The sequence below is a fragment of the Barbus barbus genome (assembly GCF_936440315.1).
Source record: "Barbus barbus genome assembly, chromosome: 2".
Classification (NCBI taxonomy): domain Eukaryota; kingdom Metazoa; phylum Chordata; class Actinopteri; order Cypriniformes; family Cyprinidae; genus Barbus; species Barbus barbus.
This window is the reverse complement of record NC_136730.1, coordinates 24,739,813-24,811,901: the sequence shown is the minus strand read 5'-3', so window position 1 is coordinate 24,811,901 and position 72,089 is coordinate 24,739,813. Positions and strand designations below refer to the sequence as shown.

The 72,089-nt window shown below is 37.5% G+C and overlaps 2 protein-coding genes across 8 annotated transcripts in view; one reads left to right on the top strand and one right to left on the bottom strand.

The window, feature by feature from the left end:
- The first annotated feature begins 14,103 nt into the window (after nt 1-14,103).
- LOC306884720 (RNA-binding protein 33-like) lies at nt 14,104-56,426 on the top strand. Of its 7 annotated transcripts, none has more exons than XM_079440858.1 (19): nt 14,104-14,270; nt 16,231-16,309; nt 16,628-16,679; nt 16,936-17,009; nt 18,073-18,349; nt 24,796-24,906; nt 25,010-25,196; nt 25,898-26,184; nt 29,478-29,784; nt 32,114-32,175; nt 35,335-35,461; nt 35,630-35,979; nt 36,856-37,137; nt 37,286-37,576; nt 39,239-39,829; nt 46,263-46,433; nt 50,181-50,345; nt 51,791-51,879; nt 54,920-56,426. In XM_079440858.1, exons 1-19 carry the CDS (start codon nt 14,252-14,254, stop codon nt 54,966-54,968), a joined length of 3,570 nt encoding a protein of 1,189 aa, XP_079296984.1. In that variant the 5' UTR covers nt 14,104-14,251; the 3' UTR covers nt 54,969-56,426. The 7 variants fall into 7 exon arrangements, with proteins under 7 accessions (XP_079296984.1, XP_079296982.1, XP_079296985.1 ...); XM_079440856.1 differs by having other exon boundaries at nt 46,260-46,433; XM_079440859.1 differs by having other exon boundaries at nt 29,475-29,784; nt 35,630-35,967; nt 46,260-46,433.
- An 8,989-nt stretch (nt 56,427-65,415) lies between these two features.
- Nucleotides 65,416-72,089, bottom strand: part of LOC306880050 (sonic hedgehog protein-like) — a gene marked incomplete at its 3' end in the record, with an annotated part of 6,684 nt that continues 10 nt past the window's right edge. Inside the window, exons 1-3 of the mRNA XM_079433326.1 lie at nt 71,545-72,089; nt 67,811-68,072; nt 65,416-66,098 (exon numbers count right to left, since the gene is read on the bottom strand). The exon at nt 71,545-72,089 is cut by the window's right edge and continues 10 nt beyond it. Coding sequence (XP_079289452.1) covers nt 65,416-66,098; nt 67,811-68,072; nt 71,545-71,844 — 1,245 coding nt within the window. The 5' untranslated portion in view covers nt 71,845-72,089. The remainder of the gene's footprint in view (nt 66,099-67,810; nt 68,073-71,544) is intronic.

Below are 72,089 nucleotides of genomic sequence, written 5' to 3'. Positions count from 1 at the left end.
TCTTTTCTATGCTATTTCCACCAGACACAGATGAGTCTGCGAGGCCTGTGCTGCGGAGGGTACTGTCCAAGTCTTCTATGCTAAAATTAGTTTTATTAACTTACCATATTGCACAGAAGAAGATTATCATTATTTTTTTCCTTGCGGAACAGCACAGCCGAAACAAAATCAAAATCTATTGCGGTGTAAAACAGTTGGTAGAATTTATCATTTCTTTCACTTCAATACTTATGTTTCTTTTTAAATTTCACTTTTCTGCTATGATGCATTCAAAGAAAACAAAAGCAAAGATGGTCTACTAAAATATTTTTTAATAACAAATTTTTATAAACATGCTTAATTGAGTTAAATATAAATAATGTAAATATAGTGAAAAAATATTGTTGATGCTTTAAAGCAAATATTTTGTTTAATCAAGCGTCTTCAAACTTGCATTAAATGTGAAAGGCATTAATAATGCAGCGTTTATTCTATTGAATAGTGTCCAGTTATCATAATATAATACAATGTAATATAATATTATGTGTATAAAATAAAACACGCAAAAACACAATAAATTGATGCAGAGATAATTTTAGCTCAAATATTTGGTTTTTGTTTGCACAACCAAACCATCACATATATAAAAAAGAAAATCACAACGCACAATAAGACCATTTGCATGACTTGCATTGACTGTGAAGTACAGCTAATTGAATGTTGCTGCCATTTTTTACCAACATGTCAGAAGTCTGTCAAGTCAATTACATTACCTCTTTTGAAGTGTAAAAAAAAAATCATTTCAGAGTTTGATGGACATCCACACAGCTGGAAGGCCAAAGACAGCATGTGTTTTCTTACTGCATATTTGCCTGAAGCACCCAGTTAATGAAAGTCTGCGGCAGCATCTTTATTAAAGCGGCATAAGCGGAGGGGGAAAACGACTAGAGAACATGAAGAGACAAATGCACAAAAAATTGCTACGTAATCTTTTTTGTGTGTTAAATAACATAAGATTTCTTTTTTTAAATCTCAGGTTGAAGCATGTAATGTGTATGTAATATTTAGTTATACATTTCTATAAGCACATACTGTGATAAATGAAACAGCCTTTCATTCATGTTTTCTAATATGCTCCCATTAAAAAGAAGGATTCTGATTGGCTAGAGAGGACTGCATCACTTCAAGGGTGGTGTCAAACCGTCCTCTCTGCAGAAGTTCTAGAAACTTACATCATAACATTACACTATCACTGACATTACAGAAAGCACAAAAGCCAAAATATAAAGGAGCACATAAGAGATTGTGGCATTTCATAATGTGTAACTTACTGGTAACATAAGTAAACAAAACATTGTCATATTCTGGACATTCATTAGTATGTTTCATTCATCATGAAAAATAAATGAATCAAACCTTTATTTACTGTAATGTTTCCAGGTTGGACAATGTAGATAAACTATACTGATAACTGTGATAAGTTCCAGTTTTAAATATTGGTAGTAAAACTAGATACTAGACTCTAAAGCTGGTGGTTTTGTTCATATAATAGTAAGTCTTTTTTTTTTTTTTCGCCTTACATGACACTTTTGAATTTTGCCATGGATATTTTTCCCTGTGGCTCATAAAGTTACCCAAGGATTGAAAAAGGGTCTTATTTTATGCATATTTATTCACTCATTAAGCACTTTTGACAATTTCTGTACATAATTAAAACAAATACACACATTCCAAAGCCATTAGAATCACCAAAAAAAGTATGTCAGAAATAACGCTAAAGTTGAAGGTAGATTTCCTGACTATAGGACATTGATGCATGCTTATATAAGACTGCTTGTTATGGAGGACTGCTTGTTAAAGATTTATCAGCAAATAAGTGGCTAAATTTCGATGGCATTTTGGGGGAAAAAATTGAGGTGTTGTGGACATTTGGTCTAAATTAATATTTTTGTGAGACATGCACTGCTCATAGCACAAATCACACACCAATGAAACATTATGTTCTGGTTTGTAAAAACTCATTAAAAGATGTGTACTCTGGAATGGATTCTCGAATGTGCGGTCTTGTTTTTTTGTGGTAATTTCAGTTACAAACTGGGACGGAGATCTTTCTAACCTTATAGGGTCATTTACTACTATATTATTTCGACAATCAATCAAAAGAAAAAAAAAGAAAACTCACACTTTATCATTAGCGGTAAACATTTAAATGAAGCTCGATTTCAACCCGCACTTCCCGTTACAAAATTCAGAGCTATAAAAAGACTTGCATCTTGCTGCACAGAACATCTAAGAGTGTTACATTCTGTTTTCAAACATACTGGCAGCTAAGATAAATTACAAGTGTTCTTTTCCTGGTGTCCACAGACACTCCACAACTTCATGGATTCTTCATGAACTTTCTGCCACAACTAGAGGCCAATTATGAGCACACAAATGCACTGATATATATAAGTGTTAATGTTAATTACAGTTAAACTATTTGTATTAAAGTTGACACCTCTTTTGAAATCCACCTTTTGAATATGTAACTATTACAGTAATGAGAATTTAGGGGCAAATGTGCTTAATTGTTGTGAAAATAATGTCACAATGCAATGCAAACCTTTCTTTAGTGTAATGCAAAATTACATTTCTTGTTTTCTTTAGAATTTTGGGTGAAATGTGACAAACTTTCTTTTTTTGTGAGATATTCGAGTAGTTGATGTCTAAGCACTTATCATTAACATCAAGATTTTAGGTTAAAATATATATTTTATGAACAAGGCCAAATAGTAACTTAAGCACCTGTTCACCTTTTCATTTCACAAGTTCATTTAAAATGGTCCTACAGTCTGAAAAAAAAACAATTAAAAGTATAAATATTTAATTGTAGTGTCTCTATTATTACAAGGTCAACAAGCAGCAAGTAATAACAGAATTAGCAAAATGGTTTAGTAGGAAATAATCGGAAATTTATGTCACCTTAATTCACTGTATACCAGCAAAAGAAAGCATCTTTAGATGGAATATTTCACACAAAAAAATGTATTCATCATCTATTCACAGGAGACATAAATTTGATTGGCCACCCCAGGTGCCACCCTAACATTCTAAACTGTCATTGGCTATCCTCAAAGTCAGAGATGAAACGGTTAATAAAAGCAGATATATCGATTTAAATCACATCGGTTATACTATGTTGGAAGCATTGAATATTTAATGTTTCACAATGTTTTAGTTTAATTTGTCTTCATTTTTCTCTGATCGGTGTATCGTGGTTTAAAAAAAACACACAAAAAGATACAAACTGGGAAATGGTAACTACCACGCAGTATATAAAACATAGAAAACCCATTTTGATGATTGTTTCATTGAAACTGATGTGGCAAAGAAAGTTTTCAAAAAACATTATCGGGCTTAAGCCTACTTGAAGTTATTGTTATAAAATGTTACTTTCCTGAGGAGACTCGAACACCAGCACAGGTCCATGAATATAGAGTAAGGTCAGCAGCAGTTTATTCCCTGTGTGCCACGATACACCAACATTAGCCAGACTCAAACTGTGAGTTTCATTCTGCTAGCCTTGTTATAAGAGAAATGCTGTCAACTCTGAATACATTGCTGATTCACTCTCACCTGAACAACAGCAGCATAACACAACACAGCATGACTAATCACCGAATATCTAACCCTCCTTCCAAAAGACATTCATGATAACATGTCCACAAAAACATATCAGTCTACTTCCCCTATTAAAATAGTAGTGAATACATAAAAATGACAGACAGAGAGAGGGAGAGAGACAGATAGAGCGAGAGGTCATCACTAATGAGGGAAGCAGGTGACCCCTGCAATTCAACAGTGATCCTATCAGCTTCCTCTGTGTTGCAGGGGTTAATCCCCTTTAGGCACTAATTGATAGGAGATAACATGATACTATTGCCAAGGCCCTGTTTGGTGCAACCCCTGCACTCTCACACGTTGAGTGTCAGTGGGAGATCAGACGTGAAATTGATATTTGGGATGTTTGCGTGCTTAAGCACGGCTCTTTTCTTATCGAAGAGTTGCAGTGTTCATTTGGTGTTTGTGTCACAGACTCTTTGCTGGGATTAACCACTTGGCCTTTAATCACTGTGACCAGTTCATTTGGTTTTCAACCCATCAACACATGCTTTAGCAGAACAACATCAAAACGAAAGAACTGTTAATGAGTCAGAACGCTTTGACTGGTTGGTGAGCCTTAGCACCTGACAGAATAAAAATAGGGGTCAAGGTTAAATCTGAGCATTACCTCTTAAGATCAATCAAAACAGCACTTATAGGCAAAAATATACACAGCTAAAGACAGGGAAAGTCAAACAGAATGGCGGTATCAAAAGAACAAATGAAGATGACCCTTTAACGACATACTGCTCATATATGAAGTGATATTTGACGTATCCGCAGTCATAGAGGTGTGCGTTTCTCAGTGATTTTATGTCAAATAGTGGCATACAGGAACTCGTCGGCATCAGTCAGACTAATTAAAAGGCCATTAAGTGATCAGCAGCTGTGAAAAAGGAAAAGTGTGTGTGTGTGTGAGTGAGAGAGAGAGAGAGAGAGATGAGATTTCATTAAAATACTATGCCTTTAGGGTGAAATGGAATAAACAAACCTTCTTTCTACTTCTCCTTCAAAACTTAAATCATTCAGACAGCTTAGGAAACATGCATATAACAATAATAATAAAAAAAGTGAACGAATAACATCATGAATTTAACGGTTTGCAATGAGAAAAGGAAGCAGAATTCATCTGAAAAGGATTGTTTTTGAGTTCCACTAAAGCCTGAACAATGTTATTCAATTTTCAGCTTTTGAATTAAAGGCTGGTCGAAACATCCAAATGAAATAGCCAGTTTAAAATTCACCCAGGGTGAACAATGCGTAATATAATGCGCTCGCAAATAGCATCAGTAACTTTGAAAAGCCATTAAAGAGAAATAAAATGCACAAGGACACAGCACTTTAAAAAGTCTTTCAATGTTCACACCTAACAAAGCCAAGCTGTGTGTTTTAGCCTTACATTCTGTAAACAGAAAGGGAATTGAATCCGTAAAATACAAGGACTTACCAATCATATGTGCAGGAGTTCATAAATTAAACCAAATGAACTACCCTCAGCGATGACTGGCATTTCATCTGGCATAGCCTTGAATCAGCTAATCTCTGGCCAATGCCAGCGTATCGAATCTTAAATTTACTATCCGGTTCAAATTATTATGAATGCTATGAAAGGACTGACACGACGGCATGTTCTTGTGCCAATTCTCAAGACGAATGTTATAACTTTTACAAAGTATCAGCGACAGTTAGACAATAAACGTGTTTTGTTTTAGCATTCTTAAAGTCATTTAATAGATTGCATGCATAAAAGAATTCATGCTAAATTCTAAAAATGATATAAAACCTTCAGTACTCTTGAATATTTCTGTGAAAAAGTATTAGAAAAACATTATATCGTGCTAATATTTTCAGAGTACACAATTATGCAGATATAAAAGCAAAACATTATATAAAATGTAGAACAAATATGAAAATCGCAAACATATTCCTGAGCAAAAAGATGTGACTCATTGCAGCAGTACATAACATGAGCATTTTCACTGATATTTGAAAAAAAAAAAACCTGCACAACAAACCGTCTTCAAAACTGTAGCAAACAACATTTTAGAACCTCTACAGCACTTATTATAATTATTAATTAATAATATATAATTATTTTCCCCCACTGTTTTATTTTGTCCTCACACAGTATATCCAAAATGACTATACAGTATTACATAACATTTCAATTACAACTGTTAACACTTTTCAAAGATTTATACGTTAAACGTTTAATATATATTATCAGCGCTCAAGTGTTATACAAACACACAGGGCACATTTGAACGTAAATCATTCCTATAAACAATTTGTTATACATACGTTATGGTCGAAATTAAAATGCGTTTCATACTGTTGCTCCTAAACGTAGCTATACCAATAATCACGAAAACACCCCTCATAAGCTTTTCCAGTTACGAGCAAGATTTCAGGGCCATTGGGTCACTCAAGGGGCCGAATCTTCCAGAACATTGTGTACCTCAGATACTGAAGCACAAGGCCCCAGACACTAAGCCACAAATCCACCCTGCAACACGCGGACACACACAGACACACTGTCAATGCCATCTTTGTGGCTTTATACACTCTCTACACTCCAAACCAGTCTCGTTCATATCATCTTTGTATCACATGAATCCATCAAATGTTTTTTCATCATTTAAAAATAGACTGTTATTTCAAAGCAATTAAAAGAATGTTTTTTTATTCCAATATAAACAATAAAAAACACTTACAAAAATAATTCAGTCTACACGATAAAACAGTCTAACTTAAATTTACTTCATGAATAGAAGACAGCACTGATTTATAAAAGCAATTTAAAAATATATTATTACATTTATTTAACATTAATAATAAAAATGTATGCATTTACACAAACTGACAAAACAACCAGTCACTGGAATGCTTCAAAAATAACGCAAAAACACTTTTCAAAATATATTGTTTTTTGCTCAATTTATTTGCTTCAATGAACATCTACAAAAAGTGCACATATTTTCATTTGTCCTGTTCACAACCCAAATACTGAAACAATCATATATAGAGATAAATAATGATAGGGATAAGAATCATTTAACAGAATATTCTAATGCACGAGAACGAATAAAGAATTTGAAATATTAAAATAATAAATACATAAAGTTAAGGACACACAAAAAATGGTTGAATCCTGCTAAAGCAATCTGTAATTTAATATATTTTACGGTCAAAGGTATCTGGCATTTTAGGTATCTGTCTAATTCGCAACCTGGGGATTTAAAAAAGAAAAAAGAAAAAACTAAACACAGCATAATTATATGCCTGAGTAATATACAATAAAATAAACAAATAACATTTCACAGCGGATTAGAGCCCATCGTTATTTACCAGTAAAATCCTGAGGGCCTGAAGGCACCATTTTATTTGGATAACTAACTAACAAACATGTTACTTATATCAAATCTAGAAATGCGTTTAAAAAGCAGATTAAAATCTTTCTCTGCGTGGCACAGAAAACTCTAGAAATGTCACAATAACATCTATGCAGAAAATCTAAAGTAGAACTATAAAAAAGTGCATTTGCTTCAATTTGAGACAGGTAAACTAGGCACCCAAAGCACGATTTATATCATTGCATATAATCTCCTATAAACACAACAAATGCAATCGAAGCAAATTTCGGGAAAACGTATCACATTCGGGTAACAAATGAATATCAAATGAGAAAACATAGCTAAATATTGCAGGCGATGCCTCAAGTCAGAACTGATTCACGCTGCAAATTCTGGTACTGTGGAAAGGGTATCCATCTTCCTCTGCAAAACTCCTCCCTAAAATGGAGGCAGCTGTCCTAATATATCCAATGTCTCGCTCAACACTTGGGTAAAGCTTTGAGAAGAGTCAGACGTTACGCTGCCATCAGCACGAGGACATGAGTAAAAGGAAGAAAGCAAGTAAGCCAGGACAGCCACCAAAAAGAGAGAGGCTCTGTGTTTTGGCTGCCTGCCAGTGATCCCTTTAAAATGCCATTGTGGCTTTGATATTGAATATATGCAAGCAATGCAGGAGAGTGAGAGCCTTGTTCTTTCACACACAAAATCCATAAGCTTGCTCCACAAGAGCAACAGAGAGACCTGGGGGGCGCTGTTGGACATTACAACAAAAATGGCTACCATCTTCATTTCGAGAGATATCATTTCTCGTTTCTACAGCTTTTTAACCATCCATATGAAGTCACAAAAATAACTTTTAGAGTCTCTCTCTCTCAAGAGTCTCGCTGTAACCTTCACATTCAAACATTAGGCTTTTTCCTTGCCAGACTGTCTCTGCAGTTTTTTTTTTTTACCTGTCCATTAATCAACCTGTCTAATCATTGCGTTCAATGAAGAAATCAGTTAGAAATTCATATAAGAAGCGAGTGCTGGAAATGATTGGTGTGCCAAGCTGAAAGTGCGATTACTCAGCAACATTTCAAACGTCACATCTGACAAAGAAAAACAGAGGTTTGTTTCGGTTAGCATTAGCTTCTCTGATGCACACTCATCAGCCTGCAGGCTTTCATAATCGCACATTTGCACACCTTTCTGCATTCCTGCCGTTCCACCTCTCTCTCCATGACATGCCCAAATGTGCTTCACAGAGTACTGGGTGGGAAATGCCCTTTTAAACCTACCGTTAGCACGGCAGCACAACCGCAGAACACAGGTATCACCTTTAAGTGTAGCTGCATCTGTGACAGCTCCAAGAGGTCATCAGAAGACTTCAGAAATGTACTCCTCCTGCCTAGAACGAAAGCCCAAATACAACTAATTAAAATCAGTAAAAGTAAAAATATATATTTACTGCAAAATGACAGCCAAATACACTTCAGTCGACAGACCTGACGTTATGCTGGGAAATTGTAACAATGATTTTTACATTTCTTTACAGAACTATGACTTTTTATTCCATAATTCTTCATTTTAAATAAATGTAGCAATGAATTTAAAATTTATCAGACGACTGTAACACATTTTTTTAGCACTTTGAAAGCAGAAAATGCCTGGTAATACTTCACCTTCAAATAGAAATACTAGAACAGGAACATAATTTCACCAACAGTTTGTGGAAGTGCACGGCACATTTTTCATTTTCAAATACCAATCATCATTACAAACAAATGTTTTACGGGCCTGTGAGCTAAAGCAACATGCACACATACACACACACACACACCTGACCAGTTGAAACATGGAGTACTGAGGTTGGACACTGACAGGCCTGTTAAGGTGAACTGATATACAGAAGTGTGCAGCGAAGCATATATAATACCATCAAACATTACAGTAATGAAAACCCTGAGTCAAGTACAAGGCAAAACGAACACCTTCTACATGCACCGAGCTGCTCAAATTCGAAAATATCGGCCCTTCAGTTTGTGCTGTAGGCAACAAAAATACTCAACTAAAAAAAGACAAATTTCTAGGCGTGAGCCACACCTATTCTAAACTGACCATGTGCGCCAAAAATTAATACTCTGTTTACAAAATATTTAGCAAATACCATTAATGAAAAAAAATGAAATGCTCACATCAATGTACAGTTACAACAACTACTATTAAAATAGGAATCATTCAGTGCCCAATTTCAATAGTCTTCAGCCTAAATATTGCAAAATGCAAAAATGAAAAGAAACTTGTGTAAAATATAAATATATAAAATAAAATATTTCACAAATATCTTAAGTTCAAAGCACTTGATCTCTGTTAATCATAACACATTATACGCTGTATTTTAAACGTCATAGTTTTACTTTAATCAAGTTATACATAAATAGAACTTATCAAACCAGAGGATATCTATATGCTACAAAATAAATTACAAAATAATTTCACACCATAACCTTGTGACCTTCAAAGATTATACTTTTTTAAATTTGTTACATCCTTGTGTTTAGATAATGTACTTAGTTATAATTACATACCTGGACCTAGAAGAATGAGACAAGGATTTTTTAAAAGTCTATGTTTAAGTCTATTCCATTATTGTAACTTGTAACATATATTTACTTCGATTTTTTTTTTAAATTGCACAACTCCTCTGGGTCAGGGCATCATAGTGTTCTGTGCATGCTGTGTCCCAATTTCTTTCACTAAGACACTTTACATTGACTCAAAACATACTATAAAGGGACCACTATAGCTACCAACATATAGCCTTGTGCCTCCCGTGAAGCAGCCATCTTGTTTTGCATATGACTGAAAAGTCCTACAACTGCTTATTAGATATCAATATCAAAGAGAGATGTCTCTGTCTGCTTTAAAACTATGAATGCATGAGCATGCAAAGCCAAGCCACATGGGCAACATATTCATGGTGCCTTTTCAAATCTGAACCAATACGAACATACAACAGGTCAAAAAAGGGACTTATTTTAGAACAATTTAAGAGGAAGAAAGTAGACCTAATACTCTAAAAAAGACCTAAAAAAACTTAAGACCAAAAGATACACCTAAAGGTAAAGTTAAGAAACAATAAATCCTGGGATCCTGTACTAAATCTGAAACGCTTTAATCTACACACCACAGATTCATCTTCACAGAGTGCACTGCATTTTGATTAACATTAAGGATTATAATATAAAGAGAATAATGTAATAATCAACTGGTAGTTTTAAATACAGTAAGGGAAAACATTCATAATGAAAATATGATAAAAATAGCCTACTTAAGTAAATGCCTCATAATGAATGTTTTATTAAATAAAGTAGCCTATATATAAAGGAGAACTAGTACTAGTTTTCCTAACTTTTACTTCAGTGAATAGTTCTCAGTATTTTCTGCAGTCAACTGCTGTTTCAGCACATACAATATAGTTTTGGCAATACAAAAAAGCTACTGAATATTTTTACCATTTTTTGTTGATGAAAAGTGTATTGAACACACATTGACCTTTCGAGGTAGGGCATGTTGTCACATTACAGTGGACCCAAACAGCCTCTTATTGACTGTTCTGCTAAATTAAAACAATTACGAAACACATAAGAATTAAACAACACACATGTGAAAATTATTGTACAATAACCTCAAACCATTGTTTTGAGCGTCAATATTGCTATTTATAAATTTGTAATATTTTCACAATGTAACAACACACCCCAATATAAACCTCATGCCCCAACCTGACATTTATGAAACATGTTTAAAATAAATAAATAACTTTTAGCTGAATAATCATTTTCAGTTAAAAAATTAAATCAGTTAATAATTAATTTGTCCGATATAGTTCATTTTGTCTGTACACTTTACAAAACGGCTAAAAAATATGACGAGAACGGTATTTTAAAATGCACTAAAATTATAATACAAGTTTTGAACTATGAACAGAACTCTTAGTAAAAGAACTCTCGTCTTTGCTCCAACAAGCCACCGTCTTCCATATATTTTTTTAGGATGAAAAAAAAACTAGTTGCATTTGGCAAATTATTTGGGGACTTGTGATACATTTTAATAGCCTAATCAATTTCATTTAATGCTTTACCACACTAGCTATTGGGGAACGAACCACTTATGGACGATACCATCCAAGCGCGCAACAGAGCTGCACTGACACCAGTTGCGAGCTGTGAGCAGAGAACAAGTTAGCGCCACCGGATGATTACAGACACCGAAACGCGTAAGGAGCCTTTGGCGGTTTGTTTTTTGTCAGTAGTCTTGCCAAATGCCTTTCAAGTCTAATTATTGTCCTTAGACTAACCATTCCTTAGGCTACCTAAAATCCAACATTTTTTTTTTACAGTCTAAACGCCAAACCACGGGGAATTAAAACGCAGTCATCCACCGCAAGCAAAAAATCTCACGCGCAAAGACGGGCCTTAAATTGCGGATAAACAGCAGCCGACTTGGCGCATGGCTGCATGCTTTTTACCGCGCTGTATACCGTCCAGACACGCTGGTACACTGCAGCACAGAGTTTTTGGCATCACGAGTTCATGGGGTTAATGAGAAACCGTGCTCACGTGAGCACAGGTGCGTCATCTGTCTGAAGAGATGATCGCGATAAACTCTTTCTTCATCCCGCCGAACGACATGCGCTAACATGTAATCACATTAAAATGACCACCCTGCAGCCGACCAGCGGTTTACATGCGCCGTCCTGTTTGCCGTGATTAAGCATCATCGCACAGTTAAGTATATTCATCAACAACAATCACCATAACAACTGCAGACTGCATCAGACAAAAAGATTTGCGCCCCGCCACGATCATCTTACCTGTGAATTAATGAACTGTCTGTCTGGAATAAAACTTTGAAATGCGCTACAATAGAATCTAGTTTTCAAGCTACGCTCAGACTACAGTGTTGGATGATTGTATAATTCCGCTCTGTCTCTAATGAGTATGAGCGAGACTCTGGGTAAACTCCATCACCATTTTTATCAGTTTCAGACAGACTCCAGACACTCTCTGGCCACTCGCGTGTCGTGCACTGTCTGCGCAGCGGCTTCTCGAGCGCCGGCGCGCCACAGACTGACAAGCTCCAGACCAATGGCGTCCCGAACTGGAGCATGATATCCAATAACAGCAGCCCAAAAATCATAACCTCTGAATGACTCCCCGGATGCATGCAGAGAGAAAATAATCTTTAGGAAACGCAGTCAAAGAAATATGATTGGAGGTGGGGATGAATCAGGTCTATCATGCAGGCATTACGCTTGCAGATATGGATATAAACTCTTGAGTCGCATGAGAGAAGGAAACGGCCTAATAATAGACTACTCTGCGCGCGCGACCGTAGCTTTAGTTGTCTGCTTTGCATCACCAAAAAATAGTGTACTTGCTGATGCATCCAGTTGTTTATATTAATTATATATTTTTAAGAGAAATAGTTTATAAAGAATAGTAGGTTGTTAGCATTTCATAATAATATATGATTAAATTATTACAAATATTAAAGGTTTTTAAAGATAGAAATGCTTTCTTTTTGGCCAATTCACACCATTTTGATGGCTGACTTGAACTTGTAGCTACAATACACAAACAAATATCTGTTAAAATGATTTGTATTTATTAAACACTTTATTATTTGTTCTTAATATAAAATACACAGTTTTTACAGTTTTTACCGTTTTACACAGTTGAAACTAAAGCCAAAACCGACTCTTTGCTAGTGTAACTAATTGTTCCACTAAGTGCTAATGATCAATAATAATAATAATAATAACATAAAGTTGGTGTAAAGATCAAACGTGACATTTTTCTTTGTCTTTTAAAAAAAAAAATTAATTAGGCTGCGATGGAGTAACTTCAGCTTTTGGTGAGATTCATCACTTACAAATTTGACACTTTTTTTTGTTAGTTAATTCTTCCCAAACTCTAAATAGTGAAATTAATTTGACATACTTAAAAATCACATGCAGTGCTAACATCAGTCAAAAATGTAGCATGCTAGTCAGGGTGATATAGACTATTGAGAACAAACATATTCTGCCACTGCTAAGGTTATTTATAGAAAATAATACAACACTGAAATCAGTGAAAAATGAATCCCCACTTTATTGAAAAAGTAATGCAGGTGCTATCAGCTTGCACAAAATACAATTAGCCTTAATGCAGTTACCTCAAAGAGTCTGTTTAACTTAGAAAGCTTGAAATAATGTTATGAAAATGTATATTGCAACTTCCATAATCCACTATCCAGTAAGAAAAATATCTGAAACTTTTACTAACAGCTGCTACTTGATCTTATTTGACACACAATCATCACCTCAGTCTGCTTTGTCTACTTCACTTCTTGTGAATAGTCAAGTCAAGTTAAGTCAGCTTTATTGTCAATTCTTCCACATGTACAGTACATACATACAGAGAATTGAAATTGCATTACTCTCAGACCCTTGGTGCATACAGTTAACATTAAACACGTTCAGATACAGATAATACAGTTTAAACATATGTACATACAACTATACAAATATACAAATGAGGATATTGTAGAAAAAAATAAGAATTAGATCGATAAGTGGCATAAGGCGCATGGCAGATAGAGTGCAAAACCAGTTAAATAGAAACAACACTGTGTAGATATATTTGTAGTGCAAAAGAGCTTATCAGTCTGAGGACATTGTAGAAAAAAAAAAAAGAGAGATAGATAAAGTGCATAAGGCACATGGCAGAATAGATGGAGTGCAAACCAGTTGAATGTACAAAAACAAAACTGTGCAGATTTGTTTTGTTTTGTTATGAGTGTAGTGCAAGAAGAGCTTATCAGTCTGTTAAAGTGACAAGTTCGGATAGCTTTTTGTCAGACTATCCGAATAATAGTGCTATACAAATGCAATTAATTGGGCTTATCGGCTTTAAGTTGGAAAAAGAAACGCATATTAAAATTTAAAGCAAATTTCTGTCACGCCAAACTGAAGTCTGTCTGCCCTTCACCTTTATTGGAGAGTACGGTCAAGCTAAATAAGTCAGGCAGGTCTGTAGAGTTACGCACACCCCTGACATCATACCCATGATGCAGCGCGGCTCAGTCCGGTCGCCATGATGCTTGTGCAGATGTTTTCAGAGATCAGACTGAGGATATTTGACGCTAAGCTAACGGCCTGAAGCTCTGCACTTAAACCAGTTTCAATGCACTCATCGACGTTATAGAGATACCAGAGTCTCCAAGATAACGTACAGTCTTGGGTTATGGCGACCAATGTCGGGGGTATGATTTATATGTAATATTAATTTACACTTAGTTTAGCTCCCAGCTAGTGCTAACGAGGTTAGCTGCTTTTGTTTCATAATTTGCTGAGCTTCTGAGATCTGCTGTTGGTTTACAGATTACCTTGATGTCACGACTATCTGTTAGGATGTTTTTTGTTTTTATGGTGTGTCACATTGATGATCGCGAGTCATGAGCAGACGTGCATTTACATATTTCTTCTCATTTGCGGATGCTAACTCGCTAGCTGAAGGGTTGCAATGAATGCGCAGCCCGTGTGTTTACATGCAAAAATGCAAAGAATGATATATAAGTTACTTGGATAGTGACTTTGACATTTAAATTGTGGATGAAGAATTGTTGTGTGTAGCGCCATGAGGTTGTATGGTTATATAAGCATCTGTAGCGCTGCCTCTACAGACAGCTTGACTGTTGTTTGATCCAGACCAGAGATGCAAATGGTGTGCTTTGAGAAGATCTCTATTTCAATAAAAACTGGATAGATTTGTCACTCTGCAATAACACGTACGAGTTTGTGTGTTAAATGTAGGCGTGATAGTATATCAAGTGTGTGTTGTAGTGGTTTATTACAGAAACCAGGGCCAGTTCCTGCAAATGCCTTCAACCTGTCAATCCTACAGTACATTACTGTCAGCTGCAAGGGTGCAGATCTGATTTGAGATATCTGTATTTGATTTGGATTTATATGCTTACCAATGAACATAATCATGTTGTATGTTGGTATTTGAGTGGCCAAGAAAGTAAATATCACAAGAACTGCGCTTGATACAATCTTCCAGTGGCTTCTTTCAAATAACATTAGGAATTGAGTAATACTGAGCTTATTATATGAAAAACAGTTGTTTGTAAAGGCATAGTTCTCCCTAAAATTAAAATTAGCATCATTTACTCACCCTCATGCCATTCCAAATCTATGACTGACTTCTGTGAAGTGACATACGGCCAAGTATGGTGACCCATACTCGGAATTCGTGCTCTGCATTTAACCCATCCAACGTGCACACACACAGCAGTGAACACACACACACCGTGAACACACACCCGGAGCAGCCATTTATGCTGCAGCGCCCGGGGAGCAGTTGGGGGTTCGGTGCCTTGCTCAAGGGCACCTCAGTCGTGGTATTGAGGGTGGAGAGAGTGCTGGACATTCACTCCCCCCACCTACAATCCCTGCCGGCCGGAGACTCGAACCCGCAACCTTTGGATTACGAGTCCGACTCTCTAACCATTAGGCCACAACTTCCCACTTCTGTTGAACATAAAAAAAAAAGATCTTTTAAGAAATGTGTTTTTGTTTGTGTTATGGAGGTCAGTGGTCACTGGCCTGTTTGGTTCCCAATATACTTCAAAATATCTTCTTTTGTGTGCTGCAGAAGAAAGGCATACAGGTTTGGAATGACACGAGGGCAAGTCAGTCATCACAGAAGTTTTGATTCTGGATGTAATGTCACTTTAAGATTAGACATATTCTTCAAATGCTAATATATTTGCTTTGAAGAGAAATTGTGCTGCTTCAGTATCTTGAACCCTAACATCTCAACCACAGAATCTTAAGGTGTTACATGCTAGGGCTGAGCATATAATATTTTTTAAACTAGTGCTTTCAAATGATTAATCGCATCCAAAATAAAAGTATTTGTTTACATAATGTGTGTGTATACGGTGTATATTTATTATGTATATATAAATATAAACACATGCATGTATATATTTAAGATAAATGTTATGTTTATATATTAAACATATTTATATGTAATATAAAATATAAGAATATAACCATTATGTATACATAATGAATATACACAGTACACATGCATATTATGTAAACAAAAACTTATTTTGGATGCAATTAATCGTTTGACAGCACTAGTTTAAACATTACACAGTCTAATTTTATATATGAAAGCTCAATGTGTTTCATTCTCTTGTCTGCATGTAGATGATGAGTTTGATGAATATGATAAGCCTGGGGCTGAAAGGTCAAGAAGACGGAGAGGAGAAGACGACGACTTGGAAAGGTAAGTCTTCACTGTCTCATTGCTGGCTTAGTTTTCATGTCTCTATTAGGCAGAATGAAAAAGACGAATAAAGAGAGCATCAGTTTCCCAGAAGCACAATAGCATTCCAGCAAGAGTCTTTCATAGCATTCAAAATGCATCTCACCAGCATAGATACAGACTTTTTTGGTTGCCATGGGGTGTGGTGTTTGCAAAGCAAATAAAGTTGTTGCTTTAATATCTTGCTTTGCTTTGCTGAAATGGTATTAGGCATTCAGGCATTTCAGAGATTTATTGTGAAAGAACCATATTTTTAACCATATATTTATCAATTCACAGTGATTTGGAGGAGGGAGACTTACTTGAAGAAGATTGGCTGTCGTCAAAAAAGGTCAAGTGATTTCCATCATTGCCAGTTGCTTTCAGCTCTGCTTAAACTTATTTTTATAGCTGTTGTTCTTTCAGTTGCTGCCTTTTTCTGTGTTTTTAAGCAATCTTAACTGATAGGAATACATAAATTGTTTCCAGCAGGTGTACTTAATATTCAAGACTTATAAGGCCAACAACATATGTAACAATCTCACCAAAATATCAAGCATATTAAGCAGGAGATTTTTAATTTATTCTTTTTTTTATGTCCACCACAGAATCCCTCAGAGATGTCAGATGAGGAGCTAAACGATGATCTCTTGCAAAGTGATGAAGAGGACCAAAACGCAAGGTACTCTAGCTAAAACCTACAAATAAAATCCTAGGCATTTCAAAACAACATAAGCTGTTGAATCATTTAGACAAGAGATATGAGTGAAAATTCATTAATAAGATGTGTTTCCAATTGTTGTGTACAGAATTGGGTTTCCAGATAGACCTTTGTTGTCGTTTTTATTGTTTTTTGTCTTTAAGTACAAGGCAGTAAGTAATGTTGTGTGTTTTTATGTGACCTATTTTGTGCTTGTGGTTATATTGCTTGGTTTGCTTGTTTTGTATACAAATACTTTTGTTACTGTTTTATGAGCACTGACTGAAAGTGCAATATGAAGAATTTAATTGTTATTAGTACCTGCCAAATTGCAAGACATGTCTGGTCATATGATCACATTATGGTGACACCTTTGATTTGCCAAGGCTATATGTAGATTAAAAATATTTGTTTTAGAAGACCGATATGGCACTCATATCAGTGTAAAAGTTCAATGTTTTCTTTTGGGTTAATTGTCAAATTACTAATTGCAGACGTTCTAAAATGACAAAATTAGAATTGGTTTAAGTTATGACAGTTGATGATACTGCTTGCTAAATCTAAAGATGAGATGCTTTTTATGTTTATGAGTGTAAAAATAGTCTGAAGTATCCCAAAATAGCCTATATTAAAAGTATTTCCCCCTTTTTGCTTTTTATTATTGTTGCGTAGAAGAATGTATGCTTAAAATTAATATAAAATACAGCATTACCTAAACTGTTCACTTTTCAATTTGTGGGGTCAAAATTGCCTTCTCCCCATAATTTATGCAAAGCTTCAGTGCTCTAAAATCAATAGAGCAGTTCATCCATAACATAATTAGAGATGACATTGAACTAACTTTGAAACCTTCTGCCCTAATCAAACAGCTTTCTTTTTTGCAATATAAAAAAAGTTTAAAATAGCAATTTTAGATGACACGCTTCACTTCAGTCTCTAATATAGTTATTGTGGTAACCCAAGGGCAAGCCCAACAAAAATCAACAAATTCATCACTTTATTGTCCAGAGTTTAACACATGTTTGTCTTTGTGTCTGTGATCCAGTGGTCAGGGTGAGGTTGTGAGTTTAAATGCCACACTGGGTCTGGGCACGTCTGGTCACCTTCAAGATGAAGACCTTCATGGAGGTGGATATACCGAATACACCTATGACGAGACAGAGGGCGGCCAACCGGGTTTCTCTCAGGGTGGGGAGTATGAGAGAGATGAGTACCAAGGAAAAGATGAAGGGGTGGAATACACAGGAGACCAGAACTGTGAAGAATATCAAGATGAAGTGCTGGAGCTACAGATCGACGAGCCGCTGGATGACGATTTTCAAGTAAGTAACGCTTTCTCTTGCTATCCCTGTTGCTTACACCCACTCTCTGTAATCCCCCACCACATTTCCTTCACGTCTGCAGCCTGACACATCATGCTTTGTGACCCCCAGGCCTCAAGGTTTTGTTCAGGGTGAGACTCTTTTCACAGTCTTTGTTCAGCAGCTGTCCTGCCAATCCATGTTGGCTAAAGGGAAGAGCTCTCAGACAGGATCTGATAAAGTTGGCTGTAGGTGAAAAGATTATTGACCTTCTTTAAAGTAGTCTTTAGCAAGCATGACACGGGCTCATGATTGATGAGTTATGTGCTTCCTGTACATGTTTATTTATTTATTTGCTTGGATCTTAAAGCCACAGTTCACCCAAAAATGAGAACAGCATGCGATATGAGAATTTGAGACCCAAATCATTCAGATCAGTTTTGTGAACTAATTCATTGAAAAGATCCTACTAAAAATCACTATTCATTTATAAATCGGACATCAGACAAAGATGAAAAGAGAAAAAGCAAGGAACTGGAGCTTCTTCTTCATTCAATCCAAAGTGATAGAGCCTTGAGTAGACTGGATGCTGTCTGACCAGATTGAGTAGAGGCCAATCTGAGGAGTAATAGATTGGCCCTTTCCCAATCTATAAACAGCTGTTTTAGGTCAGACGCTGTTTTTTGTTTTGTTTTTTATTTTAAAGGGGTTTTCTACGATGACTACTTCTATTCCCAGGTCTATGCTAATAAGAGGCATATTCAAAAGTCCTTAAAGTGTGATTGGGTCAACAGTCATGGGAAGGTATTTTGTTGTACATATAAAGGTGATAAACTTCCTTTGCCAGCTCTTTGTAGCACTCTTGGAAGAATATTTTCATTGCTTAAACTCTGCTTGAAATTCTCTGCTGAAGTTCTGTTGTTTGAGCATATGATGTCTCTGTTTACAAGGTCGCTTACCTGCTGTGAGGCTTAGCATCTTTGTGTTTACTGTTATCCAGAGTTAATGTGTGGAACGGTTTAGGATGAACTATTTGCCCTGTAGGTGGTCAGTTCATGTGCTGTGTAGGAAACATGTCATAGTCATTTGGGTCTGTCCGCCTTTGTGTTATGCTTGGTATACGGCTCTTCACATTTGGCTTCTGTCACCCAGCAATTCTTCAATTTTTTTTTTTAACTACATGACCATCTTAGGCAGAATGTAGTTGTTTACAAGCAGGTCAGGCAGGGTTTTTTTTCTTGTATTTTTTTTGTATTGCATAGAGTTTTTTTAGAAATTGAGATTTGTAGTAGAAATTGAGACTATGGAGCCAAAACTGGCATTTTGATTACATTTCTATCAGTGGCAGCTCGTTGGCAAAATTTGAGGTGAAAATGGGAGGAGGACAATTTAATGTTAATAAAATTCACAATTAATTTCAGTTCATGTCTCAAAATGTGTTTTTTTTTGTTTGTAATTTCACAGCTGTAATATCATAACTTAAGTTGGAAAGCGCTGCTTTTCTATCGCGAAACGTGAATGTACCGAATCTGCTGATTTAATTACAACTGCTAAGTGATAGAGAAGGGGAGGGGGAGGCTGGGGGAAAGCTGAGCTCTCATGCCTCCGTTGGTAAAAAAAAAAAATATATATATATCCAATCAGCATCAAGCGTTCACATTCAGCGCTGAGGAGTGTTGAGAAATGAAACCTCGCAAGGGAGGCTAGCCTCCCTTCTGGTATGTCAACCAATCGTTATAGAGACACAAATTACGTGATATTAGTTTGAACGTCTCCCGCTGCGCTGATAATGTACGAAGTAAGTTACTTATGAGTAGCAATATTGAATGTTTGCTCGCCAACAGGTTTATCAAGCTGTCATTCAGACAGTGTACAGTGGGGATCGAAAGTTTGTGCACCCCAGGTAAAAATTTGTATTAATATGCATAAAGAAGCCAAGGAAAGATGGAAAAATCTCCAAAAGGCATCAAATTACAGATTAGACATTCTTATAATGTCAAAAAAGTTATATTTTATTTCCATCATTTACACTTTCAAAATAACAGAAAACAAAAAAATGACATCTGCAAATGTTTGGGCACCCTGCAGAGTTAATATCTTGTACTGCCCCCTTTGGCAAGTATCACAGCTTGTAAACGCTTTTTGTTGCCAGCCAAGAGTCTTTCAATTCTTGTTTGAGGTATCTTTGCCCATTCTTCCTTACAAAAGTCTTCCAGTTCTTTGAGATTTCTGGGCTGTCTGTCATGCACTGCTCTTTTAAGGTCTATCCATAGATTTTCAATTATGTTGAGGTCAGGAGATTGTGAAGGCCATGGCAAAACCTTCAGTTTATGCCTCTTGATGTAATCCACCGTGGTTTGAGGTGTGTTTAGGATCATTATCCATTTGTAGAAGCCATCCTCTCTTTAACTTCAGCTTTTTCACAGATGGCATCAAGTTACCATCCAAAATTTGCTGAAATTTTATTGAATCCATTTTTCCTTCTACTCGTGAAATGTTCCCTGTGCCACTGGCTGCAATACAACCCCAAAGCATGATTGATCCACCCCCATGCTTAACAGTTGGACAGAGGTTCTTTTCATTAAATTCTGTGCCCTTTCTTCTCCAAACGTACCTTTGCTCATTCCGGCCAAAAAGTTCTATTTTAACCTCATCGGTCCACAGAACTTGTTTCCAAAATGCATCAGGCTTGTCTATATGTTCATTTGCAGAGTTCAAACGCTGATTTTTGTGGTGAGGACGTAGAAGAGGTTTTCTTCTGATGACTCTTCCATGAAGACCATATTTGTACAAGTATCTCTTTATAGTGGAATAGTGTACCACAACTCCAGTGTCTGCCAGATCTTTCTGGAGGGATCGTGCAGTCAAACGTGGGTTTTGACTTGCTTTTCTCACAATTCTGCGAGCTGTTCTGAACTTCTGTCTGATATTTTTCTTGGTCTTCCAGATCTTGCTTTAACTTCCACTGTTCCTGATGACTGCCATTTCTTAATTACATTCCGAACAGAAGATATTGGCATCTGAAAACGCTTTGCTATCTTCTTATAGCCTTCTCCTGCTTTGTGAGCGTCAACTATTTTCAGTTTCAGTTTTCTAGACAACTGCTTAGAAGAACCCATTGTGCTGATTGTTGGGGCAAGGTCCGATGAGTCAGGGCATTTAAAACCTTTGAGATTGACATCACCTGGTCTTTCCAGACGATGATTGAGAACAATCCATGACACTGTCAGGTCTCAGCTTTCCAAAGGGGGCAGTGCATGCTATAAACTCTGCAGGGTGCCCAAACTTTTGCAGACGCCTTTTTTTGTTTTCTGTTATTTTGAAAGTGTAAATGATGGAAATAAAATCTACCTTTTTTTGACATATTATAAGAATGTCTAATCTGTAATTTGATGCCTTTTGGAGATTTTTCCATCTTTCCTTGGCTTCTTTATGCATATTAATACAAATTTTTACCTGGGGTGCCCAAACTTTCGATCCCCACTGTATATACAAATTAAAAATAAAGGGAGAACACTGGATGTAGGTTACAGCAGTCGCCTTAATTAAATGGCAAAACGGGCAGCTCTCTTTTAACACAGACTTTTAAGAAGGAATTTATGTTTGTTTCAAGTGATAGTCCAGGAAAGTGAAATTATATTATCTTGCTGTATGAGTCCTTTTCTTTACGTTTTCTGACTAAAAGCAACCAAAAAGCCATTTTAAAATGGTTAAGCAAATACGTTAATAATATTAACCGGCAAGGATCCCCAGACCAATCAGTGTGCCCTCCTCTATTTTAAAACCCACGAGCCGCCACTGATTTCTATTAAATGCAGGCACTACTAATTTGTATGTCTACTATTATGCATACAAAATATCTTTTTTATTTATATTTTCCACATTTTATTTCAGTGTTCAAAGACACACAAAATAGTCCAGAGCTTAGAAACAGTTTGGCGAACAGTGGTCATGAAGCACAAGGGTCAGTCACTTTACACAAAGAGAGAGAGACTGATAAAATCCTGCAGGAGTCAAAACTCATCAGACAGCTCCTTTTCTTCTGTCTTTCATTGACCTTTAATGCAGGTCAGATGTTGTTGATCATTCTGCCTGTCCATGTGATCGGTTGATCATCGGCGTCCAGGACAGTGCTGACAGGTGCACAGAGGCCTTGGCTTCACATCGCATTTTGCAGTTTGTCTGGTATGTTTCTGTACATTTATAATAAAGGCTTATTCTTACTACTGAGATCTGGATTCACAGTAGCAAAATGACCTGGAGAGTTTTGTAATGGCATACAGCATAAATTTTCTCAAGGATATGACTGGAAAAAACAGTGTCTCTTCAAATATAAGTTTGCTTGAGCACTGTTGACTTTCCATAGCAATGACATTTTTGTTGTCTAAATGCATTATAAAAGGTGCCCTCTGATAATAATTGCTATTGAATCATGTGCTAGTGCTTAAAGGTGAAAAGTTAGTCACTATAGGCATGTTGGCAAGAGTCTAATATATGTGCATGGCTATAAGTGAGAAAAACTGCTTTTTTGTTTTTGTTACTTATAGAGCAGTGAAGAAACCGACTTGTACAAAAATGCAGAGTGGTACATGGCCCAAATAAGCTAAGAGGAGGGGAACTTGTTGTTATTTGAAAATGAAGAGAAGGACATGTGGCAGTTTGATTGGGGAAAAAAAGTCTGTAATTAAAATTGTTTGTACAGTTTCTTTAATCATTGGCTCAGTGGCTCAAACCAGGGAGCTGGGGACCTCAGCAAACATCCAAGCGGGATAGAGGATGACTTTAAAATATTTAAATTAGTAAATTATTAATATGCTAAAATAATTAAACTTTAAACTCTAAATTAAAATGTTAAAAAGTATAAATGTTTTTACTTTTCACTTTTTTTTTTTTTTGAAGAACATGCAGTTCTTGAAAGTAGAATCACAAAATGAATTGTGGTTAATAAGTGTAAAATATACTTTCAGTTTGTTAATAAAAGTTAACAAGCAAGAAAACGAGCAGCTTTGTCATAATTACAGCAGAAATACAGAAAATCTTGTAATATGGGGCAGTCGGATATTGTATTGGACAATGCAGGGCCTTCAAGTAAATAAAGGTTAAGAGCCACTGCTTTTGACACAGCTTTAAAAATGTACTTTGTAAATAAAATGATTTATTTATTTGTCCTGCCTGTTTACCTTAACGTAAGACACAACCGACTGTATTTAGATCAAAATCTTGTTATTACAGACAGCTTGACTGAGTTTTGACATGTATTTTTAATCTATTGTAATCTATTACTATTATTAATGTAGTCTATTAATGCACATTATTCACAACAGTAACAGATATGTTAGTTACTTTATAGTATACTAGATGTTTGATTCCAAAGTTCTAGTACAATGAGGTAAATTTTAATTCATTTGAATATCCAAAACAAGGCTATACAGCGTGGCTCTTTAGCAAAAGTATTTGTTGTGAATGTCCAGCAAACATGACTATATTGGATGGATAGTTGTAAATTCAGTACTTTCCACTTCTACTTCAGATCCCTAAGTTTAGCGTGTTAGGCTGATTATAGCATTTTCAGATTCACACACTCAAAACAAAATGTCAATTTAAAGAGTGAAATGCGGACTTTAGTAGAGGGAAAGGGCTGGTAGCCCAGTAGGCTTTAACAGGTGGCCAGAAACAGGACCTGTAGGTGTAGTAGGGGGAGACGGGACCTGTGGTGGCTACAGAAGCAGAAACGGGCACAGGAGCGTGAGGAGGGGGACAAGACCTGTGGTGGAGGACGGGAGGTTCAGCATGGTAGTCAGCAGAAGTCGTGTGTGCCCGTCTCTCCGGATGCTTTTGTACATTCTGTGCTCAAGCGTGTGTGAGAATTTGCTCCGAGTCAGATGATGATATTTTCCCTGTCAGTGAGCTATGTGTGCGCCAGAGCTTTCTGTCTGTCTGTTTATATATGTGTGTGTGTGTGTGTGTGTGTGTGTGTGTGTGTGTAAAGACAACAGTCAATGATATTTTCACCACCACTGAGCCGTGTGCATGTTTATCTCCCATTCTCTGTGTATCATGTCAAACATTTACATCTCATTGAATTTCAAATATCAGCAGGAATGGTAATAGGGCATAGTAATGAGACTGGGCTCCTACTGTTATGCTAATTTAGGAAGACTCCCCTTCAGCGCCCCCCCTTCCCTCCCCTCCCCTCTCCAACTTTAGGATGCTGCACTGGGCCTTTCTGGCCTCTCTCTCAGATGTGGCATTAACATTTTCATTCAGAAGTGATTTTGCTTCATTTTTATGTTTTATCTTCATCAGTGTCGTTTTTGGCATTGAACAGGTTCTGGTAGTGCCGACCTATGACACGCTCTGCAGCAGGTGTTGCAGTGGATGATGTACAAGAGATCAGTTTAGCTCTGATGTTCATGTCCTGCTTGAATTTCCATTGAATGGAGTAAATATTTCATGGTTCTTCACAGGTGGATGAATACCCGACTGAGTATAGTGAAGAGCGACAGGAAGTGCCTGAGGAGGAGCATGAGGAGGAAACTGAGGAGCAGGACACCTCTCAGGTCACAGAAGTAGAGGAGGTAAAGATTGGCTGCTTCAGATAATGTTTGCTCCTGTCTTTCATGGAGATGCTTAAAGTCACACAGTGCGAGTCTGAAGTTTTGTGTGTGCTCTATGCTTTAGGTGGAGAATGAAAACGATCCAGAAGCTGAGGCCGAACCGGACACTGATGTGAAGGAGGTGTCTGATGAGGAAGAGGAAGATGTTGAAGAATCCGGCCGACTGCGCTTTAAGACTGAGCGCAAAGATGACACAGTGGTCAGACTGTCTGATGCCACCAGTAAAAGGAGGAACATTCCAGACACATTAGGTTAGTCATTAGCAAATAAAGCAGCTTGTTGTACTGTTATAGGTTTAAAAGTGTCATGTAGTCTTGTTTTGAGGCACCTGACAATTATTCTGAATGCTACAGTTTTTTTTTTTTTTTTACAGCATTTGTGTGTAAAATTATGGTGTATTTTTATGAATTGCCCACACCACTGTGACTGACTTCCATTTGATTAGGCCCTAATGATCCATCCCTACTGTCTTCTTTTCAGTCAGTAAGGTAGAGCTACTGGGTTACCTAACATAATTAATTACATAATGTAATTAATGTTCATGAGCAAAGCCTTTTTATTTTTGTACAGATTTAACAATTTGTATTCATCATTTGTTCAGAAGGTGATCATTGAAGGCTGTTGTTGTTTTGTGAAAGGTTAACTGAAAATGTCATTTGAGCATTATCTATTGTGCTTTTGTTTGTTTGTTTTTTTATCTCATGTTTCTGAAGTAATTTTAGATTTGGTGGTTAATATTGTGACAGTAAAATTCCAAACTTTGTTTTTAAAAAAAATTGTCACTGTCTCACAATGTTATGTAAGGGCTTCTAATCAAAAATGCTATTACATTAATATTAGTTTATTATCATTATCCTAAGCAGGACAAAAAAATGCTAAAGTGATCCTTCATAAGAACTATTAGATAAGCTGTCTTAAACAATCAACACCTTAATTTTGTCTTTCCTTTCAGAGCTCTCTGATGCAGCTAAAGCAGACCTGCGTGAGTTTGAGGAAAGGGAACGTCAGAGGAAGCAGGGCCGTTTTGGAGGACGAGGGAGAGGAGCAGATGGAGGGAGGGGAGGAATGGCAGGTAGAGGTGGGCTCAGGGGAAGGGGAGGAGCAGGAGGACGAGGAGCCGGTGGAAGAGGCGATTTCTCTCTATTTGGAATGGGAGGTTTCCGTGGCGATGGAGTTGGAAGTCGAGGGAGAATAAATGAGCAAAGGCCTCCGCTGATGCAAGTGAACTTTGGAATGCAGGTAAGAGACTGATGGTCTGAAGTGACACACACAGTACTAATGCTCCTACTTAACCTGTTCTAATAACACTAATAAAACTGTGTGATAAGACAACATAAATTAAACATTAGAAATGCACCAATTATATGACCACCATGCAAAAGGCCAGCAGTTGTCATTTTAAAATAAAACATAACAGTCTGTAATTTAAGAAACACTCTCCTCACAACTAAATTTTATGATAGTATCAGCATTAGTTTCATGGTGATTACAAACATTAAATGAGGTAAATTCAGGCATAAATGGGCCAGAAATAATACACAAGATATAACAGTAGTTTATCTGTGATTTTTCTTTCTTCGTGTAAAAGCAAATTTTGTTATTATAATATTAGAGTTCTTTAAAGTTATCTTTGAAAGAACTGAACAAAGACCAGGTGAACCAAATGTGTAGAACTTTGTATTGAAACTGTTCCATGAAAATTGGACTGATTCACTTTAGTTTTGACTGATTTGATAGCGTTCCACTTCTACTCGCACAATATTACTGAAGTATTGATTGTCAAGTTTATGCTGGTAGCTACTGTGGACTAAGCAGTGGCCAATGCTACTTCTCAAATTAAAGAACTGATAAGCAGTTGTCCTTCTTGCCTTTGATCCATATCTTTCCCTCAGCATATTGATGTTGTGGTTAGGGAAGTCATTTAACCCTTTAAAATTTTACTTGATAGTTCAAATGCATTACTTTTTTTAAATAAATCCTAATGCTTTATCGGTCTGGGCAGTATGACGAGATACCATATATCATGGTTTGCTATATCATTTATATTGCAGCATGTAAATATACCCATGCAGTGCAGGACTGCTTATAGTTGCTTACAGTTGCATGAATGAGAAAATCAAAATCGGGATTTGCTTGATTTTAAAGAATTATTAAATGCTATATAAGCCACAAACACAGAGTCTGCCGAATCGAGTTCTCTTTCACAGCTTATTACATTTAAATGGTCGAATACAGACAAAATAATAAAAAATAATCCTTTGATTATTCACATAAAACAGCGCAAACAGTTGAGAGAAAATGGGATATGTATCATATATTGAATCTATGGCTACAATCACAATGTAAATTTTTAAGATTGACAACCACATTTACTTACAGTTGTGATTCTCAAAATGTCCCGTTCAAATCTTCATTAACCGGCGACAGCTTTTATATTTGATTGGAGAGCAGAGCGTGCCGAACACAAAACTAATAGAAGAAAAACTGACTGGATCTAAAGCTTTCAGGTGACACGCTGCTCATTTCTCTGTCACTGTAAGTTATCCAAACCACACATGAAAACACGCAACACACGGTAGACACAGGTTGGAGCAGAGCGGCTCTCTCTTGCACTATATGATGTGACAAACAACTAGTCGTCCAGTCCTGTTCCGTTCACACAGCGTGTGTTTTCCGAGAATGCGGTTGTGAGTCCTGAAAATTTACAGGTGTGAGTTCAGTTACAGAATGCAGATGTCACGCCCGTAAATAACCGTACTATGTGTGAATGTAACCGTATTAAGGACTCAAATGCAGGACTGGCAACCGTATTCTGCTGCTGTGTGAACGTGGCCTGTATGTATTGGAATGCGGAATCAGAAAATCAGAAATCAGAGAGAGAATATCACTCACTGCTCATGACTGAGTAGCTTTATTAAGAATCAGTGTACATTTGATCCATACAGCGAGGGGTATGCATTGTTTTATTTTTACATTCGGATATTCAAATATTTTCAAAAGATCTAGAGAGCATGAAAATGTATCTCATTGTGGTTAGGATTTTTTTTTTTTTTTGCCAGTAGCCACAAGGTAGTTGTGATGTTGCTCATGATTTGGGAAATCAAAACAGTGTACTGGGAGAGCAGTATCTGAATTGCTTGATGGTGAACTGAAGAAGAGGGGAGTACTAGTTTTCAGTCATTTATATTTATATTACTTTTATTATTTACAAAAAAGGTGAATATATGTAAAAATGCTTCCAGGAAGTCAGAAACCAGGCTCTGAACTGAAGTCAGATTATTTAAACATGCACACAAATGGTAGTTCTTTCCTCAACGATACAATATTGTACTGAATTCATCAGTTTTAATGACTGTGCAAAGCATGTGAACTAAACGCAGCATTTGGTACTCAAAATGTCCCAACTTTGGCAGGTCTGCAATATTAATGTTTTACAGCAGTTTTGATCAAATAAATGCAGTCTTGGTGAGCATCTTACTGGCCCCAGACATTTGAAAGGTAGTGTATAAACAGTAACATTCTTTAGACCTGTTGGACACTTTAGTAGTGACAGCTTCTCCGTTTGCAAACATGAATTTTAACTTCCTTGGTGGTCAAGCAGTTCTCTTGTGATTGGATTGTGTCTTTTGTGGCTATTAGATTATGCATCAGTTTTAGATGATGGTGCGTTGACTTGTCTCACCCTTGTAGAGTGGAGTCAGTTTGCTTTGGAGTAAAAGTCAATTATCACCGTTCTCACTCCCTCTTTTCCATGTTGATATATGGATTATGGCAAATAACTTGGCGGGAGTCCATTGAGGAAGCATTACACCAAATTAAATTTGTACTTTGCTGAAGGATTTAGCTTCCTGCGCTTATTTTATTATTAAATATCTGTCGAGGGTGTAATCCCTTTGCGCTTGAGCTGTTCGTTCCTTCGTTGGCTCTGCACCTTTTTTTTCTTTTTTTAAAGCTGATTTTCTTTTATAGGGAAGGCAAGCCTTTTCAGGCTTTTGACATAACTTGTCATTCCTCAACATTGATGTGTTCTTTTACGTTACGCTTCAGACTGCGGTATATAGATAGCAGCACTTCCATAATTATTTAATTGAATTCCCCTCCACCCCTGACTATGAGTACAGGCTGTCTTCATCTGATGATGAGTTAATAAATCTAGTATATACGCATTTCTGAAAGATACTGCAATGTGTATTTCTGAGTTTGAGTCAATCCTTCAGTCATCATTTGAAATAGGATATTGTCCTTTTAGCATAATCAGTGGGGACAAAGAGGCACAATGCATGTTTTTAAGAGGGTACTTAAACATTTTGTATTCCTCCTAAACTCCTCATTTAATTCAGATTCACCGTTAGTCACATGGCTCTTATGATTGATTACTTGATTAAAGGGGTCATCTTGAGAGTCAAGGTCACAACACTACAAGATAATGATTTTTTGGGGTGAAAGAGAAAGAGCTTATGCTATTGATTGATTGTCTTTCTGTTTCGCCTCTTCTCTCTCTCTCTTTTTTTTTTTTTTTTTTTTTAAAGCAGCAGCTCAGGATGACTCCTCCGCTTCAGCATCACCACCATCAGTCTCGTCTGCCTGGTCCGAGAGGCAGTGGAGGTCCCGGGCTATTCCCGGATCCGGGCACACCAATTCCTCAGCAGCCGCTGCAGATGATGATGCCTCGTCTGCCCCACCATTCCCCAGGGCCCAGAACACAACACGACACACACGTACCACGCTTGTTGAACTCGCCGCCACGGCACTCACATGCACATCCCAACCAACAGCATCACCCCAAGAACATTCACATCAACCCTCACTTCAGAGGACCCTCCTCCTCACCTGTGCAAGGTACGGCCCCAGAGACCACCAACCTGATTTTTATATACTTGGGTGAATGAAGGCTGTCTGAGTATCTACTGTAAGATGTCTTTGACATTATAAATTGCCTGGACGCTTGTTAAAGGGCTCATGAATCAAGATTGTATTGTAAGATTGGCATTTACACATAATAGAGGTTACTCTGTAGTAAAAAAAATACAGCAAGTTTTAGAACTCAAAACTAACTCCCATTTAAAAAAAAAAAAAAGAAATATTCTTTTCTACCCTTCTTAAATGCCCAGATTTTAAATCAGCAGGTTTTTTAAATGGCACTATTCTCCTCGACACACCCCTTAACGTGTCATTGTCATATGTAATAAAGGAGGTGTGTTCTAAACAACTTTATAAACTTTATAAACAAACCTTGGAGAAACAAAAAAAGTGCATTACATGATCATCATGACCTGTGATGTGTGTAATATGCAATGTTCTTTGTTTAAAGGGTTTTACTGCTGTTTATGCATTATTAGTGAATCAAGCCACTAAATGATCTAATCAAGACTAAATGATCAACTTCACACTGTTCCTATTTGTAGCTTGAAAACCATCTGTTGTCTATGTTATGATTATTTTATATACAGAAAACATTCAATGATCATTCAGTTTTAAAATCGTTGACGCAGTGGATTCAAAATCAACCTATCATTGATTTGATTTCTGCATTTTCTCCAAAACTCTTAAATGTGCAGACACATTTGTGACCCTGGACCACAAAACCAGTCTTAAGTCGCTGGGGTATATTTGTAGCAGTAGCCAAAAATACATTGTATGGGTCAAAATGATTGATTTTTCTTTTATGCCAAAAATCATTAGGGCATTAAGTAAAGCTCATGATCCATGAAGATATTTGGTAAATTTCCTACCATAAATATCAAAACTTAATTTTTTATTAGTAATATGCTTTGCTAAGAACTTAATTTGGACAACTTTAAGGCGATTTTCTCAATATTTTGAATTTTTTGATCGGATTCCAGATATTTAAATAGTTGTATCTCGGCCAAATATTGTTCTATCCTAACAAATTATGCATCAATGGAAAGCTAATTTATTCATGTATAAATGTCAATTTTGAAAAATTGACACTTATGACTGGTTTTGTGGTACAGGGTCACATTTTACGCTGCTCAACGAGTCTCTTGTTTACATAATGTTTTCACTGCATTAGTTATGATGACATTATTGGTGAAAATGCAGAAATTATGTTGCAATAAGGAGATCATTGCATTGTGTACTCAGTAGAAATGACTTTTTTGGGCTGCAGTGCCTTTGTTGGAATGGGAATAATTCTAAATATAATGCCGTAATCAACACTTTTCACAGTTATTTAATCTTGTTGGCTGTTATAGTAAAAATGCAGTAAACGTTTTCTAGAGAGTCCTAATTATAATGCTCATTTCATATGCAAAGATGTTAGCCAATCACAACAGTGGGTGGTAGCATTTAAATCAGAGGGCAAGAATCTGCTGTGGGAAATTGCCATTTATCTCTAAATTATGACCATTTTTGATTGAAAAGAAAAACAAAAATATAAGATGATATGCTCAACTCATATTTTAAGTGTGACATATCATGTCACCATTTCTGGGTCTAAATGCTGTAGTAGGTGCCAAAACAAATAGCAAATGGTGCTAATATACACTCAAGGAGTGGTGTAATATTACTAAAAAAATCATGATCCTGACTTTTATCTTCATAGTGAAATCTCAGATGGCCAGGCAGTGACTCATTATTAGATTGTTAAAATATTGGTGTCTGGGATGCCACGATCCTGGAGACTGTAGTGTACACTTTTTTTTTTTTTTTTTTTTTTTTTTTTTTTTAGCTTAGCTTAAATGTGATACCCTGATTAAATAGTGCTCATAAACGGCTTTTGACATGGTATTCTCAACTGAAACGAGTATTGGCTTTGCACTTTGGCTGATGCTTACCCGCATTTTCGCTCAAGTCCTTCTAAGATTTTTTTTTTTCTCCTTTGGTATGGCCTTCACTCTGTAGGCAGTCCATCAGCATTAAACCAGCTTTCTGAAATGCACACATCTGCAGAGGTGAAATGATTCACAGCGAAATTACTCCTTTTGAATGTCAGTTTATCTCATTAGGTGGCCCAGTCTGCTTGAGAGAGAGATGCACAGTTTAATCAGCAGAACAGCCCTCTCTCTGTGACCAGCTGTGACAAACCATGGTTTAGACATGTGGCAGAAGAGACTTTTATGGTGTCTGTGTTACGCCGCCCCACTTGCTCGTTCTGCATCCCTTTTTCTGTCTGACTCGTGCTTTTTCTATTTCCATTTAATCTCAGTTCCCTCAATGCCTCCTGTGCAGAACCAACCGAGGCCTAACATCACTCCACAGAGACTCCCGGTAAGTAACCTCACATTGCTTTAAGTTAGAATGAAGTGATTTCACTCTGCATAAAACTGCGGTGTGTTACGGTCGAGACATCATGGTTTTTCTTGGTTTGATTGGAATGTAGCCACCGAAAGCAATATTTGTCTTGCTGTGTGGATGGCATGTCTCTAGAAACCTAAAAATATCCTCATATGTTGGTTGAATTTGCAAGTTGAAATCGAAATGAAAACACAGAACAGATGTAAAAGCCCTTTACTTGCCTGTAAGGAGGTAGAGGAACCATCAAGCAACTGCCCATGCTATGGCTAAAGTGATTACTTCTGAGGAGGAGACCATCTTAGCCCCACCAAACTCTGTTTCCCCAGTTCTCTTCTCTTTCCTCTCCTTTAAAAGTGCTTTGATTTTCTCTTTTAATATTGCTGTCTAAAGTATGTAGAGTTTAGTGTTTCAATCTGGAATATGGCAGTGACAGGAGTCATGCTACGCTTAAAGTTTTAATCTAAAACTGTGGGGAACAACATTTTTCTAATTTGTATATAATTACAATTAGATTTTATTACCTCATATCATTTTAAGACTACATGGTATATTTCAGCTTTTAAAAATGATAAATCGAAATGGGATCAGTGCTTAAACAATAAATTACATGGAATATAATGCTGGGGAAAAAAACATTTAATTCAATTTTGATAATCACTGGGATCAAGTCATTCACAGACAGTGTTAGGACACTCAAGACTCGCACACAAACTTTTACTATCAGGAGAGAATTTCCCAGTGTGCATCTTATCAGAATCCACTGTCCCATTAAACATATTTTGCTGGATTTGCTTCTACTTCTTTGAGAAACTTGTTTTATTCTGATAATACTTTTGAAAACCAAGTAAATCCTAATTTTGTCTAAAGGTTTTTACAAAAAAAATAATCTTTAAGCATTTTATTTAGTTTTCATTTGGAATAAACCTGACTCTCGCCATGAAGCTGGCATAGTGTTCAAAAAAAGGAAGAAAAAAAAGATCACACAGCAGAACCATTTAACTGCAAAAAAAGTCAAATAACCTAAAATATACGCTTTTCATTATGAATTTGAATCTACATTCCTGATTGAAAAAGGAAAGTTCATGTCCATGTTATTTGTCAACTACTCGTGTACTGTGGCCCCTTGTTTGGACACATTGTGGACACCTAAAATGATTGGTCGTTCCTAATCTTGCTGAATAGGAGAGAAGTTCCACACACACATTTATGACACACTTCCAGCTGTATGTCTCCCATAGCCAGTCTGGTACAGACAGGACACCATTTAAAATGCCAATGGCATTTTGTAGAGCTCGGCGTCCATTAGCCCTCTGGGCACTTGATTATCATACATTAGCATATGATCACATCTCATCTTACAATAGGCTGATCCACACTTTCTCTATGAATATTTACTACTGCAGAGTTTTTGAATATTAATCTCCATACTACATATTTATATTGTATTTTATGTTTGATACTGGTCGTAGCAGAAGTATCATAAAACTCTTTAATATTAAAATACATAAATAGCTTGGCTTCATTTTACAAGTTAGTAGAAGTTTAAGTTAGGTTTTCTTAATATTTATTGCATAATGAGGCATTAGTTTGATGGATAAATTCCTTTTAGTATGTCATAAAGTAGTACCAGTAGAAGGATTTTTGTATATATACAATTTTTCTAATAAAAACACTTGTGGAAGTATGTTTTGGAATATGTTTAAAAATATGAGAGAATTTTCATATTTTATGTTTAGTGTGTATATCAGGATTGAAAATTAACAGGGGTGTGGGGTAAAAATACTACCAAAATGGACAAAAATCTTTGCTTGCTTTATTTGTTTATTCATTATTCAATTTTTTTTTTTTTATTTGCTGCGAAGACAACCAATGTAAAATCTAGATTTTCTAATTCGTAAAAAGTATAATTCAGAAATGGTTCTTAGTTTTTGTCTGTGTAGCCAGAATGTGAAGAGGCGTTTCCCCAAATACAAACATGCTTTTTGTGTTTTCTTAATCAAAATTAATAAGCAGCATTAAACAAACATAAATGCCATGACAGATGCTTGAGTTATATTTTTATAAATTTCGCTGCTGTTGATGTTGATTTTTTTTTTTTTTTTTTTTTTTTTTTTGGGAACAGGTTATAGTGTTCTGAATGATTAAAGCTTAAATTTAAGTATTTGACACAAAAGGCAACAAAGATTGATCTTTGAGATTTGTCAGATACCTGAACAGCAGAAATGAATGGGTTGCCGAGTGTGTTATGAGACACACAAGGCTAGTCTCCAAAATGGCAGCAGTGGCCACTCCCTCTCTATCTCCCAGGCAGATCATAACTGGTTACATATTGAACAGATCCATGGGTATTTACGAAAGATTAGCCCCCCGAAAGGACGTGCTCCTTTTATCAAACGAATGCAAACTTGCAAAGATATTGTGAATGTACTTAAGCTCCCATTGTGTTACAGGAGCTGACCTTTTGAATAGAGCAAAGAAGTCCACAATAACAATGAGATTCTCTCTCGCACCCTCCTGACCATTGCTTAGCTAAGCTGCCTGATTGACTTTCTGTTAAGCAACTTGGCTGGCCTTGGTGACACTCACTGGCCAACTGAAGATCAGAGCTGAAAACATGGATTAAAAGTTTGATTGCATCTTAAGTCATTTATAATGAGTAAAGAGGTGCTAAGCATCACAATTTGCTGGAGTGTGGCCCTTTTGAACGAAGGCTAATTTCTTAAGAACGAAGGATATTTTTAAAGAATAAAGGAGAGGGGGTTCGTATTCAACTGCAGGATTAGTAAGGATCGTTATCTTTCTTTCCTCTGGAAAGGTAGAGGGGGTTTTTGAGTTTTATGAGCAATGGGTTAGGCAAGCACTGAGAATGGATAAAGATTTATATTCAAGGGTGTATGCAAATCGTTGTCTTTCTGCCTAAAAGATTCCTCAGTGGTATAAGCTGATGTTTATGATCTTAATATGAGGAGTTACTTTTTAAATAAGAAGATAAGGAGCACAAATAAGAGGCTTTTTAGCTTTGAAAATCATGTCAACAATAATATTTTGGTGATGGAATAGTCAGTGTTTTCTATGGAGTCAGTGTGATGTTTATTTATTTTTTATTTTTTGCCTTTGTCTGTCCTCCTCCAGGCTCCTCCGGATTTCCAGCAGCATTTCCAAGGGAATTTTGGCCCACCTCAACGGCCTCTGCCCCCCCAGGATCAATGGAGAGGACCACCACCTCATCATCAGGATCCAGAGCACTTCTTCCCTGGTGGTAAGGTTAAGTTAAGGTGGTTGTGTGCATAGACTATACCTGCATGGTTTTAAATATCTGTTTTGACTTTAGTTATTCCATCCAGTCGTTTACCAGCAACTGAAGCAGTCAGAATTGATGCTGTTGGTTTCTGGCTTCTCTTTTATTCCCTTCTTTTCTTTTTTCTAGAAGCACGTTTTTCAGGCCAGCACATGTTTGACCAGCCAGGCCCTTCCCCCCTCATGAATAACAGTGTTCTTCCGATATCGGGCCAAGGCCCTCCATCTTTCCCTCCACAAGGGGGTCTCGGAAGTCCTGGATTTGCTTCTCTGGGGCTCAGGCAGAACCAAGGGCCTCAGGGAGGAGGTATTTTCCAGAGAGAGCCCCCTCGGCCAGGTCTTCCCCCGCAGCATGGAGGCCCTCCAGGCCCCCCTGGTTCCCGTGGCTTTGTGGGTCACAGACAGCCCTTCTCGCCCCAAAAGCAGGGACCCCCCTTTAGCCCCCAGCACATGCAGTTTGGTATGCAGGTACGCCAGAGAGTAAGTCAGTTTACCGGAATCTGAATAGCCTTGCTGGCATGTTGAACTCTGCATGTTACTGGGTTTTCAGTGTCTTTTATTTTGCATTTAATCCATTTAATGTGCATTTTCACAGTCCTAGAATTTAGTAGGAAATATGGCAGTCTTAAACTCCTGTTCAAAAGCTTGGGGTTGGATGTATTTTAAAAATGGTTTTGAAAGTAGTCTTGTGCTCACCAGAGCTGCATAGCTGCAATATTACAAAATATTATTACGATTTAAAATAACTTTTGTATTTAAAAAAAATAAAGAGATAATTTATTCCTGTGATAACAGCTGACCCCAAACTTTGTGAATATTCGTGCATATGACAAAAACACAAACCTAAGGTGTTTTGGCTTTTTTGGAAACAATTGCAAGCCATGTAGGTGTAGTGGTCGACTGTGCAAGGAGAAGCTACTGTCTTCATTTTAAGCAGCAGACAAGACTGCCCTCTTGTGTTAGCACTGTTTGTCAGTTCATGGTTATTTGAGGTCACTGGGTTAGTTGTTACACATCAGAGGTCTAGCTTTCTTTCATGAAAACATTTCCTCTTGATTGTCATCAAACACAACTTGGTATTATTTTTTTCTTGGCTTGAGATATTAGCTGGTTTTAGCTGTAAGTTCAGTTAATGTGGCAAATTATTTGTCTGTAAGTCTACTGAAATATTATACAGGGCTGATTTCTAGTATACTCCCATTCTCAATCACAACTCGCCTATATTTCAATGTAAATGTCCTAAAACTGGATCTGATTCAAGACTACAACTTTGCTTTAATTTTTTTGCTATTATTTTATGAATATTTGATTTTAGGTCTCATTTTGGCTGTATTCTTTGTATTTTGTGTTATTCAGGGTCTAATGCAGCAGCCCCTGCACCATGATATGCCACTATCCCATCAACCCTTGCACCTGCAACAGCAGCACCAGCAACACAGACAGGACATGCCCCCCCAGGGTCTGCCTCACTCCCAGCCTCCACCCCAACAGCACCACCAACACCACCCAAGGGACCAACATCCCATGGTGCACCTCTCCCAGCCCCACTTCCGCCAATCGATTCAAAGTGGCCACAGACAGATGCAGTCCCGACCACAAGGCAACCAGCAGCGAAACAACCATGTCAGACCCAAAATGGTTAGCCATTCAAATATGTATTTGTTGCAGAGAGCAAGATGGCAAAATAAATATTTATTATAAATAAACAGATTTCATTCATGTCAGTTTTTGCTGTACTTCTATGAATGTCAACCCATTTGTCTGACCACCTCCTCATCTTCTTCAGACACCTCCTCCTCCTCTGCAGCAGATTCCTCCTCAACGCAATAGCAACCTCCGTGAGTTGCCCATCGCCACAAGCAATAATAATAACCGCCCGTCGGTGCCTAGTGGGCAAGCAAAGCCTGTTACCAGGGTAACACAAAATGCTAGGCAAGTGCAGGCTGCTCGTGCTGCACCAGCAGGAAGGGGAGGATCTGTGGCACAAGGGCAGGGAGCTGCTAAAGCACCAGAGCAGCCCAGTGTGCCTGAAATGAAGAAAGAGTGTCCAGATGCACAGTCAAGCACCATTCCAGAGGTAATACTGCGTTGCATGCTCATGTAGGGAGGGGTTAACTTTGAGCATGTTTTCCACCCATAGGCTTTTGCAGTAGCGAGTATTTAAAATGCTGGAATCGTTCTGTTTGAACTGCATTTTTCCACTGTAATAGCCTCATGGGTTGGTTTATGTGTAGCATAGTCCTATTATTGTTGTGGTTGGTCGTCTCACCTTTTTACTGTTTTTGTACTGATACTTTCTGTAAAAGCTTTGTTTTTAAGCAGAATTCAGAATCAACCGTAAAATTCTGACCTGAGTTTTGCCATGAAAATAGTCATAGAAGTTGGCATGCCATTAAAAACATCTTTTGAAAATGTATGCCTTAAATTTTTATCAATTAAAAGCAATAATACATATAGATGATGTGAATGTAGCTTGATTTTTTTTTTTTTTTTTTTTTTTTTTTTCTCGCATGTATACATTTTAAAGGGATAGTTCACCCAAAAATGTAAATTCTGTCATTAATCACCCTCATGTCGTTCCAAACCCGCAAGACCTTCGTTCATCTTCAGAACACAAATTAAGATATTTTTGGTGAAATAGACCCTGCATAGACAGCAATGCAACTGACACGTCCAAGGCCCAGAAATGTAGTAAAGAAATCATTAAAAAGGTCCATAGACATCAGTGGTTCAACCTTAAATTTATGAAGGGACGAGAATGCTTTGTGCACAAAGAAAACAAAACTAGCAGCCTTATTGAACAATTGTTAAATGAGGTTTTGTCTTTGCGCATACAAAGTATTCGCATAGCTTCATAAAATTACGGTTGAACCACTGATGTCACAAGGACTATTTGGAATAACTGAGTTGTATTACTAGGGTTTGGAACAACATGAGGGTGAATAAATAATGACTGAATTTTTGGGTGAACTAACTCTTTAATTGTAACTGGGCTACAATTGACCTCTGTGGTGTCTGCACGTAAAGAAGTGATGTGCAAACTAGGGTTGAGCCAATGGACGATGACTGACAGACATCACGATGTTGAGCCGGCATCGTGATTCCTTTCCCCCACCCCCTCTCCCGTAATCCGCTGCATCGCAATTCTGTGTACGGAAAGGAAATATAGTGTACTACGGAACCCCTAAAGGGAATAAATGGCCTGCGTTATTAAATAGCCACACATTTTACAAGGTTAGGTATTTGTCAGTGGTGCTTAGGATCTGCAAATCATTCACCATCGCCCTATCAGTCATCTCTCCTTGGGCTGTGTATGTGGTAAGTGAACTTTCATGTACTGTTATGTTACAGGCTACCGCTAGCAAGCAGCTAACCATATCCCTTTAGTGGCTCCGTAGAATGCGTTATTTGTTTTCCGTGACTTTCTGAATACGGATTCACACTTCAGGCACATTCCTAAACCCCGCCCCCTCCCCACCCTCCGACGTCATCGTCCATCAAGATGTTTTACTGTAGACATCGTCTGATGCCAATTTGGTAGACATCGCCCAACCCTAGTGCAAACTGTATTTATTCCTTAAGATATGATGTGTATGCTTGGGCAGGGGGATGAACACTGAAGCTTGATTACACTAAAACTAAACTAAATCTTAAACTTAAAATATTTTTACACGCTTTTTTTTTCATCATGCCAAAGAAAACATTTGTTCATCCAGAATTTGTTTTCGTCATTGTTTAGGACCCAGATGAAGATGAGGAGACACGTCAGTACAGACTGAAGATCGAGGAACAGAAGCGTCTGCGAGAGGAGATCCTCAAGCGCAAAGAGCAGCGAAGGCAGATGCAGGCTGGTATGCGCAAAAAAGAACTGATGGAACGGATCAGTGGCCAGAACCCAAACCAGACTGCACAAATTCAGATCCCTACACCCAACCCAACCCCAGCAGCCCAACCCCCACTGCCGGTCCCTTCACTGATCTCTAACGGAACCCCCCAGAACCCTTCGACAGGTCTTAGTTCCCCTCGTCCAAATGTGAAGGCCCGTCTGCAGAACACTAAACCTCTGGCACAGACTTCAGGCTGGTCTGGGCCGCAGAAGCAACAGAGCGCTGGTCCTGATGCCAGCCAGCAGGGCCAATGGCAACCGCAACAGAAGAGTACCATGACCCCACAAAACACTCAAAGACAAGGTGCTGCTCAGACCAGCCCATTAGAAGGGCCATTGGGTCAGCCTCATCCTGGAGGAAAGAGAACAGTGATGCAAAGAGCGAGCAGCATAGAATCTCCTCAGGTTCCTCAGAAAGTGCGAGTAGTTAAGCTTCTGGGAGAGGTGAGTGAATTTGTTATCTGTTTAAACTTTAAATGTGATCTTTAAAGTTCATATGCCACTGATTATTTTTTTTTTTTTATTCATTCTCTTTTTGTCTTTGTCCTTTGGTGGTTTTCTTGAAGTAGTTGTCACCAGAGCTCTTTATAGAATAAATCAAAGAACTCGGAACGCGACGAGGATTTCCAATTACTCTAAAAGTCAAGGTGTCTACATTTTTGACCACTAAAGTTTTTAGAGCTAAAAACTCTTTAAAGCATAATGCGATTTTCTCTTTTTGAAAGAATCGATACAGAAAGCGTTGATTTGTGACACCGCACTTAATTGACAGAACACTTTTACCTTTCAAGCCCATAAATGGCACTATTCTGGCATCATTAAAGTGAGTCGCTTGGCATTTGCGCCTTTACGTTGAATGACAACAGATCCAGACATTGTAAAGGTTTGTGTCTTCTTTAAATCAAGGTGCTGTTGCATGTGACAGCTCGAGAATGGCCTAATGGAAGTTTATGTGGAGTCATTTAGCATTAAGACTGGAGTTTGAGGTGTTTATTTACAAATCTGACAGGACATTTTCTGCATCTCAACCAAGAAAAGAAGAACCCAAGGATGATTTATGGGCTCTAAGAGATGATTTGCTGCATTGAATGGGGAGAAAACATACTCTTTCAGTCTCAAGCCTGAAGCGAAGCTAAATATGTGCCGGATCTCTGTGGATGAAGATAACTGTGTGTCAACTTAGTTAATAGAAAGCTACATGCAGCTATCTGAAGTGCCGTGGCTCTTGACTGACAAAGAGGAAGGGGGTGGGGTGGGGGGGGTGTCAGACCGAGAGAAGCTGATCCTGTAGGTGCTTCTCTTCTGCTGCTGTCAACCGCAGCCGCCTGACAATGTTATCTCTCTTTCTTGTTCTCCTTTCTAACTTGCGCTCACTCTGTGTTGCTCTCTTCATCTATCTCGTCTCGCCTCTTGCTTTATCCATCCATCAGCTCATCATTGAAGTGTGTTAGAATAGGTGTCACTCCAGGGACATCTGCAATTAATCTTCCTCGTCTACGTTGATATCGGTGTAATAATACCTGTGAGAGTCTGGGAGAAAAAGAGATGGCGGTTTGGGCGGATTTGTATTATTCCAGCTTAGCCGTACAGATAAGAGCAAATTAAATTTTCATCAGGATGAATACAAAGCCTGTGCCATACAAAAGCAGCATGGGGGATGGATGTGACGGGGTGGGTGGGGGAGGGGGAGGTGCTTGTCAAGTGTCGTCACCCCGCCCCGGTGTATCTGATAGATGTAATCTGAAGGTGTGGATTTTGTATTGAGGTAGATTAATCCATTAACTCCCTCAGATGGAGACACAATTGAGATAATGCACATGGGTTTGAAAAAGACAGATGGGGAGAAAAGGTTGAGTGTAGCAGGGTTTGGCAATTATGTCTGTTGTAGACTGAAGGAATGTGTTTACAGGGTGCATATTTGATGCTTTACCAGCCTGAGTATACGTGTTGCTGTCGGATTAGGAATACATGCTAATGTTTGTCTCTCTTTGTAGTGGCCAATTCTAAATTTAGGGATGAAAGTGAAGTGACGTGTGGCCAAGTATGGTGAACCATTTGTGCTCTGCATTTAACTCATCCAAGTGCACACACACACTGTGAACACACACTCAGAGCTAGTGTTGTCACGATACTGGAATTTCTAACTTCGATACGATACCTTGAAAAATATCGATACCATTTTCGATACCACGGTGAAAAAAACTGCCACAATATTAAGGGGGTAATTTTTTTTAATTTAAAGATAAATGTAACAAGTCGAGAACATGCGGTATATTTTACATGAACAAAAAAATGTCTTGAGGTACTGCATTTGTTGATTTATTTATTAATCTTTTATTAATCTTAGTTAAATGTTAATTGAAACTAACGTTTACTAATACATGTACTAATTAAAATCCAAATTTCTATTTGTTGATATTCTCATTTGCTTCATAACCAAAATATTTCCAGATATAGGGCCCTATGAAATCCGTTTTATTTTTCCCCAAATTCAGTTTTATTTTTTTCTACATTCAATTTTTTCCATTTTAATTTTTCTGGATTCCATTTTTTTTCCCGTTTGAATTTTTCTGGACTCTTTTTTTTTTTTACGGTCAAATTAAATGCTATCAATCTAAAAACATGTCTAATTCATTAAAATCATGAAAATTATACAATTTTACATTTAATTTATTAAAAGTGTAACAAAAATGACATGTTTAGGGCCGTGTGAAATGTTTTATTTTTTTCTCACCTTATGTTTTATTGTTACCAAATTCTGTGTTTTAGCATGTCTATTAGGCTATTTGAATGCATACAAACAATTGTTATTTATTCTTACAGTAGCTTTATGAAATGTTTTCCCCCTCAGAAATTCTGTGTTGTGTATTTAAATTTTACTGGATATCAGATGAAGGCACAAAACAATTTTAATTAATTTATATTTGAATTAATGAAAATTAAACATTTACATTTTTGGCAAATGAAGGGGATTTACTATTAAAATTAAAATATTTTGTGATTATTTCTTTAAAAAAAATTAACAGTAGTAGTAAGTAGTAGTATTATAATATGTACATTCTACTAAATAATAGTATATACTATTTCTGGCACACGGTCTTTAATAGGCTAAGTTAAAGCGAACTTTTATTTTGGCGGGTTGCCGTGAATACTTCTAAAGTTCTGTGTGTGTATGATATGACGCTAGTTTTACTCAAATTAAATGGTAAAATGCTCGTAAAGTGCCTTTCAGATCAGTTCTGGAGATATTGTTGATGTATTTATGTCCTCATTGAGACGGCAGACGCTGAAATCACCGCGAGCGCCACATTAGTAAACACAACCGCACGTGCAGCACATTCACACAGAGACTCGCAGAACATGCAGGATTCATATTTAAATCCACTTTTGCAGCTTAATATTTACAGATACTAGTCCATATCGCGATTTGATTTAAGTGTAATGACCTACTTTTGATTAATTCATCCAAACTTTGACAAATTCCGTGACATTCCGCGTTAAACTGTAAATTCCGTTTTTATGACTGGATTCCGTGGCGTTCTCTGCATCGCGGAGATCATAGATCCCTACAGATAGCGCTCCTGCTGTGTTCTTTAACAACCAGAGCAGTCATCTTTCTATTCACTTCACTTGTGCTATTTAACCAGAGCGAAGGAGACGAGTGCGGTCACGTGTGGTGCTTGTCCACGCGCCTTTGGAGAGAAGTGAAAGTGACAGCTCGGCTAGTATCGGTGTATCGATACTTCGGGAAATTAATATTGGTACCGTTCAGATATTTCAGTATCGATATTTATCGAAATATCGATATTTTTGACAACACTACTCAGAGCAGTGGGCAGCCAATGCTGCGGCGCCCCTGGAGCAGTTGGGGGTTCGATGCCTTGCTCAAGGGTTTCACCTCAGTTGTGGTATTGACTGGTCTTGCATTGCTGTCTGGCCTGATACAACTAACATACTCATTCTTGTTAAAATGTTCCTATACCGAAAACAGATACTGTATAGTGTTTGTGTCCACACCAAAAAAAACATTGTTTCCAAAGGAAACAGAATTTTCGAAAAGGATTTCTGTGATGTAAATATTAAACACAATTGCATTTAAACAAATTCAATTCTTATTTCAACACAAAACACTGAGCTGATTGAGTACACAGTGCCACAGACACACAAGTGTTTTGAGTGCACGTCTTTCTGCCAAACACTGTTGGAAAGTTTGAAAAAATAATTTTTTTCGATAGTAAATGTCAATAGCATATTTTCTAACAAGGGAAAAGAAAGAAAGAGAGCGCCTTTTTTGCATGCGTTGTTTACCGTTTGTTCACTCAGTCAGCACACACACCATTTGGATTCAAACTAAACTGTATGATTAAGAAAAATATTAAAGGTGCCATAGAATGAAAAACTGTCTTTACCCCAGCATATTTAAATAATAACAGTTCTGTACATGGAAATGACATACAGTGAGCCTCAAACACCATAGTTTTCTCCTTCATATGTAAATCTCGTGATTAAAAAAGACCACTGAAAAACACGCGAATCAGAACATAACACCGACTGTGACGCAACATTCGGGATCACTACGCCCCCAACATTTGCATAAACCCGCCCTTGTTCTAAGCCGGCCGAACCATCAGAAGCTCTGCAGGTATTGTAAATAAACAAGCGCGGACAACAGCGAAAATAACAAAATAAATGTTATGTTCCAGGCTGTGCAGGGGGTGTGAAGTGCAGGGATGGGTTGGTGTCTGTATTCAGAAAGGCACAGAAAGCAAATAACGTGAGCCACTAAAGGGACATGGTTAGCTCCTTGCTAGCGGTAGCCTGTTACAGTACATACGATTTCACTCTCAGTAAGGAGAGATGAGGATGATGGCGAATGACTTACAGATCCTGAGCACCACTGACAAGCATCTGATCTTGTGAAATGTGTGGTAAGTACTGTTGCTCCATAATGTAAACATAGTTTGTGTGATTGCGTCTCTTGAAAGTGAACTATAACGCGATCGATGGATCGTTCAAAAGCAGTTTCAATGCCTCGCATATTAATAACGGCTCCCTGATGCCCGCGTTTTATATACAGTATAATTACCCGACGATATAACTGCGAGAGAAAGTATTTAAATATATATTTTCCTCCCTGTGCTTCCTTCTTGCTGATGAGCCGTACTGTGAAACAGCCAATCAGAGCAGAGCTCAACATTGAGCAGCACTGTGAAACAGCCAATCAGAGCAGAGCTCATTATTATTCATGACCCTGCCAAATAAGCCAATAACAGACCGTTTCATTCTAGGGAGAAATCCTAGGGTTGTAAATGGACATGTAAAATCGTTTCTGGAGATTTTTTGCCCTTACCTAAGCCACATACCTTCTGTGTAGATATCAGAGAACAATTTAAAATACTGTATCAATGCATTCTATGGCACCTTTAACCGTTACATATTTTCTATATAGCAAATGGTATCTCTGTGTAAACCTACTAGCAAAGACAGACCACTTTGTTTAACTGTGTACTTTTAAATTAACATTTGACATTTATATATACATTTAGTATGTGCAGGATTATGATACATCAGCCAATGTGTTAAGTAAAATAAACAGAGAAACATTTGTTTAATTATGTAAAATTATTCAAAAACTCCTTATCTGGGGTAGAAGAAGCCCCCTTGGGTAAACTTTTTCTGAATATATATAAATGACTTTTGATACTGTCATTCATATATATATTATTTATTATTTCATATATATTAATATATTATTTATATATGTGTATATATATTTAAAGTGTCATTAATGTAAAGTACAAAATCAATTAATCTGTTTAAAATTGTGTTTTGACAATTTAGTTGAATAATTAAAAAACTGACAACATGCAAAGCAGTATCCAAGTAAAAGATCATTAAGAGAAAAATGTATTCTGTGATGTGTGTAAGGAACTGTACATATTAAATTACACATTTCAATTGAACATACCGTAATAGCAACACTATGCATTAAAAAAAGACTGACTACACTTAGTTTTAATGAATAAAGATGTCAGAAATGTACATCTCATGGAACTATTAAAAATAACTCTAGAATTACAAAAATGAAGAGATTTTTTTATTTAATACATTTTAAGTAAGAACATGCCTCTTGGGCCTTCTTACCCCAAGGTCTAATTTTACCTTTTCAGTTCAAAATAAAAAAAATTTTTTTTTGCTCACTTATCTTAAAACAATTATGGATCCAAAAAAATCTCACAGTAACCTTTTTCAAAATCCTTTTTCCTTCAACATAACAGTGTCATAGATCAGAGTTTTCCAGTGATAGTTTAAACCAGTTTACCTGAGAATTTTTGTGACTGAGTACATCTCACAACTGTTGATATTTAGATGACAAAATTAAGAAGAGCATAGCAATTCGTTAAATGTATGGAGATTTTGTGCCATATATTGCTAAGAGAATACGGGGCATCTTTTCCAGCTTACCCTATACAATATGAAAAGAGCCCTTTTTGTTCTGAAAGATGTTTAATGAACTCAGCTATACCTTATTCTCTGAAAATGATCTCCGTATTATCCCAAAATCAGAGCACATCACATAATTGAGCACTTTTGTCTCTTTTTGTCTTTTGTTAGCTTATTTGTTTACTCTGTGCCTGTTTAAACGATCACACATTTCTGTATGTTTTGGTGTGCTCTAAAACTGCCATTGTAGTAATTACCTTGTGGTACACTCCTAGCTGTTGTATTAATTACCTTGTACCCTTCTAGCTGTAATTACCTTTAATTGTGGTGCAGTCAGACTTCAGCATGATGGACCGTAATTTTTTATTTTGTGTGCCGCTGGAGATTTTCTTTCTGTGTGGGTTGTAAGATACGTCTGCTCTGTATTCAGCAGGCAGATGCCGGTCCCAACACTGGTCCCCCACAGCAGCAGCAGCAGCAACAACCAGTTGGTCGGCCTGCCCCCCAACAGAGACTTGGTCCCATCAGGAAAGTTACCATGGCAACTGGTGGTGCACAAAATCAACAACAGGCTGGCCGTGGCATGGCAAACCAAACGAACCGGGTATGACATTGAATCTGGATTACTCTCTCATAAGCCCTTAATTGGACAGGTGCACAATGCCATTTTGCACAGCTGACACTAAGCCCTGATACTGATGGTGCTTTCGAATCATGTCCAAATTAATGTATTTACCACTTTTTTTAGGCCATGGTTTTCTGAGTTGGAATGTCTGAATTAAAGCATTATGGTGGAAGCAAATTGCTGTTAGTCATAATAAGTTGTAACTGTGAAATGTTTTGATGCATTTTGTGCATAACTGCATTACTGTTGAGGAAAATGATAACTTGCCAGAAAGCAATGCATTTAACTTGTTTGATGAATCTGATCAAATTCCCGATCTCCCATCATACTCTGAGGCACCACAAGAGAGGAAAAATGCACCACCGTTGAAATGTTTGGGGTCAGATAGATGTATTTTTGATTTGAAATTAATGAATTATTTAGCAAGGACGCATTAAATTGATCTCAAGTGACAATGTTACAAACAACTTACAATAGCTTTATATACATAAGAATCCTGAAGCAGCATATTTTTAACATTACTAATAAGAAATGTTTCTTGAGCACCAAATCAACATGCGTATTAGTATGATTTCTGATGGATCATGTGACACTGAGAACTGCAGTAATGACTGCTGAAAATTTAGCTTTGCAATCAAAGGAATAAATAGAATTTAAGTATATTAAAATAGAACAGTTATTTAAAATAAATTGTAATAATATTTAAAAATTTTACGGTTTTGCTGTATTTTTGAACAAATAAATGCAAAAGAGATGTTCAAAAACATCTTACTAACCCCGAATGTTTGAATGGTTGTGTACATAAAACATCATTTACACACACATTTTGCTCTTTGTTATTGTGTTCGCTCTCAAACATTTTATGTCTTTGCCAGGAAGTGGAAAAGTGAACTTGAATTTTTTTTTTGTCCAAAATCTCTTGAATGCCCATATCAATATTATTTTATTTATTCGTTAATTTTGACCGGAACTGTTGCTGTTCCTCCTGGACTTGTATAGTGTTGTCCAGAATATACAATTGAGTCTTTGTTAGGCTCTTTTTCCCTGTCATAAAGAGCTGCTCTAAGTGGTTCTTCTCTCCCTCACGCTTCAGCACTAGTAAAGACGGCAGATTTGGTTTCCTGCTATGGCTCCGCTGTGTCACTGCTTCTCCCAGGGGACTGGTAGCTGTTTTGGAGGAGAGCAGGAGCAGTAATGATATGGAACAGAGTGCCAGGTGCGATGATATTGACAGGCTGAAGCAGGAGAGATGAAGATCCCTTGGCCTTTTCAGCACGCTGCCGTCTCTATACAGTAGTCCATTCTCAGGGGATAAATATAGTGCTAACATGTGTCAGTCAGTCACAGCAGAGCGCCTTCCTCCACAGCTGCTCACGCTGTCTCAGTCCGACTGTCTTGCTGCATCTGCCTGAGCTCTCACGTTGAGTCAGATATTCTAAACACTTTCTGCTGTTTACTGATATAACCGTGGCCTTGCAAATCACTCACTGACATTGTACCCAGTGTCTCGCTTGGAGCTAAAGTGAATTGTATACTCAGTATGTGTAAGTGGTGAGAGGGCATCTAGCTCATAGCACTGGGAACCCATAAGGGATTTTTCAGCGTGCCTGCTGCACTTAGCCAATCTGGCCCTTTTGATGCCTCCCTTTCATTTAAAAAGGACTGTATGGAATAGAATGAAATGGCTTTGCATTGTATTTTATCATTACTCCAGATTTAAACGCAAGGTAAACACAAATTTTTATACTTTTAAATATACATTTGGCAACACACTATATAAACAAAATAATTTTCACTGTAATTTAAAAAAAAAAAAAAATTCATGCTTTTATTCAGAAAAAATGCATTAAGTGATAGTGAAGACATTTACAATTGTACAAATGATTTTGTATTTCAAATAAATGCCGTTCTTTTGAAACATCCTTAAAAAAAACTTTCCACAAAATTAAGCAGCAAAACTGTTTTCAACATTGATGGTAAGAAATGTTTTCTGGAGCACCAAGTCAGCACCCTTTTCACAGATTTTGAAGCATTTTCAGAGTTAACATTGTTTATATATTATGTGTGTTTATATGTATATATGTATGTGTGTGTGTGTGTGTATATATATATATATATATATATATATATATATATATATATATATATATATATATATATATATATATATATATATATATATATATATATATATATATATATATATATATATATATATACATACACACACACACACATACTGTGTATACCCTGCCATTAAATTGCATAAATCTTGTTTATGCTGCTGCATGCATTTCTAATGCAACGGCTGATGGAGTGATGGCAAAGTTGAAGAAATCTCTTTTGAGATTTACATTTAGCAGACGCTTTTATCCAAAGCGACTTACAAAGTAGAAGCAATCAGGCCAATGAGAGAGCAACAATATACCGTGAGAGTGATTTTGTGCCTCTTTGGGATGGCACCACGAGGCGTTGTTCACTTGCAGAATGCAAGCTTCTGGAGGGCATGAAGGTCTGAACTAGCGAGTTTAGGTATATTGGTGCAGTGGTCGTCTTGTAGCAACATGATTAATCTATTTACATTTTCTCTTTTGGAAAGTCGTAGAAATGTTTATTTTTTATTTTTATTATTATTATTTTTTTCTCTTTAGTTTAATTTATTTTCCATTCACGTTTACCCAATTATGACAACTACCTGCTTTTGAGAACGATTTCTGATGAATCATGTGACACTCAAGATGTCATGACTGATGGCAATTCAGTTTATAATTATCTGCAATTGATGATCATTTTGAAATATATTACAATAGAAAAGTTGTTTCAAATTATATTTCCTAATATTTTTGATTATTTTTGATCAAATAAATGCAGTCTTGGTGTGTGTAAAAGACTTTCAAAATCATTAACAAATTCTTTCTGACACAAACTTTTGAACGGTGTTGTAAATCTCTAGAATTTCAGTTCAAATTAATTTAGAAATAATTTGTTTCATGTTTTTGTTTAACATCCAAAGCAGTTTAACAAGCAACAGTGCCTTAAAATAAAACTTTATTGCCTTATCAAATGAGAGGCTTATGCTGAAGCGTTATCTGTCTCTGGTTTGTGCCCAGCACAGAGCTTTGCTTTCAAGGCCAAAGAGCTCAGCTTCAGTCTCAACAGACCACAACATTTTCATTCACCAGGTTTTGTCACATGGCCTCTAGCAGACTCCAGGCGTGACTTAATGATGGCCTTTTTAAAAAGTCTCTTCCCTCCAGCCGCTTCACAGGCTTAATCAGTAAAGTGCTGAAGAGATTGGAGGACTGTCTTTCCTTCTTCAGACAAAAAGCACTCTGTCTTGAGGTTGCAACTGGTTTTCCTGGCCGCAAATACACATTTATTCACTATATGAACTAATATTCAGTAGCTTTGATTATTTAATAACTGGTAATTCAGTCAAGGCTACAGGAAATTAGTTAATATGGTTTAGCTTGCTTTTTGAAACCATTTGTTCATATGGTTAAACCATTGAAGTCTAACAATGCCTCTGATAATATAAACATTAAATGAGTATGAATTAGAATGCTCTTAAAAACAGACAATTACTGACTTGCGATTATTTCTGATGAACAGCTCTACAAAAATGTCTAACGAACCTAAGAATGAATTACAGATCGTTAGTTCCAGAGTGCACTGTTAATTGTTCTCTCCGTCTTTATTTAGTATTCCCCTTCCTGATGTCCACAGGTGGTAGTTCGGGGTCGGGTGCGAGGCCGTGGTGGGGGGCGTGTGATGCAGCAGAACCCAAGAGCTCAGGATTGTCAGAGAAACACTGTCTGCATTGAAGGTTTATCCACCACCACAACCAACAAACAGCTCATGAACCTTCTCAACTCCATTGGCCCTGTTGAGGTAATTGGCTGTCTTTTGCTTTTTATTACTGATCAAGCATCAAAAGGGGTGAATTTGAATTTGATGTATAACTTTGCTATATAATTTTTACAATTCCCTGAGCTTCCAACAACAAATTGATTTTGGCACCACCTGATGTCCAAAGAGCAAAAATCAATTTTTTTTTTAAGTATATGTATTTACAGTATGCATTACTAGGTGTCAGCTTCAGGCTGTTTAACCATTCTATCTTCAGAACAAAAAAATCCAATTAATATTGATTTAAACAGTTGGTTACGCTTTATTTTAAAGTGGCCTTGTTACAGTGTAATTATACATTGAAGTACAGAGTAATGTTAATTAACTACATGCACTTACTATATGGTTAGGGTTTGGCTTAGGGTTACTTGCATGTAATTATGCATTATTGTTATTATAATATTAAGTACATGTAACGTGTAACAACAAGAACACCTGTTACCAAAGTGTTACCAAACAGTTTAATGCATCTGTAGTTCCAGTCAGTTTGATCAATGAATGATCAAATTGATTGTAAATGAATGTGCTGTCTTAACAAACATACACTTGTCACTTGTACTCGGAGAAACATTCAGAAGCACAGAAACTTGTCAACTCTGCCCTACATCTTTTATTACTAAAATAGTTAAAGTACTGAAATGCTTCATTATGTTTCTCAGCTAAGTGGTGGTAATGTTGCTGGATTCGAAGTAATTAAACTCACAGCTTCACGATTAGTAAAGACATGCTGCACAGGTAATTCATATATGCACAGTCTTCAGAAGGGGGAAAGGGAAAGGGAAGTGGTGTGTGGCCAAGTATGGTGACCCATACTCGGAATTTGCATTTAACCCATCCAAGTGTACACACAGTAGTGAACATACACCCGGAACAGTAGGCAGCCAATGCTGCGGCGCCCAGGTCTCACCTCAGTCGTGGTATTGAGGGTGGAGAGAGTGTTGGTTCACTCCCCCACCCGTAGATAAAGTATGTAATGGAAATTTTTTATTTGTCCAATCAAAATTTGCTCTGCATATCAGTGACAGCATTACCTTGTGCATGCTGGCAAATGACTATTGTTTTTGTGGGAAAATAGACGACTAGGTGGTTCTTCGCCTCCATGTGTATTAAAATCATTTAATGCACTCCTAGCTGTAAACTATCCTTCACAAAATACCATGACTTGGAAGAGAGAGATTTGTTTCCTGACAATGACCCCAAGAATAAACTGGGTAAGAGTGGAGAGTATTCCTCTAAATATTACAACAGCGCCATCTAGCTGTGTGTATTCAGGGCTGTACTCCTGTATGATTTTCTCCCAGCTCTTGAGGTTTAACACCCACTGTTACAGTGCAAAGTAAGAGAGGTTATCTCTTACTGAAACACGCAGATGAGCATTTAGATAATAAAACCCACTGCTAATACACACATTGATGGTTATTTTGTAGATGTTTACAATGTTGCCGGAGCAGCGGAAGGCCATTGCCAAGTTTGTGAACCCTCAGCATGCAGCAAGTTTTCAGGACAGCTTTCACAGGTGCGCTTTTAAATTCATCTTAAACTGGATTGTGCTGTTTGTTTATACACAATGCATGAAAATGAATAGAGCCGTTGACATTTTATGGATAATTTGATTTTGGGACTTTTTTTCTTCATGTAGAATGAGGCCTATTCACACCAAGACCAAATATTCATTTTAAATGTCTGTTGCAAGTAAGATTTTTGGGATGTCAATTTTCGATCATTCCCATGATCGATTGTCGTTTAAATTAACAATCAATCGATTAATTGTTAACCTTAATACTGTAAAATGCGTCTATTGCAGTGGCATCCAGTCACTAGCATGACAGATGTGCATATGCCACTCAAAACACCAGCTTCAGCCGATTGAAAGGGGGTTTTAGTCTAAATAAAAGGGTATGGTTCGTTATGGTTGATCATGAATTTCCATAGATATGTATACGTAGATGCCTCATTAGCGACTGTTTCTATGGGCTGCTATACTAAGCCGTCCACCATATTGTAGCGGTCCACTTGACGTCATTCACCAGAGTAATCACTGAATATTCAAAAGATGCCACAGTCCTGCACAGAACGGCTCAACGGCTCTGTGCAAACCTACAGAATGATGAATGATGTCAAGTTGACCGTTCCAAGATGGCGGCCGCATCTACGTGACTGGAGCGGTCCAGTGGAGCATCTATACACATCTATGATGAATATCCATTAATTCATTTCTTTTCCCAAATCCCTCCTAATTTTGCAGGTTTATTTTATTTTCATTCGCTTATAAGCCCTGTTTTTGCATCTTACTGTGGTAAATATGTGGGTGGGAAATTAAAGATTTTGTGGTCATGAATTAAGAATTTGTTCCGATTTATTAATTCATTCCCTCATTTTACTTAAATTATGGGTTATCTAGGGAACAAATTATTGATACATGGACCGTGGCCACAAATGAATAAGTCGTAGGAACAAATTGTAGGAATGAATTGTCCTGCTCTTGTCCCACAGCCCTGTCAAAAGCACAGGGCCCGCTCTGAAACAGTCATCTGGGGAAATTGCAATTAAACAGACTATAGAATACCCAAGACATGTCACTTGTATAGTTTTGAATGGGGAAAAATGCAACGCTCAATATGGCTGCTCAAACGCAGGAAGCCCCACCTTCTGAATGAAAGAGCCAATCGCTAATCAGTAAAGTCAGCGTGTCACTGCAGCTGATGTTAGAAGCATAGATATATATATATACTTAAATTCCTCATTAGCGACTGTTTCTATGGGCAGCTATACGTAAGCCGTCCACCATGTTGTAGCGGTCCACTTGACGTCATTCACCAGAGTAATCACTGAATATTCGAAAGATGCCACAGTCCTGCGCAGCCGATGGTCTGCGAACCCAACGGCTCTGTGCGAATCTGGTGAATCAAGTGGACCATTCCAAGATGGCGGCCGCATCTACGTGCCTAGAGCGGTCGAATAGGGCATCTATATATGTCTATGGTTAGAAGTCCCAGTTGCTATAGAAACAGTCAGGGCTGTGAGAAGTGCTGAGGACTGCTGGTCTAGCCTGAAAAATAAGCTTTTTAGAACACTATTTGAGCAAAAGAAATAACATTTATGATACAGTTGTTGACCGATTTCTTTGGTGATTTCAAATATGAAATTTAATTGTAAGCTTAGTGAACAGTTTTGGAGAATTTGATGTTTTTATTTAATGTATTTTTAAAGTTTGGATCACATTATAAACATTATAACATTATAAAAGCTCATTCTTAAAAGCATAATTTTTACATTATTGAATTATTTTTGCAAAAGATCCAGCCCGTCACCATCACTCACAGTCAATGAGCTGCACGCACCCCAAAATAAATTGCTTAATCGACCATCGATTGCATGCCTTATCGACAATTAATCGATCATCGGTTAATCGTTGACATCCCTATTTTGAATAGAAACGGTGGATTCCTATAGACTTATGTCTGTTTCACATTAATAGCTTTAAAAACCTGTACTGTTGAAGTGTTGTAAAACAGTTATCAAATATCAAACCTCTGAAGTCCCTTCATAAGCACTACCAGTTCAAAGTTTTTTAACAGTAAGATTTTTAATGTTCTTCTGCTCACCAAGTTTGCATTTATTTGAACCAAAGTACAGCAAAAACTGTAAAAGTTTGAAATATTATTACTATTTAAAATAACTATTTTCTACTTGAATATATTTCCTGTGACTTTCAAAGCTGGATTTTTAGTATCATTACTCCCAGTCACATGATCCTTCAGAAATCATTCTAATATTCTGATTTGCTGCTAAAAAAAAAAACATTTATCATTGTTTTTCAGGGTTCTTTTGATGAATAGAAAGTTCAGAAGAACAGCATTTATCTGAAATGGAAATCTTTTGCAATATTATCTTTATCATTACTTTTGATTAATGTAAAGCATCCTTGCTAAATAAAAGTATTAATTTCAATAATCCCATAAAAAAAAAAAAATGATACTCACTCCAAGTTTTGAATGGTATAGTGTATAATGTTTACACTTTTTATTTCAGATAAATTCTGATCTTTGGATCTTTCTATTCATCAAAAAATCCTGAAAAATGTACTCAACTGTCAAATATTGATAGTATTGATTAAAAATGTTTCTTGAACAGCAAATCAGCATATTAGAATGATTTCTGAAAGATCACATGACACTGAAGGCTAGAGTAATGATGATGATAAATTTTAAAATATATTCAAATAGAAAGCAGTTATTTTACATAGTAAAAAATATTTTCCAGTATTACTGCTTTTGCTGTATTTCGGATGAAAAATGCAGGCTTTGCTGAGCAGAAGAGAATACTTTACTTTCTGTTGGTGTTACTGGCTGAAGCAGATCAGAGTCATTGTGCCTAATGTTTTGTGTAGCTGAAAGGCAAATAAAGTGTGCCGAAATGCAGCATCAGCGAGTATTACTCATCAAATCAAAGAACGAGCTCTACTGTGATTTTCATGTTTTGATGGAGATGCCTCAGATTAGCTTGCCTTTTAAGTGTGTGTCTCATTGCCATCACATGTTCCCTTGATTACATAGGCACATGATAGATTTGTCTCACATCGATGTTTCCATTATCGATGGCTGAGGAACAAGCCAGTTCAACAGACAAGACGACGAGAAGTGAGCAAGAAGAGAACATCTTTTTCTGAAAGACAGATGCACAATCAGGAGGCTAAAGCTTTGGAAGCTATGTGGAGAGGGCTGTCGACAAACTCGAGCCACATGCATGAAAGAATCAAAAACAAAGAGCCACACACCAGCTGTGTCCTGCTGGAAATGGCACAGCACTGAACACACATTGTCAATGACTTTGGCATGAAGTCTTGCTCTTGTTTCTGTACTTTCATTTAAATATGGAGGGATCAGTAATGGTCTGAACCAGCAGGTTGAAAAGAGAGACATAGGTATGAAAACAGGACATTTTTATGCCAGTTGATAATAGTTGCTCCCATCCTCTAGCTCTCAAGATAATCTTTTGAATATTTGTTTTTGGTCAAATAGGAATTCTTGGTTTATTGTGTAATTTGTCAATGACTTGAGGAAAGTGTTAAACGGGTGGTTTGGCCTGATTGAATAATGTTGCGTATGCTGCAGTTAGTTTTGTCACCTGTAGAGGGCAGCAGATGTCTTCGGTATGGAGCTCTGTATGTTGGGGCATAGCTAAGGACATGTGGACATCAGAGCGAAAAGCACTACTTGCTGGAGATGTGCCGTTATGAAGCTTCAGGGGCATATTTGGGTTGAGCTTTTTTCTAGTTGCGTATCTTTTGGAAGCCACTGTGATTTTGCAGGTGTCTTTTTTTTGTGCATTTGTCTACGACTATTCATATTAAGTTTATTCATTGTCCCTTTCTCCATTATGATTGTATTCCAGTTGGGTTTTGTTCTGCAGAGCTGGAGTGGTGGTTCACGACGGATGTCTTTGTGACCTAAAGACAGCTGAAAAATTATTTGACAATAAATGGCTTTTATATTTTGATTTTAGGTTTTGGTGCTGGAATTGCATATTTAGATTATTTTAATCGTTGCGAGAAATGGCTTCTAAGAAAGTATTATTGGCAAGCAGAATGTCCCCTCCTTTGGTAATACTCCTTTTTAATGCGTTCAGTTTTCTTTCCTCAGAGTTCAGCACATGTTGTGTGTGGAAGAGGACGACTGAATCATGGCCTGTGTGATGATTCGATAGGATTTTATTCAAGGTTTTGATGGAGCTCCGTTTGCTTACATGATACGGGATGTCTAGAGCACTAGATGAGTTAGAACTGTCCTGTTTACAACAACAGCTTGGTTATTTGTTTGTGAAGAGATATTTTGGACTGTTTGTAATAATATGCTTATAACTTTGGCTCAGTTAATTGTTTTGAAGTTTGTCAGATGGGAATTGTGAATTGTTAGAGATAAGGATTGGTAAAGATCAGCTCCCAAGTATCATTATAAAATCCGTTATCTCCATTTTCCACTTTATTTTTCCATTTATTTAGTAAGTTGTTACCAAAGTTTAAGATTTTTGGAAGGTGTGTTTTTTTTTTTTTTTTTTTTTTTTTTTTTAAACAAATCCCATATATTTTCAGTCTCCAGTGAATATTCTACACTCCCTCAAAATGATTTCATGGCTTCAATCATGAGTATTTCACACCTCGAATTGTTATTATATCATAATTTTTATTTATAGTAGTAGTAATAATAGTTTGCGGTACTGTGCAAGCGTTTGCTTGGTCATGTCTAATTGTACAGCTCATCCTAAACCTTCACGTTATGGCCCCAGAACTGATCTTAGATCTAGTCCATTACAGTTTTCATACGCTACATGTGTTGCAAAAAACAAAGTCTTGTTATAATATCTAAAATAGACCAATTTTAGATAATATAACAGTGTAACAATCAAATTATGTTTGAGCCATTTCAGTACATTAAAATATGTCTGTAGATATTAACACATCCAGGTCTGCAATTTCAAAGGATTTGGGAGCAACTGTTATCAGTGGTCACTTTCTTGTGTATATAATGAAAAAAAAAAGTGTATGAAGCTGTCAAGTCTGTTATCTCATCTTGAAATCTTTCCATGTTTGAAATGGTTTGAAAATACCTACTAGTACGTGACTGGTGAATTTCTCAATTTGTTTTTATATATCAATATAAAAAAGTATTCCTTGGTCATTTTACAACAGTTTTGTTATTGGAAAACTTATAGCTTATTATTTGAGGATATTTTAAAGATGAAAAATAAAAGATGGTCACATATATACCATGTAAATACGGTTATGTGAAGCCAACTGTCTTGATCACCATTAACTCTTGTCTTATGTTGTTTCGTGTTTGAAGATTCCCTCTTGCATATTATACTGAACACAACATACTCATTTCCCCAGTTTCCTCCGTCCTCCTGAATGTTGCCAACCGTACAAACTGATTTAAGGGGAAAAGATTTTGTTTCCAATTAAAGCGCCACAAATTCTCTCAGGTCAGGTGAATTGAATTTTGTGTTATGGTTCTAATGCTCACTGTATCCAAAACTTTGGCCATTATTATGTCTATGAAGATAATTTGTAAAGCTGCTACCCTTCGGCACCCTCTTGTTTTAAGATGCACTTGTAATTTGCTGATATGCCATCTTCTATTATAATATAATAGTTGGGTGTTGTTAATCACAGTACCATTTATCCATATTATTTGTATTAATAATTTGCTCCATGAGTTTCTAGGAATCATAAAAATACATATAATGGGTAAGATTATGAATAATGTTATAAAGTACATATGGATCCACTTTTTTTATTTTGTTTTTGTTCACTTTGAGTTTTCTTGACATGTTCTGTTTAAAATTGGAGTAGGGCACAGATTTGGTTTATTTTCAGTTGCAGTTGCACACGCTTATTTATTTATTGGTTTGAATGTATTTATGTAAAAAGAGTTAATCCTATGGATTTGAAATGTTTTATCGAGTCAGATTTTTTTTTAAAGAAATTGTAGGTATAAATCTTATAAGACACATAATATTTATAAGCAGTCTTATAAGAGAGAGAAACTGATTCATATTGAATCTTTTAGTAACTTCTTTGTAAGTGTAGAATAACTTTGGGGAAACGGTCCCTTTCTGATCTGTAATCACACATGTGACAAATTTAAGTTGTCAGCGATGGTCTCTTTTTGGCAGATATTTTTCACAAGCTGTATAGTTCAAAATAATGGAAGAGGTATTATGTGATAGAATCCAGAGTAGGCTAAAGGTTTACTTTTTTGTTGGATCTTGTTTTGTTTCTTTATTTCTGCCAATCGCAAGTGGCTGGTACACTCCCAGTGTTTTTTTTATTTTTTATTTTTTACCACGGATCCTGCTGCAGAAGAGCAATTGGCCAGTTTATAAAAATACCAGTATTGCCTATTGCTTCAGAATTAATCAATTAGTTTACATTTATTTCTTATAATGGTAGATGTGGCATTTTCCCCCATAATTACCGGGGAAAATGTTGAGACTTTTAAATTCTGATGCTTGTTTTGTATAATCCTTTTGCCTGTTTTTACTCACTGTTTTAAGCATCAAACACAATGTGCTGCTTCCCGTTGGCAGCAGTGTGATTATTTGTAACTTGTAATTAAACCATTTTTTCTCTTTTTTCAGGACAGAGCTTCCAGGAGCACAGAAAGGAGGGTTTTTCATTAAACACATACTCTGCACCCTTTTCCATTCTAAGATGGCATTGGTTTTCAAAAGGACTATTTAGAAATGTACAGATTAGGGCTGCACGATTAATCGAAAAAAAATCACGATCTCGATTCATACATAAATGCGATCTCATTTTTAAATGACGGCGATTCACTTCCTGTATTTCCCTGCATTCAGATCATGCTGCATTCACGCGTTATTGGTCACACTCACACAATAACAAAACACTATTAATTCACCAATCAATCATAAATCTCGATCACTTTTCTCCTCTCCCTCATTGGCCATGTTCCGCTGTCACTCACGTGACGTGTAACAAGGCAGCAGACCTAAACGGAGTCAAAATGATCACCGTATGACATCAAAGTACCACGAGAGCGATAAGAAAGCAGTCGGATCCTATGCATTCAAATCGCTCTTGCGGTACTTTGATGTCATACGGTGATCATTCTGTGCAGCGCTGCTTCAACGGGACGTCAGCATCAACGCTTGACGGAGGGCATGTCTGAAGCTTGGTGCTGACACGCCGTCATAGTGATAACAGCCAATCACATACGTTTCTGGTGCTGGATGAACGGGATTGGCTAGCGTCTGCACTTGGGTATTTGCATAAAGCGATCTGATTGGCCGACGCCTGCGTTGGCGCTTGAAAAGTTGAAAAGTTTTCAACTTCTGCCGCGTGCAACGCCAGTGAAGCGACGCAAGGGACCCCTTTTTTTTTTTTCTTTTTTTATTCGAAGAACTATAACATACAACATGTTATCAAGAAACAAAATAATAAGAAAAGAAAAAGATAGAAAGACAAATTACAACAAACAAAACAGTTGCCAGGGAGAGGAAAGTATTAAACTTTAAAAAAAGAAGGAAAAAAAAAAGAAATGCATATATACATGTGTATATATGAAGTCAAATAAATAAATAGTAAAATTGACAAACTTTCAAAGTTCTTACAGCTTTCTTATTCACAGAGTCTCTGATACTGTCAATATAAATACATATTTCAGTTAACAAAATCATAAAATTGTGTTTTTTATTGGTAAATTTACACTTATGAATGTGAAATTTGGTCAACAGAACAAGTAAATTAAGTAAAAGTACGCAACGCGAGGGACCCACAATTCAGTTCGGCAACGCTTGACGTCACTCCATTCAAAGTAAACGAGAGGCGTTGACGCCGGCGCCCCGTGTGAATGGGAATATTTTTATTTATTATTGTTAATGTTAACAACTTAAAGGTTTAAAATTATTCACTTTAAGGGGTCTAAAATAAAGAAAAGAGACCAGTTTTTTGTTACTCCAGCACTTTATTATACTGCATGTCCTGTTTTTTTTGGGGGTTTTTTTTTGTACTTGAGTGCAATACATTTTGGTTGAAAAAATGAGAATCATTTAAGAGAATGGTGATCTCAGTTCCCATGGAGAAAAATCGTGATTCACATTTTAGCAAGAATCGTGCAGCCCTAGTACAGATTCTGTTGAAACTCTACAAAGGAACTTTTTTTGGTTTTGTAGTTGCAGATTGCTTGAAGTAATACTAGGTGAAGTTCTGTGAAGCTGTTTTATACATGCATTAGTATTGGAGTCATTCTGTGGTGTGATAGAGAGTTGAGAGATTCTTTGCAAAGTGATCATAGCATATGCATGTTAAAGTGCCCCTATTATGGGTTATGAAAGGTTCATATTTTGGTTTTGGGAGTCCCCAACAACAGGTTGATAAAACACTTTCATTGTCTTATAATATGCATTTATTTTTATCTTACCTGCTCAACTCGCTCAACGATTTATTTTTCCAAACCCCTCCTTTGCGTGACGCTTATCTGCGTGATTGGTCCGATTTGGTCTCATTTTCATTTCATCATGCCTTGTAATACCTGATTAAGCAGCGTTTGTGAGCATAGTGCTTCTTTGTGTACAGCGTTAGCAGGGAAACAGCTATTTTTTACCTCCAATAGCAGCACCTAGTGACAAAGAATGAATTTCCATTTTCATTCAGACCAAAGCAAAAAGACCAACAAGTGGGTGGGCAATATGCTAATGTTTCATGTTGACTTCAACATGAAATGGCTTGGGAATTGTTTTAAAAATGACTCGTTTCAATGATTCAGAGTCGACTCTTTCTTTTGAGAGACAATAGCTTTGTACACGGTGCACTTTCAGATTTAAAACATTTTAGGATGTTTTCATTCACTTAGAGCTGTTACACACTGCATGAAAGGTCATCTTCAAAAATCCATAGTAGGGGCACTTTAAAACAACTATGACCTTGGTGAGATTGTGTTTTGAGGATAGTCAAACATACTCGCAGTTGCACTAGCAAACAACCATTGCTGGTATCATTAATAACTAGGACAGGATTGTGCTATAAACTATATATTGTTAAGTCTACAGAATGGCAGATTGATTTTGAAGATTGATTCAGTCTTGCTCAGCGCTCTGCTGATCTGGTGCAGAATTCATTTTAACTTGGCAAAACTATCAAGTTTATGGCTTCTAAGCAAACCTTAGCTGCTTAGTTTTTGTGACTTATGTTAGATTTGTGCCCTGAGTATTAGCTCAGTGTAATGATTGACATACCTCATACATTCCCAGACCTGCATCCAGCTGCAGCTCTCCCCAGTTCTGTCGTTTGCACAGCCAACTGTACTGTGTTGAGCTTCTCAGTTCAGCTTTAACTTTTTATGAAGTAGTATGACTTTGATCGTTAATATAATGAAAATGTTTTTATTGATTGTTTGAGCGTCACTCCACACTCCGTGAAAGAAACAGTGCTTTTGAAAACCACTGCGTAAGCAAATTGGATGACAACTGAAATATTGAACTGATGAGAAAAACCCTCCTTTTGATTTCAGTTCCAAATAATGTTGTGTCTGTCTACAGTAGAGCTTCCTCCAGATGATGCTAACTTGTCTTAATTTCTCAACAGGTGCTCTTCAGTTTAAGTGCTGCCAGATATCTTTCGTGTTTTTTTTTTTCTCTCTTTCTCGCTGTCTCTCTTTCTTTTCATTGATTTTCATTCTCCCTCTCTCTCTCTCTTTCACTCACTCTTTCTTTGCTGTTTTGGAGGCTGGATGGGAAAGCGGTTGTTGATCTCAATGTGGTGTTTGTGTGAACATAATCCTTCTGTATTAAAGCAGGGGGACCTTGCTTCTGGATTTCCTTTCTGTATTAGCCCACGTCCGTGGAAGTTTTGCGTCTCTGGGACCGCACCCTACTGAGTTCCAAAGTTCAAAAACTTGCACAAAGCCCAAGAATGATCTGTATACTTTTGCCAGCTATACACACATGTTGTGTTGTTGGACGAAAAGAAAACTTTACTTAGAAATCATTATTGTTTGGGGGAAGTGATTTATGCTGTTTTGATCACCGTTTTGTTGTCCCTCGCTCTTGTATTAATGAAACTGTTTTGATGTGTCTGAAATGTGAACACCAGACTGCCCAGACTGTACATGTTGAATTAGGAAGAATATAAATGGTGTTTGTTTAGTAAGCTTTCACGGAGCTTGTCAAATGAAAACCGATAATATGCCTTGACTGTACTTGTTTTGAACAATTACTTGAAATAAATCCTTTTCCTGGTTTTTATCTTCTCTATTGCCTGTGTTGTTTTTATGGACTGATAAATGAGTAACTTTTGACACTCACCTTGCATCTGCTTTCTGAGAGATATTTATCAATTGTGAGCCGTTCACTTTTTTACTTTTATTAATATTACTTAAAATGTTCATGTTGGAGATTTAATAATGTTAACACATCCAACTTTTGATCTTGATGTATTAGTAAATGTTGAGATTAAGATTAATAAACGCTGAAGAATTGTTTATTGTTAGTTCATGTTAACGAATGAAACCTTATTGTAAATTGCGTCCCAAACCATCTTCATGCCACACCAAACTCCAAACTCTGGTCTCTCCTGTAGTCTGTGTGTTTTCATTTTAAATGCAAGTTTCGTGGAAATTGTCGTTTTGGAGAAGTGATTGTCTCTTGGGTAAATATTTATGCAATCAAGGTGAATGATTGGAATTTAACGATAGGCAAGCTTTATTTCCTTTGCACTTCACAACAGTTGCTAGTCCATTTTTGTTTGCAAATGCCAGCGAGCGTTTGTTGAAACAGTTGCTCTCTCTGCAGACACAAGGCCCCTCTGAAGGATTAGTTGGTTTTATTTACCTGCTCCGAGGAATGCTTTCGCCCGGTCTCTTTTGTGTCTGTGTAAATGCTCAAGGTCAGGGCTGAGAGTGAGCCTCACCAACAGCTCTAAAAAGCAGCAAAACCTGCAGCACAATGAAGACTTCTCAAGAAATGGTAGTGGAATTTCTATTCGTGTTGCAACAGAGTTCAAAAGCTCAAACTTCCATTCACTCACTAGTTAACACCCTTCAAAGTGTCCGTGCACACACATGCACACGTTCATCATAAAAGACAAAACATGGATATGGTTGTATATGTTGTTAGTGTAACACAAAGATGGTGAAGACACTAACCTAGCCCATCTTTTATATTTATTGATCCTTCATGCTGATGTTTTTGGCATTGCTGTCTGTATTTGCACGTCAGTCAGGAACATTCACTTTAGCCTTTAATGCTGTTCTCAATAGCCACATTGAACTCGCATTAATAATATTGTGCAGAAGACCTCACATGAATTATATCGAGGTCTGGGAGGTGCTTGTGAAAGTCTGAAAAGTTTTGAATTGGTCAAGGTGACATTTGGCCATTCAGCTTGACAAAGCAGCACTGATTCACTCTATATGGATGTGATCAGCTTTTGGTCATTTCAAAGGTGCAAGCTTATGATTGCTTATTCATTTCACACACAGATAGGGAATGTCTGCTGTCTGGACTTGTGAAAGGATTCGGGGCTCATTATTAGATGGCTGCAAAAGGTTAGGCTATCATTTGCTTGCATGCATGTAGAAGACACATATTACATCTCAGAATTAACCAAAGGAAACTTTTGAGTTTACTAAACCGTGAGCTAGGGAAAAGGCCGCCGCACTGATTCGTGCATCGTGAAGGGAAGTGGAGCGCTTCCTCACTTCCTCTCCTTGCACCTGGTGCGCCACCTGTTGCACTACAGGGAATCTTCACTATAAAATCCCAATTACATGAAGACTGTAAAAGTGTGTTAATGGTGGGGACTTTGTTATATGTCATCCATGTAAATGAGCATTTGATTGCGTCACATATTTATGATGGTGAGTAACAGCAGCACTATAGACCTCCGCATGAGAAATCAGCAAATAGCCGATCTAATAAGAAAAGCTATTTCTAATGGGAAATGTGTTGGTGCGCCTTTTTAATCTGCGTGGGAAATTTTCAGATGTTATTTGCGAAGGACTATCCTCTTCATATTTAACATGGGACCACAACTTTTCGCAAGCATACAAAATCCAGATCAAAGACTTTTTCGCGTCTTACCGATAGCCGTTTTCAACAGTAGCATCTCGCTTTTCCACACGTTTGTTTGAATGGACTTCTTGTTTCTCCCACTCGAGTTTTATGCAAACTGAATAGCCGGATTTACGTGGGTTGGAAATGGGAACATTAGGCTTATTGGTGGACTCTTGTCAGTTACCGTGTTTATTGTAACAATAAAACACAGATCGTAGTCCTATTTAATTGTATGCATTTAACCAACCTGTGGGCTATATCGTTTTTCTTGTGCCATGTGTTAAACATGACACAGCAATGAACAGTATCAACCCAGTTAATATTTTAATAGCAGCCCTTGAGAGCCGACTATTTAAACAACAGCAATAACAATGAAATATTTATGAACGTTAATAATAATAATAATGATATTAAATCTGATTATTGAAAGGATAGGTGTAGATCTGCATTTTCAAGGGATATTCGTGAAAAAAAACATACCAACGATCAGTTTGAATATTTTCTTTATCTCATTCATTTATAATAAACATATAAATAATAAATTCTTTACATTTCCTGACACCTTGCCTTGATGAAAGGTAGGTTAACTGGTATGGCCACTCAATCATATGCTATCCAAACTGTGCATCAGCTGCATTTTATTTCTATAAAACTATTTACCTATTACAAAATATGAAAAGAAAAATACATTTTAGTAAATGTACAGTAGTTAATTTGTTTAACGAAACTCTTTGTTCTTTACTGTGGGACTATCATCGTTACTGAATTGTCAGAATGTGCATTTCGTATTTTCTGAAAGAAATACAAGAAACAATGAAACCAGAGAAGACGTATATGTCTGTCCCACTCTGACAACCAAAGCAATGACAAAATAATAGAGAGCTCTAAAAGAGAAAACAGCACAAGACTGCAAAGACTCTGCACCTATTTAAATTAAAATATATTCTCGTATCTTACACTATTTCAAATAACGAAAAGTGATTAGGTAACGATCGGTCAAAATCTAATGTACAATTCTGTGTATAAAAATATAATTTCCGGAGCCCCACAGCGTTTGCTTACCCCTAAAATATAACAGTCATTTGCACATATGCACAGAATGTTACAAACTGTCATGAAAGTTTCTTTCTTTTTTCTTGCTTTTCTTACATTTTTTTTCTTCTTCTTTTCCTGTTTACATGAGATATACAAAAATAGATTCTGCACCGCTGGATGACCACTGCATTCGAATCCGTCTGTGTGCCTCCAGCCTGAGTTCACGCGAGAATAAATTATGCAAAGAAAACTTTTAAGGCTCCATTTATTCTTTGAAAATGACATTTCTTTTAAAGTCATTGTAATAAATATCCCAACTCCGCTCGGGGCCTTTGTCTCTTTCTCTCTCACTCTCGCTCTCTCTTTCTCTTTTGCTTGTTCTAATATTGTCTTATATCCTACATTAGTGTGATTTCTCTCGCTTTATTTCCATGCGAGTGTTTCAGCTTGAGTTTACTGACATCCCCAAAGGATGAAGCATGTGGCTGTCCAAAAGCCACGTTCCCATTTGATACAGGAGCTTGGAGTACCAGTGGACTCCCTCCTGTTGTAAAGTCGCATTGGACTGACTGATGAAGTTTTTGGTGAATAGAGCGTGATAGAGCCTGACGGGCGCGAAGGCCAAATGCGCCAGACTGTGGTCCTCTATTACGGCGTAACAGGACGCCAGTATTCTGTCGACCACAATGGTCCCATGAGCAGTCACTGGTGCGAAAGAGCCCTGGTGCTCCTCGGTGTATATCCGCTCCACGATGACAGATTTAAGCTGACCGCTATCATCAACAACCATCACCTTTTGTCCGGCTCTGACACTGCTGGCAAACGAGGCGGTCATGGTGTGCAGATCATCCGTTGAGTTGTCGAGGACAAAAAGGAGGTGAGCAGCGGTGAGGGTGATCTTTTCAACGGGTTCTTTCGTTTCTATCACGTAAAACACGCGTCGCGTCGCGGAGTCTCGGTCTGTGAACATGATGAAGTCGCTGTACACGAGCTTCCCATCGCCGTCCGCCGCCAGCACCTTGTCACCTGGGTTCAGGTCCTTCACGGCCTTCTGTCCCCCGTCTTTGAGCGAGACCAGAGCCGATCCTGGGAAGCAGCCTCCAGATTTCGCCGCAACCGAATTTTCTGTGAGATAAATAGCAATATTTCTTATGCTGCATATCAAGAAGTTACATCATAAATATTTTACGCCAATTTAGCATATTTTCACTCTTAAAAATAAAGATGCTTAAAAGGTTCTTCAGAACGATGCCACATAAGAACCATTTTGGTTTTTACAAAGAACCATTCAGTCAAAGGTTCTTTAAAGAACCATGTCTTTCTTACCTTTGTATGATCTGAAGAACCTTCGTTCGCCACAAAGAATCTTTGGTGAAACAGAAAGGTTCTTCAGATGTTAAAGGTTCTTTATGGAACCATTTGGACAAAAAAAGGTTCTTATAGCATCTTGAAGAACCTTTATTTTTAAGAGTGTTGAGTCGTTATTGGCGAGGTTGTCGGCTTGTCAAGTCAAAAAAGCTCGAAAAACATGCGCGTAAGGCAGCTAAAGCTGCCCCAAAGTCGCCTCACGTAAGAAAAAGTAAAAGAAAACGTGGCAACGGGAATTAGGCTGTAAATCGAAAGCTTTCCCAAAAAACAATGTCTTTGTGTGAGATGAAGGAGGAAAGAGTCTGGACTGCTCTAATTAAAAACCAATAAAGCCCGCACATTGTCATTCTAATGCAGCTTGTGTACAGAGCACTCTTGGAAAAGGACACTTCTGCCTTTCCTTGCGCCTCTTTCATATTTGCTCAGGTGCAGCAACTTCTATGTGACAATTCACACTTATAGAATGAGAAAACCCCAAGCAGGCTCAAATAGTATTTACTTTTCCAAGGCTCTAATGGTGTAGAATGTAAATTAGAAATGCTAGCGGTAGCCAATCAATGCTCTCTTCTTCTTTCCTTTCATTTTTTTTAAACCATCCTGCTCTCCGTTGTCAAGCTTAATGACAATAATTCTGGCCTTGTGGGATCTCTTCACATTCCGATCTCTTGGGTCGGTAAACAGAGCTATAGAATGGACTTTTCGTCTAATCCTCTCATAAGATTCTAGGGCATGAAATAAGATGGTGACAATTGAGAAACAGATTTGGGCGAGCGTGTTCGACCCGGCTCTGTTCAAAGCCTGTAATGTATTTGTAAATGTGTTTAGAATTTAAATGATAAGATTTGGTGAACGAGCCAATATGCTCCAGCTAAATTACCTTCGATCAATGTTAAACTAAATCAAATCCTGACAAGAATTACATCGTCGTTGCGCAAGTGATGCCTTCGTCGCGCGTGTAAAAATACTATCCTCAATTTGTTTTCATAGATCTCTATAAAATGTTTGTACAGTGTGTGTTCTGTTGCAGTGAGTGAGCTTGTGATGACTTGATAAACGCTTGCTTCAAAGAGACAGTGGGGCGATGTAAGATCACTTCATATATTGGCTGGCATTATGTGTCTTAGGAATTTCATAAGGTGTAAAGGTTTAAAAGCAGATCTTATAGAGGAATAGCTTTAAAACAATTTGTAGGCTTTGATTGCTTATCACTTGATCATTTTTTATAAATCCTAAAATGTACAGTAGATTTAGAATAATATTTGTTAGAAATAATCATTCCTTTGCCAGATGTTATTTTATGACACTAATACAGTTCACTTCCAGTAATAAATAAGACAATTTTTTACTCTATCAGAATTTAAAAGCAAAAAAGTGTTAACCCTGCATTTTTTCACATGAAATTCGAGTGTGAAACATTGTGCCCATCACTACTTTATTTTGCTGTTCGAATAAAGCTGCCATGGTCTTACCTGCTTTGACAGAGCAATGGATGTGGGCTTTGGACTCGTAATAGACCCAGTCAAATCCAGCCTCCACAGCTAACCGAGAGAGTGTCCCATATTTGCTCTTGTCTCGATCAGAGGTGGTGATATCAACAGCTCTTCCCTCGTAGTGGAGTGATTCTTCAAAATGGTGACCGTCCTCATCCCAGCCCTCTGTCACACGCAGCTTAACCCCTGGCCACTGGTTCATTACAGAGATGGCCAGTGAGTTCAGCTTGTCTTTGCATCTCTAATAGAATAGAGAGAGAACAGGAAGAGAGGTAATTAACTGAGTTTTAATACATTTCTATTCATTCATCCATGTTGCCATAAGCATTTTTTTTCTTACAAATTTATAAATAATGCTCTGAATCTCCAAAAATAATAGCATAGCTTACATTAAAGCTGTTTGCACCCCCTAAATATATAGACAGGTCTAATTTATTTAAAGACATAAACTGGTTCAGTAGTATCTTATCATTTTCTCTAAACTTCAAGGATCCCAGCTCCTCAGACAATAATTCTGTAATAATAATAGATAGATGCGTCTAGACAAACAAGCCGACTGTACGAGAAACCTGTATTTACACTGGAAATAATTCAGCCTTGCATGCAAGGATATTCTGCCCAAAGAGCTTAATGAAAAATTGATAAGTTATTGCATTCGCTTCACTGATCTAAAACATATAGATCCAACCAGGGAAAGGTGAGACTGCATCAAGGCCTCTTCTCTTTCAAAGGCCAAAACACATGCAATGGTAACTTGAAATGAGAAAACAATACTGAAAAGGGATGTTTGAGTTTTAGTGGTTTTGTACGATAACCTTAAGGTTTAGAGCAGTGGCTTTCGCCAAGGTGCAGGTAGCTGTGGAATATTAGGCCATGTTTGGGTAGTGCACCCACTAACCTTTCCCGGGACCTTGTGTTGAGATGCTTGGCCTTCTCCAGGACAACTCTTCCCAACACTTAACCAATATGTCAAATAAAACACCACAAAAGACTCTTTCACTGCATCCAAAAGGAGAAGCAACTACTCATTATTCTTGTAGCACAGGTTTGCTCAAGGGACGTGATGTGATTGTTTAACCGACAGTCTTTCAGAGGTTATATAAAATCTATTCAAAATATGCTTGCAAATTGTGACACTAAGCCAAATTAATACCTGCAATAATTCACACGCATACCCTCCTAGCTTTGACTTGCTTGCTCTCTCCCTCTTTCTCTCCCCCCTCATAAGTGCACGCGCACACACACACACACCATTCTTAGCCTATAACATCCTATACCAGACTACTATTGCCTCACTTTCTACTGATTTGCTTGACCCTCTAATGTGTGCCGTGAAGGCCACATGCACCTAATTACACTGGATCATATTCCATGATAAAAAGAAAAAAAAGAAGTATAGTCAATTATAAAATGTTTCAGTTCACTCCATTATATCTCTAGTCTCTATTATTCAAACTGCATAGGCTACCATGTCTTTGGATCTGTCAAACCACCAAAAACTTAGTGCGCTTCACAGATGCGTCCTCTTATATGTGGCTACATGCATTTTCATACTGATGATGTGTGGAATATCTGTGGTCTGAATAGAAAATGACAATATGGTACTTTACCCTAATAAAAATAAAACGGATTTAGTGATTATACTTGGAATGTGCTGCCTATTAGCTCTACAGCACTTGTGGCACTTGAATGAGAGAGGAAAATACAAACGAGGCACCGAAAGACACAACCTAGCACATTCTGAGCAAAACTACAGGGGATTCAAGAGCCGTGAAGCCTGAACTCTTTATTAATTCATTGGGTCGTGTGCCGCAAATCAAGCCAAATTCTGTTCAGCCACCATGAAGCGCAGCGGGAACCCCTGTGCCGCCGCTTTGTGCTCCACACGAGGTTTGTTCAACAAGCCGCCTAGTCACAGTCAGCTACTAATCTCCTCCCGAAATGAACTGTTTTAGAGGAAACACTTATCAGCTACCTGTCAGAGCAAACAGCCTCCTGGATGCTCTCGCAGTTGCGCCTAATTTCGCGAGCAGCACCGTTAAGCCCAACTGATTACACAGCGTGTTCAACCAACAAACTCTCTCTTACACTCGGGTGCGCTTCTGCAAAACATTTGTTAACATGGCACCTCGTTAACTCCCCTTGAAAGACTAAGACGTTCATTTGAAGTTACAAGATTGCAAGGGTATCTTTCCTATTTTAATGGCAGCTTGTGTGCCCGCGGGTCATCGCACACTTATAATCACATTCACCTTAAGTAGAGTTTGATATACATCTGAGAAAACCACACCAGACAGGGGTTTCATCTTTTTTTAAGGACCAGAAAAGGGGAAACTTTAAAATGCACCTGCGCGGCGCGTGTAAATCCACTTTGGTTGACAATGTTTCAGCAAACCTTGTCCATGAGACAATCAGTCATGACTTAGACTTTGAACCTTCTATTCAGCAAAGACACGTCCAAAATAGACTAATAAAGATATTATACTCAGGCTAATAGCTTTATAAATTACACGGAAGTAATCCTGAATATGCATATAGAAAAAAATAGTTTCGATGCATTTACTAAGCAGCAATTTTATTGTTCCTTTGCTTTGCAAAGGGTCAGAAGTTCAAATGATCCCTGCTAATGCGACGAAAGTGGAAAGCCATGTTGGGGACAGACAGCCTATTCCCGAAGCTGTCTGACTTTTTTCCCAGAGGCCTAGCTTTGCTTGCAAAATAAAATACAGGAGGGAAAGAATGACAGAAAAAAGATAACCGATGGAGTTGTGTGAGACAGTATAAATATATAGCATACAACCCGGACAAAAAAAAACAACCTTTATATAATTTTTGAGTAGCACACAACTCTAGCATTAACCATAAAATAAATATATCTAAGTCTTACTAGTAAAATAATGCATTTCCGACCATAGGAAACAGTTCCCCGCATCTAAGTAATTATTTACATATCGCCACTATTTACCAAAATAATAGCGCTGCAATTAATATAATGTTGCACTATAGTCTAATCCTGGAGTGTACCACATAAAACTTATTTCAGGCTGTGTGTCGCTTGCTGTTGCTTATATATCGGTCAGTTGTACAACAAATAAGCTATAGATTATACAGCATTGCTAGCAGATGAGCAAACTCCTGGATAATATCGAAAAAAGAGGGCTGAAAACACACAGGCCATTGTGTCTGATTCTAATCGGTCACTAAGTGGTACCGTCCTGGCCCATTTATAAGCAGAAATAAATTGAAGAGCATCCTTCGAGAAATGCCAATATTTTCATGCCCTGATAAGCAGCATCTGAGAGCGGATGGGCTGCGGTCTGACTAAGCGATCCCATGAACATGTATGCTTAATTTCGTTCTATATCTAGCTGTAATAAGACTCACATATTCTGACCGTCACAGTCCCTTCGGATCAGGTGCCGTACCTATCTAGCAGGATCTCCACGTTTTATAAAACAGATAACGCGTGCCCAATGACAAAAATGTATACATAGGAACAGAGAAGGGCATAAATATTTCACGCAACCTTCCACAATGAGGGTGAGCAAGGAGGCAACCAGCCGGTGCGCTCTCTTGATGACATTTCTCTCGCACAGCTTCATTAGAGAGATCCATGCATGCCGTAAGACTAATTCACAATCCCTGCACGAGCTACTTTCCGAAGCTCTGACTCAAACAAGCACCAGTGCGATTTCTGAACGGAAGGGAATTACCTGTGTCATGAGTCTGTCCGCGCCAGTGTTCTCCTCATCCTTAAAGATAATGTCGGGATTGTAATTTGGAGTAAGTTCTTTAAATCTCTCCGAATTGCGCGTGATCTTGCCCTCGTATCTGCCGCTGGCCCCTAAGGTCTTCTCCGCGACATTAGGTATAAACTGCTTGTAGGCGAGAGGTGTCAGCTTCTTGGGATGTCTTCTTCTGCCGTAGCCTCTGCCAGGACCGCAGGCCAGTCCGGACACCACCAAGGACAGACTGAGAAGAAACACCAGCAGCACTCTCGCCATAAGCCGCATTTTGCCGCACGTTGAATCTCGTGTTCTAGAGCGCCCTGCGCGGTGTGTCTAGCAGGATTTCTCGTTGTCGCTGCGCGGATCTCCGGCGATGTCCTTGCCGTCTCCTCAGCTCACGCGTGTCCCTCGGCGCCGAGCCCTACCGTGACAGGTGCGGAAATGTGCGTCTGATAACGCATCGGAGGGTTGCGGCGTGGATGGGAAAGGTAAGACTGACCTCGAAATCACAACGGTAGTTGAAGCCACAG

Excerpts from the sequence above, each read along its gene's own strand:
- LOC306884720 (XM_079440855.1), top strand. Across the intron at positions 16,310-16,627 it reads GAAGACGACGACTTGGAAAG|TGATTTGGAGGAGGGAGACT; the intron begins GTAAGTCTTCAC and ends ATCAATTCACAG. Across the intron at positions 50,346-51,790 it reads ACTCCATTGGCCCTGTTGAG|ATGTTTACAATGTTGCCGGA; the intron begins GTAATTGGCTGT and ends GTTATTTTGTAG.